Raw genomic sequence first — 72089 nt, 5'->3', positions numbered from 1 at the left:
CTTAAGATAAAACTACTCAAACTTGTGAAAGGTAACTTTTGCGTCCATTGAACATCCTCTCCTATTGTAGTCTTATTAGCTCCTCTGTAGATAATGATTTCCACACAATCTCAGCAGCCCCCAAGTGAAGGCAACCAATATTGTATTTTTGAAGAGACACATAGAATTGCGCATCCCCCGTTGACTTTTTTTTTTTTTTTTGAGTTCTCAGGCCAGTTGACTTAGGAATATACCACCCACTTATAAATCAAAGGCAAAACGATCCAAAGATCCCAGGCTTATCCCAGCTCCTATGGGAATATAGAGCAGATGAGGACAAATTAGATTGTTTAAAGTCTGCTAGCCCTTGTATGTTTATTACCAAGCTAATTATCTGTTTTACTGCTCCAGGATTTGGGCTTCCCATGAATTCCCTCTTCTGATTCTTTTGTGTCTATTATCTGATCTTAATAGTACAAAGATATAGGTTCAGTGACCAGAATGGGATTGGACACACCTTTTCTACCTAGCATTTGAATTTTCCCATTCCTCCATTAGATAATATAATGAGAGAATCACAGTACTGGAAACAACCTTGGCCATCATCTTCTGTATGAGAGGCTTACCAAAATCATACAGCCCGTTATTGGCAGAGCTGAGGTTAGAGCCCAAGGAGAACAAAATATAACATGGAGGTACTTCAAAAGATCTAGCTGTGAATCTCCACTCTGCCCCCTCTTAGCTGAAGGACTTGACAGAAGTTACTTATCCTCCCCAAGCCATTTCCTCACAGATGTGTAAACACTAAATGAGATAACATGTAAAGTACCAAACTTTGTATGTAGTCTATTATTAATAAATGTCAATTGCCATCCTTTCCAGGTCAGGGCTCTTTGGTTTCAGACTTCGAGAGGTCCTTCCCAGGTAGGTAAGCAAAATTCATAGTTTTCAATGGTCTCTTCCACTTTCAGGGCAAGGAGACTGTTTGGTCATCTGGCTACCTAGGGCAGTGCCCTTTGGTGAGTGTCAGTGAACACAGTGCCAGAGCAGAGTAGGGAACTACACCTTTGACAGGTAGAGGGCTTCCTTCAAGTCCAGAAGATGCTTTAGTCAAGTCCTGCAGCCATTCATCATCCCCATCTCTGTTTTGTCTCTCCTACCCTAAGAAGATCTGGTAGATTGCTAGGAAGTATTCTGGATAGAAAGAAAAATTTATTGTTCCAACTTTATAGTTTTCAAGGGTGAGCATGAACCCAGAATGTAGTCTGAACTCCCTGTTAGGCCCTAAAAACATTATACCGTCAAATACAAACCATTAGTTATAACTGACTTTTGTTACTTAGTCGTAGTTTTCCCCCTACAAAATAGTGTCTTAGTTTTAAGGAGAATCCTCACTCCTCAAAGTCTAACTGAAAACTTTCCATGCTACCCAAATGTTCTAACTAAACAAACCTATAAGTTCTGTCTTGCAGTAATGCTTGTCCAAAACGTCCTCCTTTTTCATGGATTATTGACCCAGTGTATTTTTACACTTTGCTACTTTCCCAGATATGGATCTGATTCTGAAACATATTTTTCTCATCTTGTAACTTTCTACTTCTCACTGGCAGGCCTACTATTCTATTCCTAACTCCCCCTAAATCTCTTCAAACCTTTTCTGGAGCCCACCCCAAAACAATGCACCTTCTCAACACTTTTGCTTTGGCCACTTGGGAAAAAAACCGGACATATTCCCTGACAATTACTCAACTTTGGGAGAGCCTACTATGTGTAAAAACGAAACATAATTCTGTCACTTTATAAGTGACCTAATGCAAACCACTCAACAATCAAAGCTTTGGTTTCCCCATCTGAAGAAGGGAGACAGTAATAGAATTCTTCACAAAGGGTGATTTTGGTAATAAGCGATAACGAATATAAAGGGCTTAGTGTAGTGTCTGGCGTATACAACTAACCAACTAATGTTGGCTAGTGTTGTTATCATTAGACAATAGGGAACATAAAGATACCTAAGACCTACTCCCCACCCTCAAGGAGTTTACAAGCAACTTGGGATAACAAGATGTAATGGTGTGACAACAGCATTAGAGATATCCTAATAAAGTATGCAATGCTACTATTTGTTAGATGAGTGAAGGGCAGAGTAGTGTGGGCTAGAATAAAACCTGGAAAGACTTCAGGTTGATGGAGGAATAATGATCTGGACCTTGATGGATGAAGTGCATTTAGGTGGGTAGTGAGTGTGGAATAGCATTCTAAGTAGAAGCCCTACTAAGCAATATTCAAAATTAGGAACGTGCAGATGGTTAGAAGACCATGAACGACAACTTAAGTGGAGAATCATGCCAATGTAGGTTGCAGCCAGATTAAGTTAAGCACTGAGTATAACCGTACACTATGGGCATTTGAGGTTTAAGGCACAAAGCTGTGGAAGCTTAATACGGTGGTGGTATATAGGGTGAGTTTGGGAAGGACATACAGCAACAGAAGTGTACACGTTGCTAAAATCACCTAAGTTTAAAGTGAAGTGCAGAGATGTGTGTGACTGTCTGGAGGTGGGAAGGGAAGCTAGATCTGAAAGACATTTAGAGGAAAGAGCTGTTTTCTGACTTAATGCACAAGGGAAGAGTAGAGTGGGGGGTGGGACACATGGAGCACTCTAAGGTTTTAATCGCAGGAGGCAGTAAGACTGGGGCATAGTATCATTAATAAAAGATGAAGGTCATTGATTCAGTCATGTGTTCAAAAATACAAATCCTTCACAGTCTACAGTAGACCCTGGGCCAGGTCATTGGGATCCAAAGATGAACACAGCAGTCCCTGCCTTCCAGGAAGTCACAGTCTTGTCAGAAACGGAACCTAGCCTGGGGAAGAAAGATGAATATTTACTCGCAAGCTGATAGATCTGAAAAAACTTAAATGTCATCTAGAGTACTCCTCACCTGAAACAAACTATAAAGAAAACTGAAGTCCAAAGAGAGTAAAATTCACACCTCTAGTTACTGTCAGACCTAGCCCAGAATGTGAGGCCAGAATTCTTTTGGTTTTTTTTTTTTTTTGAAGGGGAGGTAATTGGTGAAAGGAAGTGGGAAGGTGGAGGACAAATCTAGCAGGTGACCTTCATGCACATGTAATTCTGAAGGACAGCTGGGCTTCAGCTTGGACTTGAGATGGACCTGTGGAAGTGTCAAACTTTGAATGGAATATTTGGGGGTCAAAGGGGTGGTACATGGGATCCTTTTCGCCAGCTCCACTCTCCCAGAAACTTCCTCATAATAAGTCAGGCTCTGGAGAAAGGTGTTTGCAGACTTGTTGTGAGGCTTCCCTAGTGACTTCCTCTAACTTTCTCACCCTAAGCAGCTGTGAGAGCTAGGGGAGGGTTACAGACCATCTGAGGAATAAAGAGCCAGTTTAGATGCACCAGTAGATGCAGCGTTTATCTGGAAAAGAGTAATGCAAATAGATGGCTGAGCCCAGAGGAATGAGAGATCTTAGCAGATTTGCCCCTATCACTCAGATGAGCCAGGACTAGGAATCTTTAACGCTCAGCCCAGAGTTAGAAACCTCCCAGCCAGTAAGAGCACAGGCCTCTGCAGGCAGCTTTGAGGCTGCTAAAAGTATGCTTCAAATGTGAAGCCAGGAAATGTAGCGTTTGGCCTTGGCTCTTCCACTCACCAGCAGAGTGCGTGGGGACCACTGACTTTATCAGCTGGGCTTCAGCTTACCTTCTATAAAATGGCAACTCCAATGTTGGCCCCTTCCAGTAATTTTTTGAAAGACTTTGGAACCAGAGGGAGGTCTACAAGTCATTTGATTTGATCCTTATAGTTAGTGTGCTGGCATTCAGGCCTACAGAAGCAGGAAGGAATGGTAGGATTTCTTTCCTTTTTCTAGATGAATAATATACTAGTGTATGTATTTACATGTATGTGTCATTTATCAGTGGACATTTAAGATGTTTCCACATCTTGGCTATTGAAAATAATGCTGCAACAAACATAGGGGTGCAGAAATCTTTTCAAAATAAAGATATTGTTTCCTCCAGATAAATACCCAGAAGTGGAATTGCTGGATCATCAGGTAGTTCTAATTTTAATTTTTTGTGGAACCTCCATGCTGTTTTTCATAGTAGCTGCCCCAATTTATATTCCTACCAGTAGTACACAAGGGTTCTGTTTTCTCTACATCCTCTCCAACACTTATTATTTCTTATCTTTTGATAATCGCCATTTTAACAAATGTGAGGTGATTTCATTACAGTTTTGATTCTCCTGTTATTTCCCTAATGTTGAGTAGCTTTTCATGCACCTGTTGGCCATCTGTATGTCTTCTTGGAAAAAAATATCTGTTCAGACTCTCTGCCCTTCTGAATCAGATTTTCTTCTTTCTTTCTTTCTTTCTTTCTTTCTTTCTTTCTTTCTTTCTTTCTTTCCTCTCTCTCTCTCTCTCTCTCTCTCTCTCTCCCCCTTTCTTTCTGCTATTGAGTTGTATGAGTTCTTACTTATTTTGGATATTAACCTCTTACCAGATACATGATTTGCAAATAATTTCTCCCATCCCATAGGCTGCAATTTCATTTTATTGATGGTTTTCTTTGTACAGAATGTTTACAGTTTGAAGTGGTCCCACTTGTTTACTTTTGCTTTTTTGTTGGCTTTGTTTTTGGTGTCAAATACCAAAACTCATTGTCAAGACCAATGTCAAGGAGCTTATCCTCTATGCTTCCTTCAAGGAATTTTATGATTCCCAGTCTTACATTAGAGTCTTTAACCCATTTTGAGATGATTTTTGTGTATGGTGCAAGATAGTGGTCCATCCTTTTGTATATGGCTGTCCAATGTTTCCAATACCCTTTACTGAAAAGATCTTTCCCCATTCTATGTTCTTGGCTACTTTGTCATAAATGAATTGACCTTATACTGTGAGTTTATTTCTGGGCTACCTATTCTGTTACACTCATGTGGGCTGTTTTTATGCCAATACCATACTGTATTATTATTATTATCATCATTAAACTTTTTGTAATAGAGTTTGAAATCAGAAAGAGTGGTCCTCTTTGTTCTTCTTTCTCAAGATAGCTTTGGTTATCCAAGGTCTTTAGCAATTCCATATAAATTTTAGGAGTCTTCTATTTTTGTTTTGTTTTTTGTTTTTACCTAAATTCCAGTTAGTTAACCTACAGTGTAGTATTAATTTCAGGTGCACAATTTAGTGATTCAACATTTACATACAACACCTGGTGCTCATCACAAGTGGCCTCCTTAATCGTCAACACCTATTTAACCCATTCCCCCACTCACCTACCCTTTCATAACCATCATCTTGTTCTTTATAGCTAAGAGTCTGTTTCTTGATTTTTCTTTCTCTCTCTCTCTCTCTCTCTCTCTCTCTCTTTCTCACCTATGAATATTTTTTTCCTTAAATTCCACACATGAGTGCAATCATGGTATTTGTCTTTGACTGTCCCATTTCTATGAAAAAATGTCTTTTATTTTATTTTATTTTTTTATTTTTTAAAATTTTTTTAACGTTTTTATTTATTTTTGAGACAGAGAGAGACAGAGCATGAACGGGGGAGGGACAGAGAGAGAGGGAGACACAGAATTGGAAGCAGGCTCCAGGCTCTGAGCCATCAGCCCAGAGCCCGACACGGGGCTCGAACTCCCGGACCGCGAGATCGTGACCTGAGCTGAAGTCGGACGCTCAACCGACTGAGCCACCCAGGCGCCCCTGAAAAAATGTCTTTGAAAGTTTTACAGGCATTAAATTGTAGATTGCTCTGGGTAGGATGGACATTTTAACAATATTAATTCTTCCAGTCCATGAGCATGGAACATCTTTCCATTTATTTGTGTCTTCTTCAATTTCTTTCATCAGTGTTTTACAGTTTTCAGTGCACAGGTCTTTCATCTCCTTGGTTAAATACATTCCTTAGCATTTTATTCTTTTTGATGCAATTTTAAATGGGATTTTTTAATGGGATTATTTCTTAATTTCTCTTTGATTATTAGTGTATAGAAATGCATCCCACTTCTATATATTGATGCTGTATCCTCCAACTTCACTGAATTAACTTATTCTACCAGATTTTTGGTGGAGTCTTTAAGGTTTTCTATATGTAATATCATATCATCTGCAAATAAAGACATTTTCTTTTCTTCCTTTCTGATGTGTATGCCTTTTATTTCTTGCTTAATTACTGGCTAGGACTTCTAGTACTGTGTCGAATAAAAGTGGTGAAAGTAGGCATTCTTATCATGTTCCTGATTTACAGGAAAAGTTTTCAGCTTTTAACCATTGATGTTTGCTATGAGCAAATGTGTCACATATGGCCTTCTTATGTTGAGGTATATTCCCCCTATACTCGCAAAAAGAGTTTTTATCATGAATGGATGTTGAATTTTGTCAAATTGTTTTTCTACATCTATTGAGATCATTTGATTTTTATTTTTCATTTTGTTAATGCAGTATATCACGTTGATTTACTGGTGGATGTTGAACCATCCTTGCATCCCTGGATTAAATCCCACTTGATCATGATGTACGATCTTTTTAATGTGTTGTTGAATTTGATTTGCTAATATTTTGTTGAGGACTTTTGCTTCTGTGTTCATCAGGGACATTGGCCTATAATTTTCTCGTAGTGTCCTTGTCTGGTTTTGGTATCAGACTAATGCTGGCCTCATAAAATGAGTTCAGTAGTGTTCTCTCCTCTTTTCTGGAGGAGTTGAGAAAGACTATTATTTATTCTTCTTTATATGTTGAGTAGAATTACCAATGAAACCATTTGGTCCTGGGCTGTTTTATGTTCTGAAGTTTTCCATTACTAATTTAATCTTACTAGTAATCAGTCTGTTCATATTTTCTATTTCTTCATGGTTCACTCTTGGAAGATTATGTTTCTACAAATTCATCCATTTTTCTAGGTTGTCCAATTTTTTTTCTTTCTACATTTGTTTATAGTAGTCTCATGATCCTCTTTCTATAGAAATATCAGTTGTAACCTCATTTCTGATTTTCTTTGAGTCCTTTTTTTTCTTGGTGAGTCTAGCTAAAGTTTTGTCTATTTTGTTTTTCAAAGTTCAGCTCTTAGCTTCCTTGATCTTTCCTATTGTCTTTTTAGTTTCTATTTCATTTATTTCACTCTGATCTTTGTTATTTCCTTCCTTTCATTAACTTTGAGCTTAGGTTTTTTTCTAGTTTTTTTGAGGTGTATAGGTAGGTTATTTGTTTGAGACCTTTCTTGTTTCCTTATGTCAGCATCTATCATTATGAAGTTTCCTCTTGAACTACTTTTGCTATATCCTGTAAGTTTTGGTATGTTATTTCCACTTTCATTTGTCTGAATATATTTATTTCTTTTGATTTCTTCTTTGACCCATTGGTTGTTCAGTGGTATATTGTTCAAACACGTATTTGAATTTTCCCAGTTTTTTTTTTTTGTAGTTGATTGTTTTAGTTTCATACCATTGGTGATCAGAAATGATGTTTGATATTATGTCAATCTTCTTAGGGTTGTTAAAACTTGTTTTGTGGCATAACACATGATCTCTACTGGAGAATGTTTCATACGCATTTGAGAAGAATGTGTATTCTGCTTTTGGATGGAATGTTCTGCAAATGTCTAAGTCCATCTGGTCTAACACGTCCTTTTAAGTCTAGGGTTTCCTTACTGATTTTCTGTCTGGATGATCTATACGATGATGAAAGTGAAGTATTGAAGTCCCTTACCTACTATTATCGTATTACTATCTATTTTTACATTTAGGTCTGTTAATATTTGCTTTACGTATTTCAGTGCTTGCATGTTGGGTAAATAAATATTTGTAAATATTTGTCCTCATATTGGATAGCTCCGATTTCTTTGTCCTATCATGCCACCATTTCTCCACACATCTCCCTCACTGTTGAAACCATATTTTTGACACTCAGTCATGCATTGCCTTGAGACCTTGTTCACAGATTGTCAAACAAGGGAATGGAAGGCTATCACAAACTGCAAACTGTGAGAAAAGGCAAACTACTGCTAACTCACTTCTCATGTGTGGATGCCTTCTTGTCCCCAAAAGATTCTAAGTTACTTCAAAGAACCATGTAATCATTGTCTGTGAGAATAAGGACCTCATCTGCCATCCATGAAAACCTGCCTCTCCTCTCCCTCACTGGCTATACCCAAACATCCCTGAAGTCTTATCACTCTGTTCCTTCAATCTTGCTCAAATTGGTCATTTCATTCATACTGCCCCTGCTATTGCTTTAGTCCAGGCCTTCACTTCAGTTATCTCTTAAGTTTTTGCCTCCCTCATTCCAACCCACCTTTTTTACTCTGCCACCACAGAGCCAAGCATGTCCCTCCTCTCCTTTGAAACCATTTGTTTCTTCATTGTCTGTAAGATAAGAGCCAATCTCCTTGTAACCAGTAACCAGTGGTTATAGTAACCACTCCTTATAACAGTGTAACCAGTTCTTTTTTCTTCCAGAAATTCCTTGCCATTTCTTTCCAAGTATTCTATGATCCCACAAAAAAACCCACCCACCATTATCTGAACACCTCTTCTGAACACCTCAAGATTTTCATCTCCCCGTGCTTTGGCATCTACTGTATATTCTGCCTCTTCTTCTCCTTCCTGCCACCTGAACTCCATATTTCAGTGCCCACCTCAAAAACCACCTCTATGAATGTTATTTATTTATAGCATACACCATGACATAAAATAAGATATAATGTCACATACAAAGAAACACACTATATAGCAAGTTGAAATAGATTCTAAAACTTAGCAAATGATAGAAAAGTAAGATAAAGATAGGAGTGATATTAGGCCATGAAGTGCTTCTCAAACAATTGTACACATTTTCTAGAGCTTCATAGTATTCATGTAAGTCTCTGAGGCTCCCTAAGTGTTTACATGTCTTACTCCTCCTCTAGACGGAGTTAATGACAAGAAACTCATCTTAATCATTTCTCTGCCACTAGTGTCTCAAATAATGGTTAGCATTTGCTAAAGACTTAATAAATGGTTACTGGATAAATGAGTAAATGAATGTTTCAATGGATATCATCGTCCTCTTTATACCCCTCTCTCAGTACTGAATAACTTACATGTAATGTATGAAGTGATGGACAGAAATTCAGAGAGAAATATCCAAATACTTGGAAATGTATTCATATTCTTTGGGGAAAACAGATTAATCTTTGGGAATACATTAAATATCAAGAAAGAAAACTTGGAAATAAAACAAATGGACAAAGGAGCCAGTGAAAGAGAATAGAGTGTTGGATGGAAAGGAATAGTAAGGAGGAAATAGGCAAAACAGGGAGAGTAGTGAGTCAATGTTATGAACATTCAAGAGACACAAGTTCTTGATATGATCTGTTTTCTATTCCCTATGCCCTTCATATAATAAGTGCTAAATAAAAATATTCATGTCAGAAGTTGGGCAGAAAAACTTTAAAGCTCCAAGTCCGGAGCACAGCAGGGTAAAGAACTTTCTTGTCTTCAGATTTAGTTTGGCCTCCAGGCAAACACCTCTTCATACTATTTGATATATTTATGTTTCTGTCGGCTTTAATTCATTTCTGGCCACCTGTTCCTCCAGACTCAAGAGCTCTCAGAAACAACTTTTTTTAAATCTACATTTACCCACCCTGATTGTTCACTCTTTGGAGAATACACATTCCTTCCAGATCCCATTCGATTTCTGCATCTGCCTAGACCTTCCTGACTTACTCATATCCCAGGATGTCACCTGTGAATCTGTCTATACAGTCCTAGGTAGCCTCACCTTGCTCTTCTAATGTGCTCTTCTAATTCCCTGGACAGTTACATGGCTCAGAAACTCTCCCCTCTTTCCCCATTTCCAGCCCTGATCTCTTTGGCTCTGACAGAGTCAGAGATTAAAATGCTCTTTGTTTCTTAAACTAAGTTTTTGAATTTTCTCAAAAGGAAGCCTATGTTGCTTTGGTTTTTCTTTTTTCTTTTTTTTTCCCCCAGTGAGGCTTAACTTAAAATCACTAAAAATTCTCAAAAGACTGACAGCTGGTGACAAAAGACAGTGATTACATTGAAATACTCTTTATAAAATCTCTACTATGTTTTGTGAGAAATTTCATCCAAATGTTTCTGATTTTGAAACTGCTCACTTGTAATTGCTATTTAAGTCCAGGAAGCATTTTAACTATCATCTGTAACATTTTAAAAGATTCTTTCTCCTTTGAAATCACTTTTTCAAAGCTGGTATCACATATATTCTTACTCTATAAACCTAAGAATTAGGAGGTTGCTAATTCAAACATTTCCCATGTAGGTTGGCCACAAATAATATTGCTTATTTAATTTGCAAAGTCCTTCCCTTCTATGTATTCTCTTTGGGATAACCCCCTTCTAGCCATCTAACTTTCAAGGCGGGGAGGGTGGGGGGGAGGGACCCATAAAAGTCACAATATAAAAATACTAAAAATGGGGAAATGGGAACTTCCAGAATGAAGTAAAATCTGAACAGACTGCCTTTTTCCTAAGCAAGTCAACAAAGGGTAGAAGATGGAAGTAGAAAATATCTTATGATCTGGGTGATTTCCTCAGTGACTTTTTGGGAGCCTTAGGACTTTCCAGAAACTAAAGAAGTAAATTGTAAAAAGCCTGACTGTGCAACTTCAAGAAGTATAAAACCTTATAAAGAATATTTTTTAATTGGAATTCATCTTGCCAATGTAATTTGTGGTTCTTTTGCATACAAAGAGCTCCTTGGGAGGACAATTTTGTGGCCCTGAACTAAAACAACACAGATTGATACCCCCCAAAATGGTCACCAGGAAAGATTTTAAGAAATCCTGAAATTCAGGGTGCCTTGGTGGCTCACTTCGTTAAGCATCCAACTCTTGATTTCAGCTCAAGTCATGATCTCACAGTTCATGAGATTGAGTCCCATGTCAGACTCTGTGCTAACAGTGTAAGAGCCTGCTTGGGATTCCCTCTCTCTCTGTCTCTCTCTGTCTCTCTCTGTCTCTCTCTGTCTCTGTCTCTGTCTCTCTCTCTCTCTCTCAAATAAACAAATAAAGATATAAACATTGAAATTCAAGTCCTGGGGATGGAGTTAAAGATTTTTAAATGCTAGAATAGTAAAATTGTAGAGATAGAAGAGATTTGAGAAACGATTTGGTAAATGAGGAAAATGAGCCCTCAAGTGTATCTGATTTGCTGAGTGTGCACAAGCAAAAGGCAACATGCTTCAAATAATAGGAAAATGATGTGCAAAGGTTAGCACTAAAGGGGATTGTGTGTAATCCTATTTCTATGGGAGGCAATGGTCTCATCCACAAACACCTCAAGCTTCAGTCCAGGCTTCCCCATGGTATACTCCTGGCTTCCTCTCCCTAAGTACAGAAAAGTAGATGACAGTGAAGGTGGTAATACGAAGAAACTTGAAAATTCACAGCTAGTGATAACTTGGGGGAAATGAAGAGATGTAAGGTACAAAAGCCAAAAAGCTCATGATAATTATGAGAATAGAAAATTGACTAATTTTAGAAAAATTATTAGTGAAAATTGTATAACCACTTTATAAACTTTCTTTCAAGTATGTAATTTAAAATGTATCTTAATCTATTTTTGTCATTTTTTAATTCAAGTTTGTCATTTTTAAAGATTCATATGTTAATTTGATCTACAGCAACACTAAGGAACACTTCTTTAGAAAAGCACATTATACAATGGAAAAGAATACTTAGCAAAAACTTCTGTTTTATTCCTTGTGGGGCGGCAGAGTTTCTAGATTATAGGCACCAGAACCCAGTCTCCTCTATGTCAAAATACCTCTCTGTCAAAATGGCTACCAAGTGGCCCCATACCCAATTGTGATTCAAGGTGCTTTTCATGAGCACAGCAGGCTTGAGTTTGAGCTAGGCAGAGTGCTTGCACTGGTAATACTTAGTGCCTCTAGGTACCAGAGTTTGCTGTTGATAAAGAAGATAATAAAAGGAGGGGAAAACCCAAATGACTTCAAATAAGCCTAAACTTCAAAAGTTTCAAAACTCAGAGGCTGGTAATTTGAGTTACGGATCTTTTGTGGGCTGAACTTGACTTAATGCCCCACCCCTGTCTTTATCAGTAATGTATTCAAAAAAAGAGAAATAGAAACGATCTTTTGGATATCAAGTAAAGGAAAAAACTAGTCCATTTGGCCTAAAGAAGGGAACTGGAGAAGAGTTTTACACACCATCTTCAAGGATATATCACGGTATCATATAACAAGGATATAACAGGTATCCATGGTATCATGAGGGGTGGTAGACTTGACCTAGCAGGAATTCAGTAATAGTGTGCATTATCTTCATTAGTGGCAGGAAGAAATTGGCTTAAATTTCAAAAAATAAGCACAGTCTCGTGATAGTTACTGAAAAACACCTATATAGGAAGATCCTTCTCTGAATACTTTTAGAGTGGAAGGCAAGAGAATAATGTTTTTCTATGGCATGTCCTATCTGAACACATCAAAGTTAATCTCCCATAAAATCACTTTTGTGATATCTCTGGGATTATTTGAAAGAAGAATTATTGTATTTGCCTCTGTGTTCCCAAATTCCTAATATATTTTATAGAAGGAAGACCGAGAAAGTTGTTCTGGCTATAAGTGTCTTTTGCTGAGCCCGCAAGGAGCATAGGATGGTGGAGGTGGGATGAGAAGCCCTTGAGAGATGGAAATGCTCAGAATCGGGGCCATCCCAAACCCAAGGGAAAACATGCCTACCGAGTCAAAGCAGATATCATGGACTCCACTTCCACTAGAGCCCAAATTGATCCATTAGAGGGATAAGAACTTCTAGGAACACCAATTCTAAAAGAAAGATGGTAACTATTGACTCTAACTGTCCTATTCCATGATATCTGAGCCTAAGTTTATAGAACTCCCACCGTCTCTCCACCCCAAGAGAGATTTGCATTCTTCCTTGCAAAATCCCAAGTCAAGACAGAAAATGTGGGACTTTTTGATTGATTATTATATTAGGCAAAACATATTTTCCAAACTTTTCCTCTTTCCCTGAAGCAACCAGGCTTTCTAAAACTTGGGAATAATAATGATATCTGATGAAAATTTTCAGCTATCAATTCTCCAGAAGACCTGGAAAAACCTGTTAATCAAACAAAGCTAAGCTTGTTAAACTTACTGAAATAAGGGAAGATATTACCTTGACTATCTCAAAATAGAAAACTGAAAGAAGTTATCTATGGAGTTTTAGGGCTCAGGCTGGATGACTTTAAGGTAAGGGTCCCAAGGCAGGAAACCGGTTGAGGCTGGGCAGGATTTATGACAAAATAACTTGATTTGATGGGTACAGTAGGGCATAGAAGTTAAAGCAAGTCCTGAAGTAAGCTGTTTGGCTGGCATTATGGGTTGGGTTTTCTGTGAAGCAGACTTTGGGGCATAGTTTAATATTCAGGATGGTTACTAGGGAGTATCCTTAAAATCAACACCTGTGCAGTAAAGGGAGAAGCAGCCAGATTGGCTACGGGGAGAAGTCAAGTTTGTGATCTCTAGTCTCCGTCAATCCTCATAGGAAGCTCTATGTGTTTAAAATGATGCATGAGAAATGTCCCCCATTGGGCCACATCACTGGTCATGGGCTACCTCTGGAAGGAAGTAATGGGCAAGGCAGCTTTCTGCAGCTGAGGCAAACTGTGAAGGGAATGACAGATAAAGGCTTTCTGCCAACAGCATTCCTCGGCAGCCAGAGCAGAGGGATCTGGACAGGGTGGTCCACAGTCTCCTCATCCATGAACACGTATTCCCTAAACAAGCAGCCTCGGTTATTGCTTGGTCTGGGCACTGTTTAGCATAGGAATAGGAAAATGTGTCTGGTCCCATTATTTAACACACGAACAAGGAATTAGGACGCTGTCCATTTTCAAAAACAAGTTCAGCTTCTTTCCTCCTGATAGGAACTGTATCTTGATGTCCGAGAAGGAGATTTACTTATGTTTGGGCCAGATACACTTCCTATCAGTCGGGTTCTCTATGCCACCTATCCTCTCCCACCTTTCTCCATATATGTATCCCACGTATTTATTATTCCCTTATCCTATGCATATCCCACTACCTCTCATCACCAATAACGTCTCTACATAAAAACTTCAAGTTTTCCTAGTTTAATTACTCGATTGATTAACCAATTAATTTTGATATATTTAGGCTTGTAGATCTCTATATAATAGCCCATCTTCCTTTCATCATCAAATGTCTTCACTTAAAGTTCTTTCTATTCTAACTTGGCTGTTCTAGTGAAACTACCCTTGGAAAGTCTCCAGTAATCTCCCTTGATATTTATATGATTTACCTCTATTTGCAACCTTTCTCTTAAAACTCCCTCTTGTCTTGTATTCTGGAGGTTTCTCTTCTGCCTCCAGAGCAATTATTTATTTGTCATGTTCATTGTCTTTCCTTCCTCTCCATTTCTCTCAAAAATGAAGAGGTTTCCCTTTTCTATCTTTTCCACTCTACCTATACTTTCCTAGTTGTTGATGTCACTCATAGAAACAGCACCTTCATATGAATAATACATCCATGTCTTTTTTCAATATCCAATTACCAGCTAGAAATTTAGAAGTGATTTACTTGTCAATACTTCAAGCTCATTGTTTCTACAAGTAGGCTCAACATATACCCCTTCAAGGCTACATCTCTCCTATTTCCTATCTATGTCCCTATGTATATTCCTATGTTATACAGAATGTATTTCTGTATTGATCAGCATGCCATCAGAGTTATATAACCATACCAGTTATTCCAATAGAAAGGATTTAATGCAAGAAATAAGTTAAACAGGCATTGGGAAATTTCAAAGAGAAGGCAAAAGGCAATTCTCAGGTAACACAAAAATAGTAACTGTAGGAAGCATCTACCACTCATAGTGCTGGTGGGACAGAGGGAAGAGGTTAGGGTTGTTAGGACCTAGAATCTTGGATCTGGGGAGAGAGCTCTGCAAGGCTGGTATTGATGCCTTAGGAGCTCAGAAGAGGTGCCTCATAATGCCAGACTCAAACTCCTGTGGAGGGGCTGCTGGGAGGCTGGTGCAGAGGCAGCTCTATTATAGTCTGGTTCTAGGAGTATGGGAACAAACTGGAAATCAGAACCAACTGCAGCTACCAAGGTGAAGAACCATTGTGATGATGACCTGACAGGAAACAGCAAGCCAAACAGGAAGAGTGTATCCCTTCTCCCTGCTGCAGACTTCATAGGGAGCAGCTGGAAAAATAGAAATGTGCTCTGCAGAGTCCCCAGCCCCAGCATCCCAGGGCAGGGAACAGAGGGTGAGTTTAGAGCTCAAAGGTGATAGTTTAACAACCAGCACTGATGTTATATCCTTGTAAATCAGGGATCAGTAAACCAGGGCTTGTGGGCTGGAGGTTTTAGTAATAAAGTTTTATTGGAACACGGCCTTGCTCATTCATTTATGTATTGGCTATGCTTTCATGCTGCAGTGGCAGAGTTGAATGGTTGCCATGAAGACTGTGTGGTTCACAAAGCCTACAACATGTTTCTAGCCCTTTACAGAAAAAGTTTGCCAACCCCTGCTCTGAACTTCCAAAGCTGAACAACTCCACTATTTTGACAACTGCACTCCCTTCACCCTCAACAGAGAGTTACCTGCCAAGTTACACCTCTATAAAACTACCATTCCTTCTTGCCTGTTTCCTCAGCCATAGCCTCTCCTCTTGGTTATCTCCTTTCACCTGTCTTCAGTCTACTTACATACTGCTACCAAATTAATCTTTGGAAAACACATTGCGGGAATATTTCTGCTCTGCTGGAATACCTTCAATTCTTCCCACATTTGTTTAAAAAAAAAAAGAAAAAGAAAAAATTAAACCCATTACCCATGTTTGGGCAGATATATTTCCTAACTATTTCCCACTACTGTCATGCAAACTCAGATCACTGACTTGTCTCTAGCAAACCCTACTCTTTACCATCTTTGCGATTTTGCACTGATGCTTCTAGTTTGAGAGAACCCCCAAAAAATAACACCTCTACTCCCCACCTGCCTTGAAAACCAGTTGAGAAATAGACTCTCAGTTGCAGTCAGAAAAACTGGAGATCAAAATGTTAAACATTATTATGAAAGCTGGAGTGGAGTGTGTGGTTAATTTACATAATAGAAAAGTTGTACTGATACTCTCTACTACACTACCTCCAAATCAGACCCCAGTTAGACCTTAAGAAAGCTCACCCAAGGGAAAAACTTGGATCTGCTAAAGAAAACACTGTCTAGGATCTCTGCCTCATACTGAGCCAGGTTGGGGAGAAAATAATTTAACTTAGCAACCAGTTTTTGGAATTTTGTAATAAATCAGTTCTGTCAAATGGAGCAACGTGGACTAACAGATGTCTCTTACCATCAGAAGGGGTGGAATAAGAAATAAGATGGGTAAAAGACATGGATGTTAAAGACCCTCATATAAAAAAAAAAAAAGATTGAGGAAGGGGGAGTTCCCCGCATCATTTTCTTTCTTTTTTTTTCTCTTAGTCTTTGAGATTCACCATGAATTATAACAACCAAGGGAGTGACAATCCTCTGAAAGAGAGGAGATCATCCATTCATCAAGGCAATCTTGTTTCCACCTTCATGGGAAAGGTGCTTCCTCAATACCACCTACTGTTCCTATGTTATCCTCCTGTGACTATTAGTGAGAAGCATAAAAATGCTCCCAACAGACAGTACATTCATTAGATTAACTCCAAATCTACACTGAATCCAAGGCTGAGAATTTGCTCCCTCTTCTATTTCCCATCCCAAATTATACCCAACTACACTGCCCAATATAGCTCACCAGAGGTTAGACAATATGATTAAAATGGCAACACTAACATATTCCACTAATAAATTTACAGCAACCTAAAGGTGCCTGAAATTTGCATATAAACTCTCTCCCATTGTGAAATTCCCAGAAGAAATTGAAGTCCAAAGATTAAATTCTCTTGCAAATTAGAGTCCAAATAATTTAACGTGTGAAAAGATTAACATCCTTAATTCTTTCTCCTCAAGTCCTTATTTTACTTAGGCTCAGCAAAAGGACTTAGGCTCAGATATCTGGTAGAGTCTGGGTTTTTTGAACCACTGCTGCCTCAGTTTTTAATCACTAAAATTAGCATACTTCTTGTGTTCCCTAACGTTTAAAGAGCCAAAGACACACATAGATTATCACAGCAGCAGCACTACACTCATGAATTTTAAAATAAGACAAAACCCGGCCCCTAGAAAGCTCATCTCAGGTGAAACTGTCTTCTGAATACAACTTTAGTCTAGATCCACATTAATGTGTCCAAAGATCATGGCAGCAAATCAGTGGTACTGGAGAAATTCTCAGTTCTAGATTTTCCACGATGCCAGTCAGCTGACGTCAGTTATCTAAAATTCGTAACTATAAATTTAAACCCAATTGGGAGATATTTCTCATAAGAGGTTAATTTCTCCCAAGAGGTTAATCTCCTGTCTGAGGGGAAAATCTAAGAGCATCCAAGAGCTTTTCTCTGAGAGAGGTGTTGAAGACATCGTAGCCTTCTTAGAAAGTGTAGAAATTTACAGTGGTTACTGTACCTGTCACAAGATCTTACTTCCTTTTCCCCTTCAAGTCTTTTGTTTCTGGGGCTGTGGTGCCATACCTAGCATGGTATCTATTTAGACCATCATTTCCACACCCATTTCCGAGCAAGAATGTTCAGTCCTATGATATAATGGCTGCTACCCCTATCTCTTGAAGTAGAATTGCTTGAGCCTATGAAACCCATTTCCTAGAAAAGATATTACCCTACTCTCTACATTTTGTTTTGACTACCAGAGTCTTAGCCTCAGTAGGCCTCTAAACTGAAGCTCCTATGAATGTTTCAGAATACTTTCTTCCTATGAATCTAGTGAAAGCTTATTTCTCTACCTTATATCCTCAAAGACTACTGTCTTCGCTCAGCTTTTGGATGTTCCAGGCTTTGAGAAGAATTTCATTCTCCATTTTTTTTTTTAATTCAATCCTGAGGTATGTCTAGAGGAGTTCATTTTTCTTTTCTGTAAATTCTTTCTGAAAGTCTCAGTTGAGATCCTAACAATTAAATCTAATGCCTAAATGGATCATTTCCTTATTTATCACAAGTGTAAAGCTGCCATGATTTTTGGACCTGAATACCACCAGTTAACAGATATTTTGGTTGTTTTCAACTTTCACCTATTATGAATAAAAGCTGCTATGAACACTTTCATGCCGGTTTTTGTGAAGACATGTATTTTCATTTCTTTGGGGAAGATTCCTACTACTGGAAGGTGGATCATACAGTAAGGGTATGCTTAACTTTATACAAAGTTGACAAACTTTTTTAAAGTGGTTTTACCAGTTTGCACTCCCACTAGCCATGAATAAGAGTTCCAGTTGTTCCATATCTATCTCCATACTTCAATTTTAGCCATATCAAGGTGTGGGTAGTATTATATTTTTAATTTGCATTAGCCTGGTAAATGTGTTGCTGAACATCTTTTCAATCATTCTTATTATATGTATTCCATATATCCAAACCAGTGGCCGGCCCAGAGCCTGAAGGTTAGTAGTTAGATAAGTGGATTACACAGGTGGGAGTTGGGGTACCAGAGTAAACTATAGATTCTGATAAGGTTAGGGCTCCGAAAGTTTAATGACTGACAGGAACCACTTCCCTTACTCAGAATGCTAGTGCTGGCAAGTTAGTGCTGGCAAGTTAAAAACTTCTTGCTGAAGTGAAGATGAAGTAATTGCATAACTCTCAAGTTTTAGCAAAGATGGTGAGCAGCAGAGATGCCAATAAACTGAAAGGATTTACCGGGGGATGAAAGGGATAGGGTCTGAGTCCCAGAAATTGGGGATCTAGCCCTCATCTTCACTGATCCTTTCATTCAAAACCAATTTTTGGCCAGAGCTTCTCGTGTGTGGTTAGAACTTGGATGAGGAAGGAGGTTACACCAGTGTCTCTTGTGTCAGGGACACAGTGGGGTGTTGGGAGAACACTGGCCCTGCAGGGCAGACAGGGGGCTTGGAGATGGCGACTAGTCTTGAAGAGGAAGAGGACTGAAAAGGAAACTGGAATTAACCCATCTTTGTTCATAGAGGCTTTCCTCCGTTTGCTGCCCACCCATCTTCCTTCTTTAACCTCTTCAGTCTTGTCTTGGTGGGTGACAGCAAACAGGAGCTAAGAGGGGAGAATGAATGTTTAGGGAAAGGAAAATGGGTATGGAAAGTTGAGTTAGGTGAGATAAAGCAAGTGGAAAATGAGATAAGCAATGTGTCAGAAATAAAATGTACAGTTTCTAGTCTGCTTCTGATACCCACTGAGAATGTGACCATGAGAAATCATTTTACTTCTTTGGGCCATCTATGAAGTTGGACTGTGGATCCTTGGAAATTCTATCATTAGACTGCCTATGGAGATTCTGTGGTTGTTCCGCTGAGCTTTATAAATGCTTTTCCTTTGTGATCAGATTTGGAATCTCAGACCTTGCTTTCATTCATATAAAATTGGTTTTTCTAGACATTTGGAAATGTAGGCAGTTGATTTCTGTAACATTTGCATGAAATCCAGAATTTAACATAAAGTAATTGTTTCTTTAAGGTAAGAGAGTGGGATTAGGCAGGGAAGAGAGGGATAGAGAAGCACTTTGATTATTTTAAGTCACTCCTTGGGTCCTCACATACCGATAGGATTTATTCTCAAAGCACTGTTTGAGAAATGTTAGACTGGATCCAAGCTTCAACTGGAAGGCTGACAATGGTTCCCAAATTTCTCATGTTCACTCACTTGGGCTTCTTTATATTACAAGAGGAGTGTTTCCCAGAAGTAGCCATCTTTCTTGATTGTTGCTAGGAAATAAATTCAAACCCCACAGCATTTAGTAGATACTATGGAATGGAGGCAAAGAGAGGATCCCAATCCTGGTTTCCATTAGAGGGGAAACTCTGACCCAAAATAATTTCATTAAGTCTAGCCCATTTCCCACAATAATAAAGTGAACAGCCATTAAAAGCTAATTTCAATTTCTTTTAGGACTCTGGAAGGCCCTGCCCAATAAAGCAAGAAAAAAAATTTTTATTTTACAGTGATTTGGACCCAATGACATAAAGGATAGGGTGGGCTCTTGCTCACGTGGGACAATTGAGTCCTTTCTTAACATGGATTCAGACTGTAGTTTGTTCTTCAGGGATGTGCTTACTATAATGGACCAACTAGCAAAAAAACAAAAACAAAAACAAACAAAAAAAAAAACAATGGTTCTCAGCTCCTTTTGGTGGGTGTAATGGAAAGGAAACTAGAATTGACAAAGTTGAGTTTACCATTGGCTAAAGGACTAAAGTCCATTCTGGCCTGGCCCCTCTCCATCCCAGCACTTACTCTCTTAAGAGTAGTGAGCATCAGCCATCCATTGGGTTGAAGTCTAAAACTAGTTACAACCACAGGACTCAGAGTTGGAACATGGCCCGCTGTATAAAGAGAGTCTAAAGGAAGTGATCTCTGGTGCTTTGACAAGGAAGGGTATGGAGTTTCCAAAAGAGAATGTAGAGGAAGAATGGGGAGTCCTAAGTATAGAGACCCGCGTTGGGAGTGGAAAGAAAGGTTCATAGGGGATTCCCACCCCAAAAAACCCTGGTGGTTAGGGGACTTGAGTCAGCTAAATAAGTCTATGAAAGATATCCTAGTCCTAATCCCTGGAACCAGTGAATTACCTGATATGGCAAAAAGGACTTTGTAGATGGGATTAGTTAAGGATCTTGAGATGGAGAATTATCCCATATTATCTACGTGGGACCTAAATGCAATCACAAGTGTTCTTATAAGAGATAGGCAGAGGGAGATACACAACAGAAATGGCAAGGTCGGTGTGACTACAGACGCAGAGATTGGAGTGATGACAAGCCAAAAAATGCTGGCAGCCACGAGAAGCTTTGGAAAAGAAAAGGAAAAAAAAAATTATCCCCTTGAGTCTCCAAAAGAACTAGTCCTGCCAACAGGTTGACTTTAGGCTGGTGAAACTGATTTTCGACGTCTGGCCTTCAGAACCATAAGAGAATAAACTTGTGTTGTTTTAAGCCGCTGAGTTTGTGTGGTACTTAGTTACAGCAGCCCTAGGAAACCTATACAAGGACAACGTGAATTAGAGCTATTTTATCAGGTGCTTTGAAAGGGACAGTGTGGGGAGGGGATGGAAGAGTTGTATTGGTGGCTGGTGGAGGACTTCATTCAGGAGAAGGAAAGGAGGGGTACATGTAAGGGGCACTGAGAATGGGGAAAAGCGTTTTTGTTAATGAAGTTTTGCTGTGCTTTGAGAATGACACTCTCAAATTTGAGAGAATTTTGGTATATTCTCAAAAGACTGGGAAGAGCTATATTTTCAGTTAAAATTAATTTTGGTGAAGTGTCATTTCTTTCAGAGTAACCGTGAGTTGGCCCAGAGGTATCTTGCTTTTATACCAGGGGTTTCAGGGGAGCTTGCCTGATGTTTTAGATACAAGAAAAGGAGTATTTGGTGGCATTTTGAATTCAAGTTGAATTCAGCTTGAATTCAAGGAGAACATTTCATCATGACTTCCAAATTATTGGAATACTGATGGAAGAGTGCCATGTCCATGAGACAAGCTGCAGGCATTTTGAACTATCACCATTAAGCCAGAAGAAAAGAGTAGAGAGAGACCATACCAAGGAGAAGTCACATGTAGAATTCAGTATTTTTGTCAAAGAACCATACTGAGATGCCATTATACGTTCATTAACATGAAGACTAAAAACTCTGTGAAACCAGAGAGTCATTTTTAATCCCGCCTCAATGGACGCCCTTTCTTTTTTTTCTCTTTTTTTAATTTTTTTATTTTGTAATTTACATCCAAGTTAGCACTAATGAAATAATGATTTCAGGAGTAGATTCCAGTGATTCATCCCCTATGTACAAAACCCTATGTACAAAAATCCTATGTACTCAGGGGTGCCTGGGTGGCTCAGTTGGTTAAGCGTCCAACTTTGCTCAGGTCATGATCTCACAGTTCGTGGGTTCAAGCCACACGTCTGACTCTGTGCTGACAGCTCAGAGCCTGGAGCCTGCTTCAGATTCTGTGTGTGTGCGTGCGCGCGCGCGTGTGTGTGTGTGTGTCTGCCCCTCCCCAGCTTGCTCTGTCTCTCAAAAAATAAAAACAAATTAAAAAAAAAAACCCAGTACACATCCCAACAAGTGTCTTCCTTAATGCCTCTTATCCATTTACCCTGTCCCCCCCCACAACCCCTCCAGCAACCCTGTTTGTTCTCTATATTTAAGAGGCTCTTAGGTTTTGATCCCCTCCGTTTTTATATTACTTTTGCTTCCCTTCCCTTATGTTCATTTGTTTTGTATCTTAAATTCCATACATGAGTGAAGTCACATGATACTTGTCTTTCTCTGACTGACTTATTTTGCTTAGTGTAATACCTTCTAGTTCCAGTCATGTTGCTGCAAATGGCAAGATTTCATTCTTTTTGATTGCTGAGTAATAGTCCATTGTATATATTCAGTGGATGCCTTTTCTTAAGGAGAGGGGTCAGTGGTGGATGCCCATAGTTTAGTTGGAGGCTTTTGTCTGACTTTACCTGCAGAGATCAGATTCCTGGTGAACCTGCCTAACCATCTCTATTAGCTTGTTGAAAATGGAAAAATTCATAAGCACTATGCTATGAAAACTAAGGGAGAAGTTATGATTTTTTAGTGATGGTCAGAGCATGTCACTGAAATGACACAAGAATGGGTAGACTTGGAAGACCAAGAAAATAAGAATTTACAAGGGTTGGTATTAGGGATTAATTCTATATTTGATGACAGGCTGTCTCGCTGCCTTAGATGGGTTATATGGCAAGGTGGAGAATAGCTAAGATTCATATTTTGAATTCATAAACACTAATCAACAAGATAGAAAATAAAGTGGTATAGAGTGAAAGACATTCAAGGGGTAGCTTGCCTTCATGTAGGAGGGAGTTGGTGAATTCACCATCTTCATTCTACTGGAACACAGACCCTGGAGGAAGTTAAATGTTGAGACTGATGCATTCATTCTCCTGGAAACTTTCAAATTCCCCAGTTCCTCACTGCCATAAAACCAAGTCGACTAACAACTAGCCTGAGCACAACCTATCCCCCATGGCACCTTAGGAAATCTTACTCACCCAGTACAGAAGAAAAGCAAAATGGAATGTGTTGAAAGTAGGAAGAGGACTTGGATCACACCCAGAAAAAGTGGTCCCCTCTTGTGAATTTAATAAAGAAAAACATGCGACAAGGTGGAGAATTTTGTTCCTCAGAATTCAAACTGATATTCCTAAACAAGGAAGCCAGATCCTGGGAAAACTGTGTGTCCTTGGGCACTGGCCACAGATAGGGGATACGGCAGGAGGTGCAAGCCCTATTTGGGTGTGGTTCAGTCAGTCTCCACAGAATAGGTGATAACTTAAAGGTTAAAGGAAGAGAGCAATGAGCGGATTGTTTCCAAAAGGTTAGATGGAATCAATGAACAAATAAGGAAGGATGAAGCACCTGGGACTAGTGTCAGTGGAAAACCACTGTTTCCCCTAGGCGTGGAGGGGCAAAGAAGTGTCTGAGTTAGAATTCTCCCAGAAGCAGAGGCTGAGATAAGAATTCCAGAGGAAGCAGTTTATGTGAGAAGTAAAGGAAACACAAATAGGGATGTAAGGATGTAAGACAGGGAAGGAATTGATGCCAATAAAGATCAACCAGCAATCACTGTGGTTAATTGAAACTTAACACAATGGGTAAATTCTGCCAGTCAGGGTAAAACACAGGCCATTAGGGGAGTCACCCCAGTGCAAGGGAGCCACCATGGCCCCAGGCTGAGGTTGGAGGAATGACCCACTTTGGAATGGTAGAACCCCAAAAGGTAAGAAGGGCATCCATGAAGTGGGAGAACCCAGTTCAAGGAGTCAGAACCCAAGCTGGCTGATTCTAGGCTTGTGCAACCTGGAACGAGGAGTCAGAGTCCAGGGAGAGGGAGGAAGCTACTATGTTGGGCAGGGGGCACAGCCGAAATGGGAGATTAGTTTCATGCTGTGAGACTGAACAAATAAGTAAAATACTAAAAGATGATTAAGAGTCAGGCTTCTCACTGTACTAAGAGGGCCAAAAAATAGAAAAGAATAAATCTGGAATAAATGCCATACTGTTATATTGGAATTAAAGGCACAGGTATGAACCCATGTGTTTCAACATATATAGATTGTTAAAGAAATAAATATAGATATAAATGAGTATATGTATGTGCAGATGTATATATACATACACTTCTTTCTATATATTATATGTATTGTATGTACAGTTACATCTATGTTTAAAATATATATTATAAAATACAGAGAACAACTGATGGTCGCCAGAGGGGGGAGGGGGGAGGCAAAATGGGTGAAGGAGAAGAGGAAATATAGGCTTCCAGCAATGGAATGAATAAGTCATGGGAATAAAAGGCACAGCATAAGGAGTACAGTCAATGATCTTGTAATTGCGATGTTTGGATACAGATTGTAGCTACACTTGTAGTGAGCATAGCATAATGTATAAACTTGTTGAATCACTATGTTGTACACCTGAAACTAACGTAACAGTGTCAACTATACTCAAATAATAAATGTAAATATATACACATACACATTTACATTTATATTTGTGCGTGTATCATGGTTCTGTCCACTGCAGGGCCTGGGAGCAGTGAAATCCCAATAGTCATGAGCATTTACTAATGCCCCGATCTTGGCTTCGAATAACCATTGCCTACTCAAAGAAACAAGGGCTCTTTGGAGACACAGCTGATGCTAGCCCTGGGATAGGAAAACACTAGCTGGGCCCGGAGTGTCTTGTCCTGCCCGAAGCACAAAAGTGCTAAGAATGAGGAGGATGTGGTAGAAAGACACAAGAGGTGTTTAAATAGGCTCTTTCTGGCCAAGAATGGGACGGTTTAAGCATCAAAATAAAATGATGGTAACAAATGTTTACCCATTGAATACAACAAGAAACCATACAGATAAAAAAAAATGAATGAATAAATAGAAAATTTGACAAGAAAAGGAAGATTTATAAGCTTTCAAAGCACCTCCCCATAAACTACTTATTAACTTACAAAGAGGAAAAGAGTATCATACAGTCGAGACGCTTGACAGGCACCACCTTAATTAAGGGATCAAAATGAACATTATCAGTAATGTAACAAATCAAGATTGTAAGCCACCTGACCGGATGCAGTTAAAAGAAACACAGTAACTCTTTGGGGTTATTTTTTGCCAAAGGTCGATAATCCAATTTTAATTATCAAGAAACATCGGGGGCACCTGGGAGGCTCAGTCGGTTGGGTATCTAACTTTGGCTCAGGTCATGATCTCACACCTCGTGGGTTTGAGCCCCGCCTAGGACTCTATGCTGACAGCACAGAGCCTGGAGCCTGCTTTGGATTCTGTGTCTCCCTTTTTCTCTCTGACCCTCCGCTGTCATGCGCCCGCCCTCCCTCTCTCTCCCTCCCTCTCTATCTCTCAAAACTAAATAAACATTAAAAAATTTTTTGATTAAAAAGAAAGAAACATCAGACTGACCCAAAGCAAGGGGCATTCTATAAAATAACTGCTTGTAATATTCAAAAGAGCCAGGGCCATGAAAGTCTAGACTGAGAAACTGCCTAGACTTGAAAGACACTGCAAAGACGTGACAACCAAATACAAAAAGGGATTGTGAACATAATCTTTTGCTATAAAATACATTAGGAGGACCCCTGGACAAACCCGGATACAGCTTGAGGGTGAGATGGCCGCCATGTATCAGTGTTAATTTTCCGATGTTGATGGTTGCATTGTGGTTCTGGATAAATGAGTGTTCTTGTGTGTAGAAAATACTTACGTCCAGAGGTGATAGGGCATCAGGCTAGAAACTTAATGAGGAAAAGAAGAGTTCTTCTGCTGTACTTCCAACTTTTTTATGTAAGTTTGTGGTTGTTCCAATATTAAAAAAAAAAAAAAAAAAAATGATGAGCGACTGTTCCGAGCCGTGTAACCACCTTCAAGGATAGGGTCAAATTTGCAAGTGCTAGCTACACCTAAGGGAACCGTTTCCTTCCCCCAAGAAAACACTCTGAGTATTTTCAGTTGCTGAATATCAAATGTTTATTCCTTAATTTCCTACTACTGCTAAAATCTATTTCATGAGTAGCTCCTCTTAAAACAAGTCTTTATTTCATAGAAATTGTATCGTTTAATAATCCACTTCGAAATGTCCAGTGCTGAGGATGAGGATGCTTTAGAGCACAGTATGGAAACCAGGCCAGGTGGACCCCAATGAAGGCTGTACTCCCCACGCCAACCCCCCACCCCCGAATCTGCAAACAACTCAGGGAACAGCTCTGCAGAGCCAACAAGGTTGTCCAAGTCAGCTGGAAAAACACCACCAAACTTGATTCAAATTACAAATGCAGTACTGTACTGTACGTATCCATCATTACGCACGCTTACAAGAATATAAGTATGCGTAATGACATATCTGGTCTCACTTTTAAAGTAAACTAGACACAGGCACCTACCAATTTTAAAACTACTGAATAGCCCAACTTTACCTAAGGTTAAAAATGTTGTTGCACATACATTGGCTGCTTCAGAAGCATTGGGCATGCAAACAGGAAGCAGAGAAAATATTCCAGCTAAGACCAATCACATATTACATGTATTTAAGAATCTTTCCAGCCAAATTGCATTCAAAGGAAGACTATCTAGAAGGGCCAGGGCCAGTTTCTAGGAGAAGGAATCCTGCTGATGTTCCCTGGCACATCTGTGCCTCCTCCAAGACCCTGGAGGTACAAATGCAGGCAGATTCACCATGGTCCCCAGGGTGACGTCAGCTTCTGGGGGCAAGAGCAGCTGGTTGTCCTTGGCTCACAGGAGTCTCTCGAACCTTGCAATTTCACCCAGGTCTGGATGGCTGCTCCAGGCTGATGGGGCCATTTCAACCTGTCAAGCCAGGAGGTCATCTGGGTTATAGTCTGTCAGTGACCTCCAGGAATTCCAGCTTTCCACTAAATGGATCATTGGCTCTACCCCCTGGGACAATGTTGGGCAGTGAAAGACGGTTTTGTGGGTTTGTTTGTTTGTTTGTTTGCAATTTTAAGATGACCTATAGAAACAGCCTTGCTTGGAATTAATAGCACCATGAAAACATGGATAATGATAGAAAACAGACTCCTACAATAAAGTCACTTCTGATTCTAGGCAATGTTTTCTACCACTAATGTGGCAGAAACAATTCAACAAAGTAAATCATTTTAACTGAATTTTGGGAAAATAAGAGGTCTTTCTGGAACAAAAATATTCTTGTAGGGAAAATATAGGCAAATTATATTCATTGGGCTACAATTAAATGTATATAATATGTGTTTTATTGAGCAGCAGAGGGGGAAAATGTAGATAGAGCTCCCTACTCAAGAATGTCTGTCGGAGCACCCGGGTGGCTCAGTCAGTTAAGCACCGACTTTGGCTCAGGTCATGATCTCACGGTCTGTGAGTTCCAGCCCTGTGTAGGGCTCTGTGCTGACAACACAGAGCTTAGCGCCTGCTTCAGATTCTGTGTCTCCCTCTCTCTCTGCCCCTCCATGCTCATGCTCTTTTTCTCTCGAGAGTGAATAAACATTACAAAAAATTGTTTTTTAACAGAATGCCTGTCAAGTAGTCATGTAGAGTATTTTAAAAAGGAAAACTGAAGGCAGAAGAAGGCATCTAAACTCTTGGGAATAGAGGACTGGGGTTCAGATGTTGGAAAAGAGTACTGTGCACTAACCTATTGTAATAGTACAATTACATGTTGATACCTCAGAAATAAAATAGCTATAATTTTGAAGCACCTTCCCCTACTGTGTGGCTAAAAAGGAATGCTCAGCCCTAGAGGAAGAAGAGGTAGTCTATAGGTGAAGTGCAGAGAGATACTGGCCCTTGGCGGCCCATTTGCTTTGCAGATTCGGTACCCACGGCATCTTTTAAAAATATCTGGACATGTGTTTGTTCTCCTGGCTGGTGCATCGCTAGAAGCAGATATGAAGATAGGAATTCCATCCCAGTGAGGTCTATTTGTTGAGCACACACGAGCTGGGCTTTCTGTAAAACTAGTTGCAAGAGGGTGTTTTGATAACCCAACAGTACCGAAGCAGCCTTTTAAAACCCCTGTTGACCCATAGTCACTAGTCCAGATTGAACAGAACACCAGCAGAAGATGCATGTATTCAAATCAAGTCTGACTCTCTGTGGTCCAGGGGACGTGGGAATCTTGCGCTTCAAGTCAGAGGGGACCTGGCCCACGTGGTTCATGCCTGGGTGCCACAAAGTTCCAAATTATGAGTCACACCTATAACAAAATGTAGCACAACATTTTTAAAGGCACTCTGTTCCAATTCCCTTCAACAAGTTTGTCCCTTTCATCTGACTCTTGTACACACACATGCACGCACACAGACACACACACCATCCAAACTCTATGCTTCAAGACTCAGCACCAGCTCCATATTTGCCGTGAAGTTTTACCCAGCCTCCTCTTAACTCCTGTAATAAACATCACCTGAACTCTCGACTTCACAACTGAGGACTTTTGACACTATTGTATGATTCTACCCTCTATGTAAACACATTAGCTCTCCCAATGACATTACAGACTAAAGACCAGGACTTGCTTGAGTCTCCCCTCTCTCTACCCAACACAGATCACGTGGCCTGGTACTACTTACATAATCATGCAATAAATACTTGACAGAGGAGCTGAGACATGCTCTGCTTGAACTTGTGTATGCATATTGCTTTCAGAATACAGAGGAGAGACCCACCTACCTTCAAGAAGCTTACACTATGGCCATTTTCAGTGATTACAGTTCGTAGGTGGAATGTGAAATAGCCCGACTCTGATCCCAGCCACAGCTGGGGTAGACACTTCTGTACATGCTGTCCATTCTAGCACAAGAGTCCCACCATGCATTACTCTGCTTTCTGTCTCAGGGATTTCTCTGTAGACTTGGGAGCCAAGCATAGAGCATGGCTCCAGGATGGATGAGGGAAAGTTCGTGGACCCTACAGGCAACTCCAACCCAGTGGGGATGGGATCCACTGGATAAATACCCCACTTGCCATCCTTCAGAAGAACAATTCTTGGAGACACCTGTACACTCCTCAGAGGTTCTGTGGCCTCCAGCTGAGATCTCAGTAATGCAATCTCCATTTGCTTTTCCTTCTTGCCTGTCTTACTCTCCCTGCTCCCTTACCCGTTTTCCCTGGGGTCACCTTCTAAATAAACTACTTCTACCCAAGTCTCTGTCTCGGGGTCTGCTTTTTCAGGGATCCAAACTAAAACAGACACATTATAACACGCACAGGGATTAAAAGAAAAGATTTTTTTTTAATAGGCAAGTAAAGAAATGCATGCTCTTTGTTAGTGACAAAGCTATGGTGGGAAATCTCTAGGGAACCAAAAGAGTCACTGAACATCCTGGGCATCAACTTCTCTCATCCAAAAAATGAGGAGATAGACTGAAGGAGCATTTAGATCCCTTCCCATGCTTTAATTCCATGATTACAGGTGCTGTTTGCATCCTTTTTATACAAGTCCTTTACCACTGAATGGTGGCAGAACTTCGGGGCCTTCTGTCTCATCACATATCTCCTCTCGTCGCAACCTCAAAGGCATAAGACTTACAAATTTTCCACAAGGGATGCTTTAGACTTTCTAGATGCTCCTCAGCTTGATGAACCTCAAACTGACAGTGTTCGCTCTGAATGGGAAAAGTCAAAGGTCGCACCTAACTGGCCTTGTGCAGCCATCCGGGCCCTCTCTCCCTCCACCTTCTTTTCGCCAGAATAGCAAGAGCCTCACCAGCTCCTCCTCCTTCCCCTGGTAGCACCAGCCCAGATCTCTCTTCCAGATCTCTGTCCAAAATCCTTCATATACCCCTGCATTTCCCACAGCTCCTTACTCAGCAATTTGTACCTCACTGATCTCCAATAACTGCTTATCAGGTGAATTAGAGAACTTTTTACCAAGGAAGACTTAGAATCATGCTAGCTTTTGAAATACCAATTAGAAAACTGCGGTGATACAATAGTGGTTTTATGGATCCTTTGCTCGTTTATTTTTTAATAGTGGTTTACAAATACATTGTTTGTCTGCAGTGTACTGCAGAAAAGGATAAACTTGAAGTGAAAAATTCAAATTTCCACAGAAAAGACTAAAATGAGGCCAGAGAGACATTTGGCCTTCCTTTAAAATAAGAAATTAAGGGCACATGGGTGGCTCAGTCAGTTGAGCATCTGACTCTTGGATTTCAGCTCAGGTCATGATCTCCTAGTTCTATGGGATGGAGCCCCGCGTCAGGCTCTGAGCTGACAGTGCAGAGCCTGCTTGGGATTCTCTCTGCCCCTCCCCTATTTGTGCTCATACACATGCTCACTTGCTCTCTCTCTCTGTCTCTGTCAAAATAAATAAACTTTAAAAATAAATAAAATAAAAAGTTAAAATTCCAAGCATACTGTGAAGAACACTCTGCTCTACCCAAACCCCCAGACGGAGCCATACCTGTGAGGCCAGGTTTCTTGGCTGTGTTCACTGCTGCCATAAACATATATTCACTGTTAGGGTCATGCCCACTGGATCGATACTTCTGAAAGAGAAGTCAGAAACTTGGTTTGTCAGCTGCTCTTCCTCATCTCCATCCCTGGTCTTTTTTCACTGTTTCCTATTCTTGGTTGAAGTGATCTGCGACAAAAGCGTTAGCATGTGGTGTAGGCTCCTGACTTCCAGCTAAGTAGGAGACCAATATGAAAAGGGCTTTAAATAAAAAGACCCTTGTGCTGAATTTCCTCCCTCATTGTTGTTTTTATTGTTCCCTTCTTTTGTAGATTTAGATAGCGAGCCCTATCTCACTCTATTCTTTATCTTTCTTTTTGAATTCCATTCTGGCACAGATACACCCATGGTCTGCCAACTGATACCTGTGTAAAATGCAGAATGGTGTAAGTTCTCTCATTGAGAACCTATATTATGAAAGACTGGAAATAACACCCTCCAGCACAGAGAGATTGTTTTGTCATTGTTGAATTCTCTTCCTAGTTTTTCTATGGTCTTCTTCAAAAACCGTCCTAACAACTTAGCCATGGAAAGAAGTTGGCCATTTACTTCTCAGCTAAGACTGACACCTTATAAGACTTTCTCACTGATTGTTTAACTGACAAGTTGAGTGAAACGAAACTGTTTCATCTTTGTCCTGACTCTGGAAACTTAGAATCAAATTTGCAGCCCATATTTAATGATTCTCAGAAGTCAGAAGCATCTATTTTTATGTTTCAATCTTCGTCCTGACTTTTTATGTTTTCTTGGCCCCAATTCCCTTCTCTTTTTTGAATAATAATAATAACAGCTCTTTCCATAAGCCCTCAAATCCTTTTTTAGAATGAAGCAGCTATAGAATAAGCTTCTGTTCCAAGTTAGTAGTTAGTAGACCTATCTTATGGAAAAGAAAATGTCTGTTAATCAAATCACTCTGGCAAGAACAGTAGGTGCTTTGAGTAAATAACTACTGATATTCTTCAGGAAAGCAGAGGCGAGAAAAATAGAGACATTGCTCACCTTTTTTGTAAGCCAACAAAGAAATACGCATCCAAAAATGTAGACTACAACAAAAGCTGAACACCCTATGGGTAACCAGAACTTCAGCTGGCAGCAAATCTGTGATTCTGGATTGGAAAGGAGACATGTTAAGGAAAAACTGTGAGAAACAAATCTCCTTTTTGGGTGCCGAATCACAAGTTCTTTTACCAAATTCAAAAAAGTGATTTAATCAAATGCAGTTTGCCTTCATTACAATCATGGAACCCAATGCACAGTATATAACACCATCTCAGTATTATAGCAAGCATTTAAAAACTAAAACCTGAAAGATTCTATGCACATAAATGATTACAAATGTGGTTACTAGGGAGGACTTTTTCTGTCTATATTTTTGTAGAAGACTAAGTAGGAAAAGTAATGGTATAAAACTATGGCTTTCAATCCTCTCACTTGATTCCACAAAACCAACACTAACCAAAACCTTAAGTTTTACATGACTAGAGCCAATGGCCATTAGGCCACAGATTTGGGTAATTGTCTTAAATTTTTTCCTGATTTTTAATGGCCTATGCGTTTTAAAGACAACATGACCTATTTTTTTCTTTTCTTTTTTGTTTTTTGGAGAGGGAGAAAGACAGTGCGAGGAGGAGGGGCAGAAGAGGGAGAGAGAGAATCTCTAGAAGGTGGACTATGAGATCATGACCAGAGCCGAAATCAAGAGTCAAACACTTAACCGACTGAGCCATCCAGGCGCCCCAACGTAACCTATTTCTAACTCAATAGTGTACATGATCAAATTGTGTATTACTGATTAATACTAATTATTAATAATAATAAATTATCTCTTGCATATTTTTCATCAACTGCACCAAAATGAACTCCACAAACGATACTTATTTGCTTAGGGGCACCTGAGTGGCTCAGTGGGTTAAACATCCAACTCTTGGTTTCGGCTCGCTCAGGTCATGATCTCACAGTTCGTGAGTTCGAGCCCCATGTCAGGCTCTGCACTGACAGTGTGGAGCCTCCTTAGGATTCTCTCTTTCTCTCTCTCTCAAAACAAAATAAATAAATAAACTTTAAACAATAGTCATTTGCTTAGTTGTTTTCATTAGTGAGAAAAGCTGCTAAATGGGAACGTACTCTTAAGTCTGAAAGATGAAAACAGTGTCTTACCATAAATATTCAAATATTCTCTGCTAATATTCTTCTTCTGAAAAGGAGGAGGATCAAAAATTGACAGTTCGCAGGTGTAATAGCTGGCATGAGAATTGTCCAAGTTATACAGGAAAAAGGAGACACTGTCATTGAATAACTGAGTTTGACAGAATTTCAGGTTCTTAATGGACACCGTGTTACCACTTTCTTTTGTCTTAGTGAGATCACAGAGTACTTCCGTCCCTTTTAGCAACTTCATTTTAAATTGCAAGGCAATCTCACTGAATTTGCATGAAATTTGTATGCCTCCATCGTGAAAGGTAAACATCTCAGACTTGGCAGAATCATTGATTTCTCCTGGATAAAAAGGAAGAAAACAAAGCAAAAGTGACATTTTATGAAGATGTTACTCTATTAGTTGTATTTGAGCACAAAATTGATCTCTTCTCTTCATAAAGTCACCTCTATTGCACCAAAATGAAAGAATTTCACAACCAAAAGAAGAACAGGACAACAAATAAAACTCTGCCCTCGAAAATAACCTGACCAGAAATTTGCTTGTTACATATGAGTATATAATATGTAACATATTAAATAATATATTTACACAGGGCAGGCACCATATTATCTGATTATGCTTTTATATTGGAGACAGATGATAAACAAATATGTAGTAAAACATCTGAATTAATGCTAGGAAGGGAGTACTGTTCAAATAAAGGTGGGGGGTTGGGTTCTAATTTTGTTTATAGAATCAAATAATGCCCTTTTGATTTTTAAAATTGAAATTGAAGGAGGATTAGCACTTTGTCAAACAAAGGAAGATTTGGGACGAAATTTGGGGAAAGATGTAACTTGCAAAAAAACTTTAAAAAGTGAAAAATAGCTTAAACTAAAAAATGAACAATTATATATAAATATATATTTACACTATACCCTCCTGTCAGAGAGTAAAACAACAGATGAATCATTTTCAAATGATAGAAATGTGTCTTCTCTGAATCTGATCCATTGAGAATTGAATCAAGGTCTGATGACAATGGTAAGGCACCAGATTTTTGTCAATTTCTTTTTCTTTTTTTTTTTTCCCAATACATTTTAAGCTTTCTAGGAAGCCAAGGGTATTTTTGAAAGCTACACAGAGGTCACGCAAGGAAGGAGCCAAAATGGTTTTAGTCTGGTTGCAGATTCTGAGTTACTGGGTTATAAGTAACTGTTCTCTTCTGTTCCTTTTTCCTTTTTTTTTTTTATATGAAAGTTTCTCACTGAAATTAGGAAAATTATTAGCATGAAAGTTTTTTGCTTAAGTTTTGAAATCTGTCTTTATTCTTAAAGAGAATATAGCAAGTAAAAAAAGAATGTTGAAGGAAAAAAAGCTGTCCAGCCCTATTGTGAAATAGACATACTATCTGTGTATATTTCCCCTCTATCTTCCAGATATACACTTGTTTTTATAGACCTATTTCTTTGTGTGTGTGTGTTTGTGTTCTGCTATTGTCACTTAATGATATATCATAAAAGTTCCATTTCTTACATAGTTGTCACAGTCATCCTTTTTAATGACTTTATGTATATTAGGACATAATGTTAATATATAATTTGTTAAAGCATTCCAGTGTTGAATATTAGGGTGATTTTTAGCACTTTGCTTTTATGACCTAGTCAAACTGTTTAAACATGTTATGGCGCTACGTACTGCCATGTTGCTTTCTGAAAGAACTTTAATTTATGATATGACTAAACATGATGCAGGTTGGTTCACCTGCCACAACTCTGCTTGCACTAATTGTCCTAAGTTTATTTAAGATTTAGCACAGTTACTTATTTTTCTTAATATCTACAGGCTTTAATTTAGATCTCTTTAATTTAGATTCCATATTACAAGGGGATAGATTTTCAACTTGGAGATTTGACTGTGAAAATATGCCTAAGTGTTCTAGTGTTTTGGTTATGACCACCCAGATTCCAACAAATTCCCACACCCAAACAACCAAAATTGCTGAACAAAAGGTCTAAAAAATATTATTAAGAGGCTTAAGAAGGTTTAGCAAAGAGAAGAAATTGGTGGGTTAAATCTGAAGAACCAGAACTCAGAGAGATGAGCAGAGTTTAGAAGTTGCTTTTACTGAGTGTTTGCTGTTCTCCCAGGTTCAAATTTTTGTTTTCATGCCTCAACTCCCAGAGTCTTCAAAGTGAGAAACCTAGAAGGCCATCCTCTCCTCAGTAAGTTGGGATCTCAAACGGTTCCCTTCTTGGACTCCGGTTAAACCAGAAGGAAACCAGCTCAAACCACTTCAATGGTCCAGAAAACCTAAATCCTTGAATTTTGTTCAGGGTCATTTTGGATCATTATTACCCTTAGGCTACTGAGAGTAAAAATGCAACTATTCTAGGAAGAAAGATTTACATCGTAGGCCTCAAATCCTATCCACAAATAATATTTAAAAACAATGACAAGCACACCAAAAAAATTAATCAGACATGCAAGAAAACAAAACAAACAATGGACTACAGAAACAAAGCCCCCTTAAAGTCCTATATTTGAATTGTCAGATCCCAAAACAAACAACGGGGCTTACTGCATTTAAGGCAGTAAAAGACAAACTTCTAATAACCTCTGCAAAGCAAAGGAAACTAAAAGAAACAAACAAAAAACCTAATTTGAAAAAGAATCAAATAAAACTGGCAAAATCCATACTATGATTAAAAATTCCATGGATATTTTCAAAGTATATTAGAGCTAAAGAGAGAATTGATGAACTAAAAAATTAGGTTAGAAAAATTATTTGAAGTGCAGTCATCATCCAGATTCAAGAATCCCAACAAATCCCTAGCAGATTTTTTTTTTAAATGTGCACATCTAGATACATCGTAATGGAAATCCTAAAAGCAGCCATAGAAAAGAGACACTTTACCTTCAGAGAAGGAACTATTAGACTGGCAGGTGATGTCTCAACATCAACAATAAAAAACAAAGTGAAATAGTAAAGGTATGTATAATGAGAAACTTTGGTAAGTGAAGTATGCTTGTTGTGATTTCTTGCCTAATGACTAAGAAAATAGAAACAGGGGGCCAGGGTGGCTCAGTCAGTTAAGTGTCCAACTTCTGCTCACGTCATAATCCCCTGGTTCGTGAGTTTGAGCCCCGTGTAGGGCTCTGTGCTGACAACTCAGAACCTGGAGCCTGCTTCGGATTCTGTGTCTCCCTCTCTCTCTGCCCCTCCCCTGCTCATGCTCTGTTTCCGTCTCTGTCTCTCTCTCTCAAAAATAAACAAACACTAAGAAAATTTTAAATAGAAAATATAACCTAAATGGATATCACAAAGTTCAGTCTAATGGTTTTACATAAAGGGAAGGAAATGTTGGATCAGGAAGCAAAACCCAGGGGGTAGAAAGGCTTCTGTGTGTTGACAGTGTTTTATTTCTTGAGATGTGGTGATTATGCAGGCAAGGTAGTATGCTTTATAATTATTTATTGTGCACTGATGTTCAGTCTTCTGTATAGATGTCTTGTTCTAGAACAAAAATTTGTAACTATACAGAAGGAAAATAATGCTTGTCTTCATTTTAAAAATAGAGGAAACAATGTAAGCAAAAGGCAAAAGGAAATAACTGATAGCATGGATATATATGCAGTCTACATTAGATTAAAATGAAAGATATTTTCTTGGGGACTTATTTATGTGAAAATAAATTATGCTGCATGACTATTGCTCTGATGTTTAGGACTCTGTATTCTCCTGCAGAGAATAAAATCAGTGGGCTGGTTCTCAGTTTCTTTAGAAATGTCCAGGGCACCGGCGGGGGAAGGGGGAGGGGGGTGGCTCAGTTATTTAAGCATCCAACTTTGGCTCAGATCATGATCTCACAGTTTGCAAGTTTGAGCCCCATGTCGGGCTCTGTGCTGACAGCTCGGAGCCTGGGACCTACTTTGGATTCTGTGTCTCCCTCTCTCTGCCCCTCGCCTGCTCATTCATTCTCTCTCTCTCTCCCTCCCTCCCTCCGTCCCGGGCCCCTCCCTGCTCCCGTCTCCCCTCTCCCTCTCTCTCTCAAAACTAAATATTTAAAAATTTTTTTAAAATGTCCAGAGCAAATTTTCCCAGGACTTTAGAATGGCAGCAAGTAAACCACAGAGATCTTGGGGCCAAAGTGTCTGTGGCCACCATGTAAACACATAGACATAGATGCCCTATCTTGTATTTCTGAAGATGTTTTGTCATAAGCTTCTCTTCTCTGCCCCATGCCCACACTATGACCCACAACCCAACACAAGATGAAAGGTAATGATCAGCAGTGCCGAGTAGTGGAAGATGCAACGCAGTGATTCCCAAGGAAATGAGAGGAAAATTCTGGCCTTGCTATAGCAAGTCTGTGACTCTGGTACCCCTCTGACTTTGGTCTCTTCATCTGTGAAATAAGGAAGTACTAAAACATCTTCAAGTTCTTTCCAACACTTACTCACTAGGGATCCAGGATCAAAACCTATCCAAAGAAGATTGCAAGATAAGCTATTACTTTGTTGTTGTTCCAATAGTCTTCTCTGTTCCAGAATCTTACTGGGATATTCCAGGGGAGTCAGGAGAAATAAATTGAATGAGACTATCTTCCTTGCCTGTGAAAGTGTTTAGGTAGGGCTAAGAAGACTACCTAAGTTTTTCTTGAGTGATAATGCCAAGGATGTGTGCCATTGACATCAGAGGAGTAGCTGGGGATTCCAAAGTGTCATTTCTTCTGGGCACTCTGACTTGTTCACTTTATCATATTTAATCTAGGTGGGCTTTTTATTATTAAAGATAGTGATAAGAAGCCTGACTTATGTTTCTACATAACCAATGCTTAAGCTTTTCATCTGGAAAACCATTTGACAACTCTAAGTCTGCAATTTGAATGTGTTCAATTAAAAGAAGCAGGTATGACATTTAATCAAGTGCTTCATAATTACTTTGGCACTTGTAGAACAGATATGCTTCAGTACCTGATTAAAAATGCTCCTTAGCCTTTGGAGACATGTGAAAAAACACTACCAAAAGGAGATCATTCCCATAACCATGGCTAAAGCATTTAGCGGGTAGGCAGATAATTTAAGGAAAATCAGAATGTATTGGTTTCTTATAACTGCAGAAACAACTAGAATCTTTTCTTCACCCTTCCTGGATCTTCTCATATCCAGATCTAATATTCAACTGGGAGTGCTGGTGTCATAACACCAATTTTTATAGCCAGTGTTCATTTTGGTTGAGTGTCAGATCTGTTTGATCAGTTCTTCTGCTGTACCAGAAGTTAAAAATTGTGAGAGTTCCCCTCACCAATCTTTCTTCTGTTCTTTCTTCTTTTATCTCAGCTTACTTTTTTTTTTTTTACATACCACTTCTTATAAAATCATCTTCCAAAATCTCCCTTCCCACAGTCTTTGATAAGTTCCTCACCTTCCTCCCTAACATATCATCTCCATCTAAGTTCTCATAGACACTGTCTGTCTGTGTTTCAGACTCCCCAAAACACCTTCTCCTTCACATTTGTGTTTCTTGTAACATGGTTCAAGCCCCACTCAGCATCATAAACAATTAGACCTGGTAAACTTAGAAATTATACAAGTCCAATTCTTTCTGAAGACACAGACAGGTTAGATTATTTGTCCACAGGAAATATAACTTCTTGGGTGCAGAAAAGATTCTGGGTTTAATCTACGGTTGAAGTGCCACTAGCAACAACCAAGGGGTGGGTAATGGAAGCAGGCAACCACATGAAGCGAGACAGTGATCACTACAGACTGAGCTTACAGGATCATGTTAAAGTCTGTCTATGGGAAGAAGGCCTAACTTCCTGTACTTCTGTTTTATGTCTGGTTGAGTCTATCCACTGCTCCTGCATCTAAACTTCAACTGGGCCAAACCATATCATCTCTCTCTAGGACTGCAAGAGTCTCCTAACTTGCTGCTCTCACTTCTGCCCTTTTACCATCTATTCTCTTCAGGGAAGCCAGAATGATCTTCTAACATTCACAGATTGTGTCATTGCCCTGCTTATGAAATATAAATCTCACTTAGAATTAAATTCAGCTCCTCAGCCTAGTTTCCATGACCTGCATGACCTACGTAGCTCTCCAACACCATTTTATACCAGTCACTCACTACGCTGCAGTCATACTGCTCTTCTTTCTATTCCTCAAATATAAGAAGCTGGTCCCCTGGGCTTCGAATTGGTTGGTTTTTCATCTAGAATGTTCTCTCCAGTCTTCACATAACTACTACTTCTTTAGTGACCACTGACCACTCAATCCAAAGTACACCCCCCAAGTCATTTCTGTCCTATTACTGAGAGAAAATATTTTTCATTGCCTGAAATAATCTGGTTTATTTATTTACTTATTTATTGTCTGGCTACCCCACTGTTACATCAGGTTTACCCCACTATTTAAAATCAGGTACCTTGTTGATCTCCTTCACCAATCCATCCCAACTATCTACAATAGCATCTGTAGTATGTAGTAAGTCATAATAAATACTTATTAGACACAGAGATGAACTAATGAATATGTAGATTTCAGTGATGTTATAAATCTGGGGCGATGAATAGAATATACAATGTAAGAACCAAAAGGCTCTCAGAAATGATCCAGTTAAGCCTTTCATTTTATATTTACATTTATCAAGCTAGACTTGGGGCAGAAAAGTGAGTATCTTGCTCAGGATTCCATAGCTCATTGCTGGAACATGATCTCATGATTAGCTATGCCATGTTGTCTTTCTTCTAGAAGCAAGTACATGCAAATGTATAATCAAGCATGAAGGGTATCTCCTGAAATGGAATGTCAGATTCTAAAGAAAATTCTCTCTGAGCTCTAAAGAAACAGATTCTTTCTCTTTAAATATCTACTAGGTTCATAAAGACTTGTTTAGATGATTGATAATTCTCTACAGAGGAGAGGACAAGTTTAAACCTGGTTGATTATTTAGATCCTCCAGAGTGCACAGTCTTTAAAATTGCCCAATGTATGGCCAAGACAGGGGCCCCTGGACCAATGATTCTTCTAATACACTCAGATGTTTCATAACTACAGCATGTTAGTGACTTAGGATAAAACACCATGCTATATCTTTCAGCACTTAATACATTATTTAAAACACAATAGAAATATGTCCTCTTGACTCCGAGTAATGGGTCTTAAAATCTAAATATTAAGTATTAGTTTTTGTTTTGCTACCATATCTGTTTACTTGTTAGTACTCCTGGATTATAAGTACTCTGGAGAACAGGTATTGTGTCTTCTTAATCACATAGACTACCATGTCTAAAGGGTACAACCTTCCCAATAGAGGTTCAAACCTGTTAACTGCTGCTAACTATGATTGTTATAACTTTACTCTTGACATCAGTGGACTAATGTTTCCAAGAGTAAAATCACAGTCCTTACATTAGGTGATTTCTTTAGGTTTTCAAGTTATTTAAGGGATAAGAACACTGGTATCCCCTGGGCGTGGGAACTGTGGAGGTTGTTAAAAAAAAAAAACAAATCAGAAGAAAAGATCATTCTCCTGAGAATTGTACTGTGGCTCAGAAGAGTTTATTTGTACGGTTTTTTTTTTTTTTTAATATCTAAACCATTCCATTTCTTTTTTTTTATAAATTTTTTTTCAACGTTTTTTATTTATTTTTGGGACAGAGAGAGACAGAGTATAAACGGGGCAGGGGCAGAGAGAGAGACACACACAGAATCGGAAACAGGCTCCAGGTTCCGAGCCATCAGCCCAGAGCCTGATGCGGGGCTCGAACTCACGGACCGCGAGATCGTGACCTGGCTGAAGTCGGACGCTTAACCGACTGCGCCACCCACGCGCCCCTAAACCATTCCATTTCTATAGTATAAGATGGCCTTACTGGAACCCATCCTGCCAGGACTCCTTGTAAGCAGTTGTATTATCCCCTGTTGAAATCTTTTGGCAAAAACACTTTAGAAAACCCACACAACTGCAGGGGGTGTGAGACAAAACAGTAATTTTATTTCATTCTCCTTAACTCAGACTTCTAACCACAAACCTCCACAAAGGTCTCAGAGCGATAGAAAGATAAGATCTCCTGAGTATGCAATTATTGATAGTGCTTATTAAACATGTTTTCTGTAATCAAACAATAAACTTTAGCTTAGCACGGCACATGAGTGTGACATAAGAGGTGAAGTCCTAAAAACTGCAATGTTTATTTAGGGTTTGTTACATTTTATCTTTTACTAAGAAATGTTGGCATTTAAAAAAATGTGCATTTACCACTTTTTTTCACCTTTAATTAAAGTATTGTCATTTTTTACGAGTCTACTGGCTAAAACTTTCAGAATCCTGATTACATATTTTTATACACGCATCATTTCCATACTTACATTACCATTCAAAGGCATCCATACTCCAAAGAAGTGATTGAAGTGAGTAGGGAGGATAAACAAAATAAACCCAATCTGATCTAACTTCCTAACAAAGACAAAAGATGTGAAGAAGTGAGGAGAAAATCAAAAAGCCAAAAGAGCGCGTGCGCGCGTGTGTGTGGTGCGTGTGTGTGTGTGTGCATGTGCGGGCGCACACACACATATGTGTATTGTTTTTACTCTCCAAGGAAATTTGTTGGGGGGATAAAACAACCCTCGGTCCTCTAAAGTGTGTATCCTATTACAGAATAAGAAAAATATGGAAAAATGATTTTCTTCTAGTAAAAACTTTCTTCATAAAAACAGAAGAATATCAAATATGCTATAAAGCTTTGTCGCAATATTCATGAAGTAACAGTTAAGTTAAAACAAGTTACTTTCCTAGTTAATTCACTGTCAGTGATTTAAAATTGCCCCACCAGGGAAATTGCATGAGATTAAATTACAAGTCTCTTACACAGAAGGGGAGGGAGAAAGAATTTTATTGGCACCCAAGAATATCCACATTACTACTCATCCCTCCTTTGGGCACATAGACAAGGCATTGGCTGGGTGAGCTTGTTACACTGAAGGCTCCAGCTCCCCTCTCTACTCTATTAACACTCACCTTTATCTCAGCCCCCCTTCCCTTGGCTCCAGTCCTTTATCACCAGTTTCCTTTCAACATCTCTATCTGGTTTCCTTTGGTAGATCAAGAATAACATTTCCAACCTGAACTCAATATTCACTCCCAAACCCAAACCTTGTCATTTAAGGGAGTCACTAGTCTGACCCCCTTCCTCATACCTCCCTCTCTCTGGTTCTCCTGATCCAATTGGCCACTAAGTCCCGTTGACTTTAGCTCAAGGATATCTCTTGAATTCAGTTGCTTTTCTCTATTTCTGTTGCCAATCCAAGGCATTTTTGTGTCTTCCCTCCTCTGTGGAAGCTTCTTGACTGGCCTCAGCAGCAGTCTCTCTGTTTCCAAATCCATCCTCAATGCTGCTTCCAAAATTGTGTTCCTAAAAAGCATTTCACTCCCCAGCCTAAAGTCTCTATTATATTGTTACTTATGAGGTAAAAAAATCAATTTTCTTAGCATGACACCAGCTCTTTTCACAATCTGTGGACCATATATGGTCCACCTATACTAAATTTTTGGCCATTCTTCTCACATCCTTAAACTGTTCCCATAAACTAGACTATCCCGGTACTTCTTTGTCTTCTTAGAAACCCCCATGCATTCTTTAAGAACCATTTTAAATTGGTCCCTGAGACCCCAGACAAAGACACCTATCTCTATGCTCTCAATAATACTTTGTTTACACCAACGTACTTACAATGCATATCATCTTAGATCATAATTATTTTGTCTGTCTTCCTCATTTAACCATGAGCTTCACAAGGATAAGAACTGTAGTATGGTCACCTAAACCATCCAAGGAGCTAGAACATTTTATAAGCTCAATAAAATAAATGAGTGCATAGAAAAACATGGAGGCTGAGCATGTTTGGCAAATGTCCTGCAATGGACTGAGGAGAAGAACGAGAAAAGCAGAGCAAGAGATTCTGTTTACTGGAGAATACTTGTTTCCCAGTCCAAAGACAAAGACTCAAACTGAATGCTACCTGGCCAATTCTCTGAAGCCTAATAGGTCTGGAAGTTAAATAAATATTTCAGCTTTCAAAAGTTTCCAAATAATAATACAACAACAATTTATAAGCATTGAGAGTTTCTTGAATACTGTTAAATGCATTACATGCAATACATAATTTGATGTTCATAACAGTCTTTTATGTTGGATTTTCTATTTTAAGGAAACTTTCGTATTTTGAGGAAACAGAGGCTTGAATCACTGGCCCTAAGTTATTGAGCCAATATGTGGTGGAACCATAATATGAACCTAGACGATCTAAACCAGAGCCTGCATTCTTAAGGAGCCTCTTAGTCCAGTAATCTAGTCCAACCCCCTAATGTTACAGAACCTGAAGCCCAGAAGCTAAAGAGACTTGCTGAGAAAAAAAAAAAAGAAAACAGGGGCGCCTGGGTGGCGCGGTCTGTGAGTTCGAGCGCCGTGTCGGTCTCTGAGCTGATGGCCCGGAGCCTGGAGCCTGTTTCCGATTCTGTGTCTCCCTCTCTCTCTGCCCCTCCCCCGTTCATGCTCTGTCTCTCTCTGTCCCAAAAAAATAAAATAAAAACGTTGAAGAAAAAAAAAAAAGAAAAGAAACAAAAAAAGAAGCTTTTAACATTAAACTTGATTGGGAAGTTATGTTTGGATATTTCTTTTCCTTCCAGATGTATCGGGTATATTATCATCCCAAGTACTTTAAGTACTATTTACATTGATGCCACATATGTATTCTGTGATTTAAAAAGTTATCATATACCAAAAATACCTAAAATAATTTCTTAGATATAAAATTACTTTGTGCTGAACGCATTTCTTTAGATATGCTCATTCAACAACCATGCATTAAGCTATGAGCTACCCTGTGTATTTGAATCTGCAACAAAGTCTAGCTCTTTGCTCTGACAAACTTCTTTTTATTCTGTAACTTCTCTGCCTGTAGACATGTAAAAACTTGGATTCACACATACAAACTTTCATTATCATTCAACAGGTGCAAACAGGAAATAATGTGATATTTTTGTTTTAGACATAGTACAACATAAACACAACTTTTCTTGTGAGTGAACTAGGGGATTTGTTTGTTTGTTGTTGTTTTCCATGAATGGACATTTTGGTGATGAGTCCTAGGAAAATATAAACGTTGGCTGTAAAAAGTTTGATTTCTCAAATTCAAAACAGCTATATTAAAATGATCTCTAATTGCTTGTTGAAAGTGCCATGCCTATGTCAACACAGCTCCGACAAACAAAAGCTACTATCAGAACTAGTGGTTGACAGAACCAAAATTCGTGAGTCTGTCACTGTCCCTAGAGTCAACTCGATTTTTCTTAGTGTTGCCTCATGCAAAGTAGAAACAGGCATCGATACGTTATATGTGACTCAGAGGAGGACCATATCCCCAACATCTGACTCTCTTTAAACTTGGAAATCTTGGTCTGTTTTGATCAACCTTACAGGCTAAAGCAATGAAAAAAATCATGTTTTGACTAACAGTTTTCATCTGTGTTGTATACTTTCTAAATACTTAAGTTCTACTTTCCAAATTTTGAATTTTTTTAAATTTTTTAATGTTCAGATTTTGAGAGAGAGAACAGGGGAGGGGCAAAGAGAGAGGGAGACAAAGAAGCAGGCTCCAGGCTCAGAGGGCTCTGAACTGGCAACACAGAGCCCAATGTGGGGCTTGAACTCACGAACTGCAAGATCATGACCTGAGCCAAAGTCAGATGCTTAACCACCTGAGCCACCCAGGTGCCCCTAGTTTTGAATTTTCATAAGTCTTCAAATGCCAAAGGTCCTATTTTACTTAGGATGACCAAAAAGTGCCATTTGAAGGACTCAATTTATTAGAATAGCAATAGCACAGATGAGCCTTTAATGAGTAAATGTGGCCCTTTCCTTGGGTATTAAAAGGCTGAAGATGATTTTTATTTACAAAGTTTAATAAATCCTTTTGCATAGAAATTTCCTATCCTTAAGCTAGGAAGGTAGCATAAGTTGTGGGTTTTGCTGAGTTTACAACTGCGAATATTGAGGCCATTTTTTTTTTTTAAGTCAAACAAGTTTATACACCTTACAGTGAGCAAAACCAAAATGAGAATCAGGCCCTGTCTACACACCTACATTCTGTTTCTACCAAGAAATGGGAATATGCTGTTAGCAATTTAAAAACTATGCTATTCCACTTCATCTGAGGGGGTTGCCAATAACAATGAGAAATTAGGAAAGCCACTGTGTTCACTATGGCTGAAAAAACACGGCACTCAAGATCGTACATGAGAATAATAGATATTCCTAGAAAGAAGAGAAAAAGACAAAGAAAAAGATATGATTAAACTATGGGGAGAAAAATAGCCCTGAAAATTAAAAAACAAAAACAAAAACAAAAAACCAAAACAAAACCCTCAAGTCTACAGATTGAAAAGGCTCACTCAGTCCCAAGCGATATTAATGAAAATACTCAGAGCTAGGCATGCTCTGGCAGAATTCCTGAATTCCAATATTGAAATAAATAGCATACAAGATCCTAGAGATTTTTTTAAAGTTACTTACAAATGAGCAAGAATCAGAGTAGCGTGGAACTGTTCACCTGTAACCCTAGAAGCCAGCGGACAGTGGATGAGGATCCACAGAGAATTCAGAGAAAAGACTTCAGTCCAGGAATCCCATTCCCAGGAAAGATACTGGTCACCCATCAGAGTTAAAGAAAGACTTCTTTACCCGTGCTGGAATTCACAGAGTTCGAGGTATCTGCAGAAAATGATAGAAGTCTTCTAATCACTGTATCAAAACAGAGATCACAAGACAGGAGCAGATGGCAAGAGGGGTGCTGGCACTGAAAATAGGTGAAGGAAGGGTGAAGAAGAGATCCTTAAAACTGACAAGAAATACTGTAAGAGGAAACCTGGCAATGATCTGCAATTATTATTTCAAAGCCCAAGATTGGGGCGGGGTTTGTGCTAACTGGACAGCGTGAGAGTGGGACAGGAAGAACCTTCAGGAGTTCTCAGATCAATGGGGAATGTGGAGTCAGCACATCAGGCAAGGCCATTGTCATTATTTTAATCCAATAATAGGCACTCAAGATGCTCTAAACATAATGACTACTCAGTTAAGAACTGTAGTGAACCTTCCAAATTACAGAAGCAAAGAAGGAAGTTAAAAGAAACTTAGTTAAAAGGATACAACAGCAAAGGAAAAGAAATAGAAATAAACACGACAATGAAGGGATAAAATCAAGTGTATCAGATTTTCAGGCTCATCACACTGACTGGGAATGGCCTGAATTCATCAATGGGGAAAAAAGTCAACAATCTGGGTTTTTAACACTCCAACATGACTACTTGAGGGGGTTGTGGGAGGGGCTGAAGGTCAGCTTGGATCAGCAGGCTTCTCTCTAATCTCAGGGGGGAGCCCGTCTGCAGGCAGCAAAGGGCTGTTTTTCCTGAGGTGATGGAATTCAGGGGTCACAGATTGGATGCCTTGGAATCAACAGCAAGGCTCAACTTGCACCTGAGGGTTATCCTCCCAGCCGCTTCCCAGAACACATCATGAGACATGCACATTTATTAGGCACCATCTCACATCCATCATTCCCACTCAGGTACAGCATCCATGCTGCTTTCAGAGTGGTCTTTCTGAAATCAGAATTCATAAGCTCACCCACATGGTTCTCACTGCTCATAAGGTGTAGAAAGAGGGTCTTCCAAACCCAGGTAGAGGTTCACGTTTTTTCCAGACCCTTTTACAACAAGGAGCTTCCTATTACTCCAGAGTCACAAGATGATGACTTTGTTAAATTTTACACTGAGATCAATGGTTAAGACTAGAAATCACTGGGGCACCTGGGTGGTTCCGTCGGTGGAGCGTCCAACTTTGGCCCAGGTCATGATCTTGCGGTTCATGGGTTCGAGCCCCACGTCAGGCTCTGTGCTGACAGCTTGGAGCCTGGAGTCTGTTTGGAATTCTGTGTCGTCTTCTCTTTCTGCCCCTCCCTGGCTCGTACTCTGTCTCTCTCTCTCTGTCTCTTTCTCTCTCTCTCAAACATAAATATTAAAAACATATTTTTTTAAAGACTAGAAATCACCAAGGTTTCCAACCTATTAACTCATCAACCAAATGCAAACCTGAGAATTTCTCTCCTTTTAAAATTTGTTATAGCTCTTGCTACTTCAACAAATGAGGAAAGAATGTGAAATCTGGAGTCAGGTATATTTTGTGTTGTAATCTTGGTTCTGCCACTAATTACTATGTAACAAATCACTCAGCCTTTCCTGGTCTGAGATTCTTCAAACATCACCTGAAGATAAGAATACGCCCCCTTTTTGTGGGATGAGAGAGCCTACTTAGTTGGGAGGATTAAAAATATGCCAAAAGAAAAGACCTGCAAGTGCTTGGCATACTTCTTTTAGGCTCTTAAGAACCGTTTGGTGCTAGATATATGCAGCGTGATGGTATTTTGAACATGGAGACTGTTAGCAACTTAGAATCTCCATTTAGTCATTCACGCCTGTTTTGCCGCCTGTCAAACCAAAAAATGGCTTGTCACATGGCATAGTGTTCTGTGTGGTAAGAGTGAATTCTGGGATTATTCCACTAGAGCTTAAGATGAACATCGTTCTAGAAGCACAATTTCTTTACCAGCTTAGTCTAACAACTCGATTCATCCTTCCATAGAAGTAACACAATTATTAATTCAAGTATCAGACTGATAATAAGCACATTATCAACAACTCTAAGGGCCCAAGTGGGTTTAACATACTGGGGTTCATTTGGGCAGTACAACCCTTTCAATGACTTGAGCCAATGTTGTTGGAAAAAATCCAAAATTCTTTAAATGGCCCATATGGTCTCAATGGTCTGCTTTCTGCTCTCCTTTCCAGCATCATCTTCTACCTTCCCAAACCCCTCTCCTTCAGGCACATCTACCTTATTCCAGTTTCCTGACCTTAATTCATTTCCTCTTGCTACAGCTCCTTTGCACTTCTTCTTTTCCTGGTATGGAATCTTCTTCCTCACTCTCATACGATCCTCCCCATTTATTCTTATCCTTCCAATCTTAATTCAAGTGCCACGTCCACAGAAAAGACTTGAATATTGCTTCCAACCCCCACCTCCGTATCTACTCAGTCTAGAGAGGATTCTTTGTGACATCCTCTGAATTCTGGCTATAGTGATCACTAATTCGTGGGATTACTGGATTAATGTCTCAGTCATTCAGTTAGCGTCATGAGAGCAGGGGCTGATAAGGGCTTGCTCATCATTGTTCACACAGCAGCTCGCACAGTACCTCCTGCCTGGCAAGTGCTTGATGCTGCATGAATGAATAGATGAGTGAATGAATGAATGGATAAATATCCATTCCAAAGCTATTCATTTGTTGTTCAATAAAAGATTTCACTGGGTTGTGGAAAAGGCCTTAAAAACAAGCAAGTAGTCCCAAGCTGGCTTCGGAACTTGTAAGTAGACTCTGATTGTTCACTCCTCAGTCCTCGTTACTTAAGAGCATTTGGGCCACCTTGAACTACCACAGGATGAAACATTTGACCAATCCGCTTTTGCTTTTTAGTTTTTTGGAGAGAAAAGTAAAATCTATTTCTTTGTACAACTGCAAAATTTATGTCTAGCTAGATAAGATTATACCTACTAAATTTCTGCCTTCACTTTCAGTGTTAATAGAACTTTCCAACTTAATGTAATTTCACTTTGCTTTTGCCAACCTCAAGAACATGGATCAGAGTGAAGGATAAAAGTATTACAAAAATGTACCAAGTTAAAAGCAGCAGAAACCCGTTTATTAATTTAGTTGTGGGTAGCATTATTTAAATCGTTCAAACAGTCTGACATATGCCATCTAAGAGAGAGAATTGAGGACTTTAGAATGGTCGCTTGTTTTTCCTTAATGTCTCCAGAGGCTAGGGAGTCTTTTTACATCATCCACTACTCCTTGGCCTTTTCGAGGGACCCTGACGCTTAGCGTCAAATAAAACCTCTGTGGCAGCCTGTGGCATATCTGACACAAGATCACCCAAATAAGATGAAAATCAAAATCCTTTTTTTTTTTTCAAAGCCCTTCCATTTTATTTTCTCCTTCAAAAAGAATTCCCAGTCCAAATGCCAAGACTATTTTATTTTCATTCAGTTGACACAAGTCATTTTGCCTTTCATCTTTCTCTGAGAACAGTAAGCCACTCTTCGACTTGATCCACTCACACGTAACTCCAAGCAGGTAATTTAAAATTTTAATGGTCGGATGAAACCTTTTTCTTCATCTTAAAACACAATATCAAAGGAAGCGGTACAAACTCCACGCTCTCAGCAGCTGCACCGCCACAGACACCCTGAGCCCAAGTGCTTGGGGGCTCTTCTGTAATTGTTGCTGCTTTCAAAACAAAAACAACACAACACAAAAACACAAAAAACAAACAGAAACCCCTTCTATTTGGCGCCTGACTTTGCCTACCTTTGGTTTCTCTTCATGTTCATTTGAATCATAACTTAGTGAGAAATATTAAATGGGCCACTTACCTGTTAGGACTTCAACTTGAAAGCAGAAGAGAAGGAAATAGCAGAGGTCTAACTTCATGTTTGCCAGAAACAGATACAATCCTCCCCGGTGTTCAAAGCTGACAGTGAATTCATGTTCTCAACTGTTTTCTATTTGCTGGAAAGGAAGTGGGTTTTGTGAGGGTTTATGTAGTGTCACACTTACCATCAAGGCAAGGAGGTGTCTCTCTCGATTGATGTCAATGGCTATTTGAGAGGCATTACTGCTTATGGGGTTCAGCTTAATCCACGGATTGCTGATAATTTTGAGAACAGACTTTCCCCTCATCCTGGCTCCAATAAAACCAGAGACAGAGACCATGCTTATTCTCAGAACCACCCTACTCCACTGATCAATAGTTATTAGGCGGGGCGCCTGGGTGGCTCGGTCGGTTAAGCGTCAACTTCGGCTCAGGTCGTGATCTCGCGGTCTGTGAGTTCGAGCCCCGCGTCAGGCTCTGGGCTGACGGCTCAGAGCCTGGAGCCTGTTTCGGATTCTGTGTCTCCCTCTCTCTCTGCCCCTCCCCTGTTCATGCTCTGTCTCTCTCTGTCTCAAAAATAAATAAACGTTAAAAAAAATTTTTTTTAAATAGTTATTAGGGATAACAGGATGTGAAAATAGCCACATGATAAATAGCCTATTTTTTGACACCTTTCTGTCTTGTGTTACTTGCTCCAGAGATAGAAAGCCTTTGAAACACGACAAACAATAAAGGAAATTATTACAGAAATTGAGATAAAAGATACATCTGGAAGAGGAGCGACAGAAGGGTCTGATTTGCTTATATTGTTATGCCCAGAATTCGTGATCCCCAAAGACCACTAGGGAGCTGAGTCCGATGCAAAAGCAAAGAGCCTTTATTCGAGCTAGCTCGAGCTCAATCCCCTACCTGCACCGACACAGCGGTGAGATACCAGGGAAAGAGAGCGAGTTTCAAAAGGACAAAGGTTTTATTGGGGCCTGGGGGCAGTTGGTGAGGTAATGGCTGTGGCCTCAGCCGATTGGCTGGGGAAGGGTCCTGGGGAAGGGTCCGAGTCCTGTTAGGCAGGTGAGGGGGGTTACTCAAGGGGAGGAGGTGTGGTCAAGGTGAAGGACACAGAACAAGATGGAGTCGGCTGGCGTAGGCCCGCCCTTTCAATATCACATTCACTGTACATTGTAATTCCCCAAATGATGGATCACATGTTAATCCAACTTAAACCCTGCTCTGCGTATTACAGCAGTCTGTAGAAACCAGAAATTCTGTATCGATAGCCCCAAATGAAAGCAAGAAAGTTGAAAAGCCTACCCGTAGTCTCTCCATCCCTGTGGGGAGATAGAACAGATAATAACAACAACAGTAATAATTATTATATAAATAAGGAGATTTTTATGTATGTAAGTGTTTATATGGAATACTCCTCTTAACACAAAACATGTACAAAACTAAATGTAAAATAATACAGATGTAATATGTATAAAACATAGAATATAGCTAACATTACATTAATCTGGATTATTTATGTATGTGTGTTTATATTATGTGTTTTTAATGTTTGTTTATTTTGAGAGAGAGAGAGAGAAAGCAGAAGCAGGGGGAAGGGGCAGAGGGAGAAAGAGAGTATCCCAACAGTGCAGAGCCTGATGCAGGGCTTGATTTCATGAACCATGAGATCAAGACCTGAGCTGAAATCAAGAGTTAGGTGCTTAACTAACTGAGCCACCCAGGCGCCCCTATATTATGTTTTATACGTGTATTAGTTCATTTAATCCTCCTAATCCTTCTGTGAGATGGAGACTACTAATCTGCCATTTTACAGATGAGAAAAACTGAGGCACAGAGTTATAAAGTACCGGCACAAGTCAGATAGGAAGTGGTAGTGCTAGGATTCGGAGAGTCTGGCTCCAGAGTCCTCACTCTTGATCAGTGCAAGTAGAGCCATCCAGGCCACAGCCTGCTGAACCATCCAGAAGTCTGAACCAGCTTCCAAGATGCTGGATCCAGGCTGGGTTTCTGGGGAGTAACGGGGCAGGATCCACTCTCAGCCTGCAGAGGTGACAGCCAGGTGAAAGGCTGAAGTCAGTAGGTCAGAGCAACCAAGATTTCAGTCCCATGTCCAGGCTTTGAAGCAGAACCCAGGTTTGGTGCTACAGAGGAGCAACTAGGGATACCCAGCCAGACCCAAGGGATTCCAAGGGTAAGGTACGAGGCTGATCCTACAGTGACACACCTAAATCTCTGATTTCCCAAGAGACTTTTTTCTAGGGCTCCTCAGCTTCAGTAGTGGGTGTGAAAGAGGCTATCTGAGGTGTTGAGCCAGCCTGAGCAGGAAACACTGGGCAACTGGGAACCTGTTACCCTGATTTCCTTCCTGTCCCTTCCACGTGCTCCCTGACGCATCAAGTGGAAATGCCTCCAGACCCGCCGTCATTGTACTGGAGTCCTTTTCCAGCAAAGAGGAGGCAGTGGAGAATAATTGACTTTTTCTAACCTTGTTGTGGCCTAGCTCTGGAACTGAGTTTGGAAAGCTCTTGCTTCATCTGATGAAAGCTATCACAAATTCTAGCACTCAGCTGCAGTTACGCAGAGGGAAGCAGGGCAGAAATCTAATAATGAACCTTAACTGAGTACCTACCCATGTGCCAGACATTGCACTTCACATGAGTGATCTCATTCAGTGCTCACAGCCTCTTTGTGACGTAGATCTCATTATTATTCCCATTTCTCAGATGAGGAAACTGAGGGTTAGACAGTAAGTAATTAGTGCAGGCTCACACAGCCAGTAAGTAATGGAGTCCAATCAAACCCAGCCAATGAAACTGAATCCCACACTCTTAATTACCACACCCTGATCACATGCCAGTCTTCATTTATCTGCCCATAAATCACTGATAACATGATTTGGGGGCCTCATATTTTGGCGGGAGTAGGGTGCTTAGGTCCTAGATGAAGTTCGAAAATATTTTAATGCAAAAGAGATTTCTTAAAAAAAAAAAAATCAGGTGCAATGTTTCTATAGCTCAAGGGGAGAAAAGTTAACACACGTCATGGTGTGGCTCAGCTCATTTCAACTGGATATGCACACTTTTATTCTAAATCTGCTTTTTCCCAACCAACACAATATCTGTTTGTAAGACACTTGGAGGTAACTGACGTTAAAGGTGAGCAGGCCTTGCCTCGATGTAAATGTGCCTTATGTCAGAGACCCGCTGTGAGAGATCCTGTCCGTGCTGCCTCTTCTCAAAAATCTCAGTTAAGAATACAATTACTTGTGGTTTTAAATATACAGAACTACTTTTCATGTGCCTGGAAATAAACTGGGCAAAAATTTCCCTTCACCCCACAGGAAGCACTTTTTGTTTGCTTTTTTTTTTTTTTTCATTTTTTATTCCATGACTTAAGACGGTTTTGATTTGTGTGTGCAGATGCCAGCAGTGAGGGTGGGGAGTGGAAAGTCTGTTGCATTAAAAGTGGAATGTTTATTATTACTCGACTTGTGGGCACCAGGGTTGGTAATGCTGTCTGTGTGCTTACTTTTTTGAAGTTCCACAGGTGAATGTCTTTCTTTTGCTTTGCTTGAAACTTACTGAAGGCAAAATTTGCATGTGCACAGGAGCCCACACACCAGAACCTTTGAGTTCAAACAACGGGGTTAAAAAGCACCTGCAAGGTTATCTGTGCTACACCTAAACTGGGTGTGCCAATCTAAAGTAGAAAAGCAGTGAAAGAGAAGTGTTGTCCCTAATCAAGATGGTTTCTCCTCCGAGTGGCACCACCATCCTGGCACTTATTTAGCCAGAAGCCTGTGTGTCAGCCCCCTCTGCTCCTCGTGAATTCACCAATGAGCCCCACATTCTACTTCCTGGCTGTCTGCCGTGTTGTTTTTCTTCTTTTCTTGCCAGGGTCACTGCCTTAGGTCAGGCCTCCAGCATCTCTCTCTGCACCTTCCTGTCCCCACACTGGCCCCACATCAATCTGTCTCCTCATTACAAGCGCTAAATAATCTTTGTAAAATGTAAATCTAATTCATCTTGCTCCTCTGCTTGGCACTCTCCACTGGCTTCCTGTTAGTCTGAGATCCGGCCCAAACTCCTTACAAGACCCGTTGCAATAGGGCACCAGTTCAGCCTCCTCTCGTGCCATATTTGCTCTTTCTTCCTTCTGCATTGAACACTTCAGCCTTATTGAAAAACATGGTGTTTCTCAAATTTCTCAAGCTACTCTTCCTTCAACTTCCAGGAGCTCTTTTCACATCTCTACTTCCCCTCCCCACCACCCCAACCTCCCTTCTCCTGAAGAAATCATCCTACCATTCTTCAGGCCTTTGCTTGCACACTCATCAGTTCATCAAAGAAGCCTTTCCTGATCCATTCGCTACCAACCACTTCCATAACTAGATTCCAAAGAAGATGCCTTCTTTGCATCCATATCTGCAATGTTGAACAGGTTGCCTGGGGCATACTAGAAGCTCCATTACTATTTGTTGAATGAATGAGTGAATAGTTCTGGACTTTTGAAGGGATAATATGACCTCAGGAAGAATCACCAATTAACACTTTGCTCTTTGAGTCATAATTTGAGGGCAGAAAAATATCAAGATGTTTGTATTTCACCCTGAAATTGATTGAATACATATAATAATTATCCTGATATATCTCTCATCCAATCATTTGTCCATCTCTAACTAGCAAACAAAAGAACATTCCATTTTAACAGCCAAATAATTTCTCATTTAAGAGTTACTAATTCATGAAGCCCAGCAAACTAATTGCACATTTCCAGGAAGGGTGAAAACAGTCAGTGTGAGATGTGACTATAAAGTGTTATTATTGATATTTTTAACAAAAATACCCCAACTTAGTCACCTTGGCAAACAAGGCCTTCATTCTGATGATGGTGTAATTGCTCAAAACATCATAAAGCACCTCCCTGCATCTCCTTCCTTTCAGTCTTTCCAGGGTTCCAGTCCCCAGTCCCATCCTTTGCCCCTGGACCACCTTCCTATGGCTCCTATGGTTGATAAACATGCTAGGATCTCTTCATTCACGAATACAAACACATTTCCTCAGACCCTGTAACCTCTGCCATCTCTTACTCTCTTGCTTAGGAAGGAGATGTCCACATTCAGTCTCTACCCTTCACTTCTTTCCAGATCTTCTTGAATCTACTGTAGATTGATTTCTGTCTTTATCATTCCATTGAAACTGTTTTTCCCACCTATGAGCTCCACAATGCCAACTCCAACCAACATGCTCTATCCTTCTCTTCTGTGACCTCTCTGAGTCATTTGGTGCTACAGTATTTTATGTTGATATTATACATACGTTATCTTGAAACAGTACCACCCATTCCTGATTAAGTTATCGGAACCAAGGGCCATTATGTTCTTTTAGGCTACAACTTTGTATACCTTTACTCTGATCTATTCTGTCTTGAATAAAGTCTAACTCTCAGAAGGAAACATTTAGCCTCCTAATTCAAACATTTCATCAAGGCCCCTCTACGGTCCCCATATATGGTCAGAAACATTGCTATCTTCTTCTTAACACCCATCTCTCAGACCCCTTCCAGCTTGGGCTTCTTTGCCAGTTCTTCTCATGTCTCTCTCCTCCTAAATGTTGATGTTGATACTCCCCAGAATTGAAGCTTCAGTCTCTTGCTTCCCTCATTCTATACACTCTACTACCCAAATGATAAAGCAGATAATGCCCAGTTAATTAAAATATTATGTGGGTTGAAATACCCACCCCAATTTCTCTTATGTGACTCTTAACCTGATTGTGAAAGCTATCAAAACAAATGTTCGAAGCATAATAGCACTGCTGTAATGAGTACATAATCTTTCCCAAAAGACTGAAACTCAAAAGACTCTCAAGCTCATATGCATACAGGGGCCCGGCAGATGGAACAAATGAATGAAGCGGACCTGGTATGAGGCAATAGGGAGTCGTGGAAACTGGGACAAACTGGAGAGCACACAGGAGAAGCAGCTGACTAGATCCAGCTGTACAGTGCTACAATGGAATAGGAGTCCAATTGAACAATATCTTCTGAATTTCTCCAGATAGATTTATTTATTTATTTATTTATTTATTTATTTATTTGTTTGTTTGTTTGTTTTTTAAAATTTTTTTAACGTTTATTTATTTTTGAGACAGGGAGAGACAGCATGAACGGGAGAGGGTCAGAGAGAGAGGGAGACATCTGAAACAGGCTCCAGGCTCTGAGCTGTCAGCACAGAGCCTGATGCGGGGCTCGAACTCATGGACCGTGAGATCATGACCTGAGCCGAAGTCGGATGCTTAACCGACTGAGCCACCCAGGCGTCCCTCCAGATAGATTTAAAGCTCCATCTGGATGAAAAATATTCCAATTTTTAAATTTTTCAACTTATTTTAAAAACTTAAGTTTTTTCATCCTGTACTATAGGAGGCAGACAAAACACTTAAAGATCTAGTTTGGCCCAGGGGCTATCAATTTTTAACCTCTGCTTTAAAGGACAACTTTCACTTGGCAATAAATACATATAAATATCCATATAAAGTCAGAAGATTCTTGCTCTAGACCTCACTTCATTGTTTACCAGCTGTGTGGCCCTAAGCAAGATGTCTACCTTCTCTGAACAGAAGTTTACTTATTTATAACCTCAGAGGATTTGTGTGAGGACCAAAATCTAATGGATACGAAAGCGCTTAAAAATTATTACATGTTGCCAAAAAATCTAGTAATTATAATGTTTAAATTTCACAACATTTTCCATAAATTTCTGATATTTTAAAAATAGTTCATTATATTTGACACATCTCAAATTTTACACACGGGATCAAGATTGGTGACCCTCTTTCAGAAAAACATGACAATATCATTGACCTTTTTTGGGCGGCTACTCAGAGTAAGGTTTGAATCCCGTCTCCCAGTAATTGATATATTTTTTAGGATGTAAAATAACTTCAAGCTTATGAAATTTATTCCATTTTAAAACTGTTCTTTCTTTCCTTCTTTCCTTTTCTGCAAGCACCCTAAGGGCAAAGGTAGCGTCTTCTCCAGTTTCTATTTAGAACCTAATGTCTTTCATGCAAAAGGCTCAGATAAGCTAAAACACAACACTGGAATTTGCTAGAAATTACGGAGGGTAAGTCAGATTATATTAGGTTTCTTGGGTTGTGCTTTGTGTGAACGGATGACACCTACTGGCATAAAACAAAAATCTGCGTTTTGTTTTTAAGAAGAAAAATAAATGTTCATCTTTTAAGCCAAAAAAAAAAAAAAAAAAAAAAAACCACTTCTAGAAGAGCCTAGCACTATCAAAGTGCAATTGCTAGAGGTACAAGTCAAAGATTCTATGGAATCATGAGAAAATGTTTAGGCTATAATTAGTGCAAAAAGCAAGTTATATGTATTACACGTATATGAGATTAATGTTTAAATATTTATATAAAAATGTATAAGGGGCACCTGGGTGACTCAGTCAGTTAAGCACCCAACTTCAGGTCAGGTCATGATATTACGGTTTGAGCCCCTCATCGGGCTCTGTGCTGACAGCTCAGAGCCTGGAGCCTGCTTTGGATTCTCTCTCTCTCTCTCTCTCTCTCTCTCTCTCTCTCTCTAACATAAATAAACATAAAAAATTTTTTAATGTATAAATAAAAAATATATAGAAACTTTGGGGCCACTGGGTGGCTCAGTCAGTTAACCGCCCAACTCTTGATCTCCGCTCAGGTCATGATCTCACAGTTTGTGGGTTCAAGCCCTGCACTGGGCTCTGCGCTGATAAGTGCAGAGCCTGCTTGGGATTCTCTCTCCCCTATCTCTCTGTTCCTACCCCGATCACCCTCCCCCTCTCTTGAAATAAATAAATAAATAAATTATATATATATATATATATATAACTATATCTAAAAAATTAAAAGGATGCATTGTTTTCCTTTGTCTTTTTCTGCACGTTTGAAGTCTCTTCCTATGACCATGTATCATTCTCCTCACTGGAATAACTAAATACTGTGTGTGTGTGTGTGTGTGTGTGTGCGCACGCGCGCGCATGTAAATACATTTTTTCTTTAGCAAAGGTTTTATGAAATTATCTTATGCATGATGAAGCAAAATACCTAAAGCACAAAGGACAAAAGTGATTAAATAGTTTAATAATAAACTTGAAATTTTGGCCAGGCAAGGCTTCCGATTTGTTTTTCTTTTTAAAAAATATCCATTGGTACCTAATTGTTTTTCCAAATGAACCTGAGAATCATTGTCAAATTTTCACAAGTTCTTTCTGTTCAACATCCCCATGCCTCAAATTCCACTGGGATTTGGAGTCAATACAGTATTGAGTGCCCAGACCTCTGTTACTACTTCTAATCCCAGGAGCATTTGGCAGCCTAGTAATTCATAGCATTCATTAACTATTTTATTTTAAAAGTCCAGTGAAAGTTTAAGACATATAAAATTAATCTCATATTTTTTAATCAATGTCCATTTTTATTTCTTAATCACTATGTTGTATCCTGAGGAGACTTTAATGGCTATAGAAAATTTACATATAACAAGAGTTTTCCCCAGTCTTGAGTGCTGAACCACTTAAGAAAAGAAGAGCAATGATCTTGCAAAGGTTAGTGGTGTTCACCAGGAAATTAAATGAGTGATGATAACTAAGGCAAATGAGTGACTGTTTTAGATTCATGATAGGTCAAGAAAAATCAGAGATGGCTGAAAAGTTAGATGAAGAAGAGCAGAAGGTCTTGATAACTAAGGTAGGTAAAAGACAGATAATGTGTTAATTCACATTTGTACGGCATGGTACAGGTTAGACGATGCCTATGCCTACATGGTAGGTTGAAAACCAATGATTTGCCCAGAAGAGTTACCATTCCCATATTTTAGGGATGGAAACCTAAGTAAGTCCCAGAGAAGTGGAGTATTTTGTTCAAAGTAGCTATGCCAGAGTAAAAATCAGAACTCATATATGCTCCTAGATTAGTGCTCTTATAAGTGTCTAGAAAGAAACAAACGAACAAAGGCTTGTAGAAAATTATCTTGGAGGCTTTGTTTTATGTCATTCTCTGAGAGTTTACATTTTCCTATGCCTAAAGATTGCAATTACAAAGAATCTTAGACCCAGCCTCTCCTCACATAATCTTTGATCATTTTCCGGATTATAGATGTGTTGAAGTGTCGAGACTTTTTTTTTTAAGTTTATTTATTTTCAGAGAGAGAGAGAGAACCAGCGGGAGAGGGGCAGAAAGAGAGGGGTGAACAGAGGATCCGAAGCGGGCTATTCGCTGACAGCACACAGCCCAATGTGAGGCTCGAACTCACAGAACTGCGAGATCATGACCTGAGCTGAAGTTGGACACTTAACTAACTGAGCCACCCAGGTGCCCCCATAACTCTTTGATGTTAGCTTTTCATAAGTTATTTGATATAAAAATATAAACAAAGTTTTGTTGGGTGCAGTTATAAAGTAATGAAAGTTAATGCCCCCCCAAAAGAAAATTAAGTTCCACTTTATTATCAAAATCTTCACCTTAAATCTTAGAATTATTTTGTAACCATTATAGTAGAGTTATCAAGAAACTGTGAGCCCAGCCCGGAACCTCAGACCAGAAGATGAGCAGTTTCTTCAAACGGCTTATTGAATCAATATCCCCAAGGAACAGGGCTGAGGACTATGAGGAAATTGTCAGTGATACAAAAGTTCATCCAGAAGAATAAATATTTTTTATACTAGACCTGCCATATATTAAAACATATTATAAGGTTAAAATAATTAGATCATTTTATGCCAGTCCAAAGATAAAAAATTCAGTGGAAAGGAATATGTATCTAGAATGAGGCCCTTGGATATATAAAAATTTAATGTTTGATAAAATCAATATACTAGGTAGGGTTCAGCTGCAGATAACAGAAACCATTCTCTCTAGTTTGACCAGAAAATGATTTGTCACCAGATATTACAAAATCTTTAGAAGGGTTGGAGAAGCAGATTTTGACTTCTAAAAACAATTCCCTGACCCTACCTTACACACTTCCAATCATGATCATAAAAGCTTCCATGGACACTGTTGGAGGCTATCAGCTCAGGAATCTACTCACTTAAGACTATCCTGCCTCTGCCATAATTTGTGCTAGCAAAACAGATGTCTTTCTATTGATGCAATTCCACAAGTCCTGTGATGGCACATCTGAACCATAGCTGCAAGAAAGCCCAGAAAGCCCAAGAAAGCCCAGATTTCCCACTTCTGCATTATAGGAAAGCACACTTGGAGGCTGGACTGGGATTTGAGCAAGCCAATCCTTAGTATTCACCAAAAACAGCATTTCATATCAGCTCAAAGGAAACAGTTATTTAATAAATGATGCCACCAAAATATTTAGATACCTAGTTGGAAAAAATCTGTTTAGATCTATAGCTTAGCATACATCAAAATAAACTGCATATAAATTGCAAAGTTATAAAATTTACATAAAAAACAAAAACTATGGAGAAGTATATTCTAAGTATAAAAGCAACAAAAGAAATCGCATAAACACTAATAGATTGGATTCAAAAAGAATTCTCCACATAGAAATTAAGGATTATAATTCAAACAGATTAGAAACAATATTTATAAGAAAGAGGCAAAGAATTAATATTTTTCATACGTAAAATGCTCATGCAAATCAGCAGGAAAACATTAAGCCTCCACAGATAGGTTAGGCAAAGCACTTGAATATAAAATTGACAAATGAGGGAAAATGTAAAAAGATGTGTCTAAGTATGATAAACAGTAACAAATAAAAAATGGAGTCAAAATATCATCAAAGAAAAACTCAGGACAAAGAAGTTGTTTTATATTTATTAAAAAGTAAAATCACAATAAAGCTTTAGTACTCTTCTACAAATATAGACATATCATTGAAATATAGAAATGAAAACTGCCAGAAATATATGGAAAATTAATAGAAACAGAATAGCTAAGAGATTATTCTTAGTCTTTGAGAGTTCAAATAAGCAAAAAGTTTAAAGACAAAAGTTGAGTAACAAATTATAAAGGTTGTTTTATTAGATATATATTAAACTTTTAGTCTATTAGAGAATATATCTGCTTTTCCAACACATCTGGAATATTTACAAAAAATTATTGATTCACTCAAAGAAACCCTCAATATAATTCAAAGGCAGAAGATGTACACTTTCTTTGATCACTATGAAATTAAAAATTAGTAAGAAAAGTTTAAGTGTTAAAACTATGTCTGCTTAAAAATTTCAAAAATCACTCTCTACAATAACTCTTTGGTCAAAGAGTAAATAGTAAAATGCAATTGTAGACAACTTACGAAACATGACAAAACACAACTTACCAAAACATTTTAGATATGACCAAAGCTATACCTGGCAAAAATATAATCATATAACTTTAGTATTTTATTAAGAATGAAATAATACTGATGAGTTAATCATTTAGATCAAGAGATACAAAAGAAAAACTTAAGCCTTTAAAAAGTAGAGACATAGAATTAATATATATTTACAAACAAAAAATACTGAATTAGGAAACAAATTATACATAATAAAAGTATGTTTTTATTTTAAAAATCATTAACTGGAGCAAGACTATCTTTGAGGGAAAGATAATATATAAGCACAATGTTCGAAGAAAACACAGATCCTGATGAGATTTTTTTAAGTTTCTTTATTTATTTTGGGAGAGAGAGAATGTGACCACGCACGAGCACAGCAAGGGGCAGAGAGAGGGACAGACAATATCCCAAGCAGGCCCCACGCTGCCAGCACAGAGCCTGACATGGGGTTCATTCTGACAAACCATGAGATCATGACCTGAGCCAAGATCAAGAGTCAGACACTTAACAGACTGAGCCACCCAAACACCAAGATTTTTTTTTTTTAATTTTAAAGAAAATAGAACATCCAGTACCATGTACCGTTTTCACAATATGGTTGTAATTGCTAATTTTCTGAGATCTAGAAAATTGAAACAAATAGGAAACTGAACAGACTAATAACCTTGGAAGAAAATAAAAATGGAACCAAGAAACTAGCCCATACAAAAGGGCTAAACCCAAAATATTCTACAAGTGAGTGCTTCAATCTGGACACTAGAAGTAAAGACTGAAAACATGTTAGCTTATTTTGCAAAACTGACAATGCTAAAAAATAACAAAGTTAACCCAAAGAAGATCCACAGACCAGTCTCATTTATGAATATATTAATTAAGCTAAAAAAATCTAATTTGGGGATGCCTGGGTGGCTCAGTAGGTTAGGCATCTGACTTTGGCTCCGGTCATGATCTCCCTGCTCTTGTGCTGACAGCTCATAGCCTGGAGCCTGTTTCAGATTCTGTATCTCCCTCTCCTCCTGCCCCTCCCCATTCTTTATCTCTCTCTCCCTCTCTCTCTCTCTTTCTCTCCCTCTCCCTCTCTCCCTCTCTCCCTCTCCTTCTCCCTCACTCCCTTTCTCTCTCTCCCTCTCCCTCTTTCTCTTTCCCTCTCTCCCTCTCTCTCTCCCTCCCTCCTTCAAAAATAAATAAAACATTTTTTAGATCCAATTCAATGGCTTATTAAGGGAATAATGTACCAAATAGGATTTTTTCCCAAAAATGCAAGAATTGCATAATATTAAGAAATCTATATCTCACAAACTTAAAGGGGAAAAATATACAATCATCTCAATGGATGCTGAAAAGACCTTCAATAAACACAGCATCCGTGCATGATTTTAAAAACTCTACTAATGTATCATAACTAGAAGGATGCTTCTTAACCTGATGAAAAGTTTCTACCTCATATCACTAGACAGAATCATGCTTAATTATGAAGGGACCCTCTAAGGGTTGGAGGAAAGTACTACGCCCACTGTTTTTCATTATCCAGAAAGATATTTAAAAGAAGCAAGTGCTATACATTTTTTTACAAGAGGAGAAACAGTTATCAGATATTTGTTTTTATGTAGTTGATTACCAAGAAAATCCAAGAGAATGAACCGAAAAGGTCTTATGATTAATAAGTTTAGTCAGGTAGCCACGAACAAAATAAATCCAAGAAAAGCCAGTAACTTTCTCTATGTCAGGGAAAAAATGAGTAGTTAGAAAACTATAAGGGGAAAAACACAAGTATACATGTCTATATCAAAGCTATGAAACTTACCAAGGGATATAACAAAAGGTGTGAACACATGGAGAGGCACATGTTTCTGATTGGGAAGACTCCATCTGATTGAAAGTATCCGTTTCTCTAAATAAATTTATAATGTTTTTCCAACAAAAAACCCACTGGATTTTTCAAGTTTCAAATTTTTTACCAAATGATTTTAGAATTCTTTTGGGGGAAAAAAAATTTAAAATAACCAAAACAATTAACGGACTATAATGTGAAGTGTCAAAGTGGTTGACTTTGAGTCAACCCAAGAATGGGTGTAAGAATTAGCTAAACTGAATATAAAATCCAGAAGCAAATCCACACAACACAGGAATTTAAAAAATGATAGACACATAAATTTCAAGGCAGTGGAGGAAATATGTATTTTTATTACATAGGAATAATTAGCCAACTATTTTTAAAAATTAGAGTAGGGCTCGGGGCGCCTGGGTGGCGCAGTCGGTTGAGCGTCTGACTTCAGCCAGGTCACGATCTCGCGGTCCGTGAGTTCGAGCCCCGCGTCAGGCTGTGGGCTGATGGCTCAGAGCCTGGAGCCTGTTTCCGATTCTGTGTCTCCCTCTCTCTCTGCCCCTCCCCCGTTCATGCTCTGTCTCTCTCTGTCCGAAAAATAAATAAATGTTGGAAAAAAAAAATTTTTTTTTTAAATTAGAGTAAGGCTCTAACCTCATATAAAATGGCAAAATTCCTGAATCAAAATTAAATTTTAAAAAATCATAAAAAGAATTTGGAGAAAATTTGGATGAGAAAAGTATATTTTAACTGCTTAGATAGAAGGATAAATTCCTTCCTGGTTATTTCTTGGATATTTTCCTCACGTGTACTATCTTTTATATCTTTTTTTTAAATCAACAACCGTGTTAGAAAAAAAAAGATATTTTTGGAAACATATACACGACTATGTGCTTAATCTCAGGGTGAAGAAAGTATTTTAAGCCTAAAAACAAAGGGAAAATGACATAAAGGAAAAACCTTGATAAATACAATTTATAAAAACAAATTTTCATGCATCAAAAATCTAAAAATAAAGGTCAAATGGTGAAAGCAGAAAAGATATTTGTAACTCTGACAGCAAAAGGCCAATATGATCAATATATAAAACTTCTTACATGTCGTTATAAGAACACTCTAACTTTAAAAAGTAGATAAAGGGCCTGAGTAGGCAATTCACAAAAGAAGAAAGTCAAAAGTTCAAACCCACATTAAGAAAAAAAAAGTTCAAGGGGTGCCTGGGTGGCTCAATTGATTAAGTGTCTGACTTTGGCTCAGGTCATGACCTGACAGTTCGTGAGTTTCAGCCCTGCATTGGGCTCTGTGCTGACAGCTCAGAGTCTGGAGCCTGCTTCAGATTCTTTGTCTCCCTCTCTCTCTCTCTGCCCCTCTCCTGCTCATGCACTCGCTCTCTCTCTCTCTCTCAAAAATAAACTTAAAAAAACATTTTTAAAAAGAGAGAAAAAGTTCAAGCTCACTAGTAAGCAGACAGAAATGAAATGGAAAGCATGACATACATTTTTGTCCTACCAAGTTGGCAAAGATATTTAAGTGATATTTAAAGGATATTAAATGGGGGCGCCTGGGTGGCTCAGTCGGTTAAGCGTCCGACTTCAGCTCAGGTCATGATCTCGTGGTCCGTGAGTTCAAGCCCCGTGTCGTGTCGGGCTCTGTGCTGACCGCTCAGAGCCTGGAGCCTGTTTTGGATTCTGTGTCTCCCTCTCTCTCTGACCCTCCCCCATTCATGCTCTGTCTCTCTCTGTCTCAAAAATAAATAAACGTTCAATAATTTAAAAATAAATAAATAAAAATAAAGGATATTAAATGATATCTAAAAGATTTTAAACAAAACCTAATATTCAGCTTTAGTGCAGGAAATAAGTAATGGGCACTGTTATCCACAGCTGGTAGTAGTGAATACTGATACAGCCTTCTAAGGGCAATTTGATAATAAATACCAGAACTCTTACAGCACATCACACAGTCCCCCAATCAAGTGGTATCTTCCCAGGAAGCCTGCTCCTGCTCCACTTTTTTCAGATATTTCCAAACAGACCAGGGCCCCTGTTGAAGCTCCAGTAGACCCCAAACCCATACACAGATGTGTATCCACCATTATAAGGGAAGCTATGTCTACACAAACTCCAACCATCTAGATGTTGTTTTATCTTCTTTATAGCCATTAGAATCATACGAAAGATTGGATTATATTATTTTAATTGTTTAGTGTTGAACAGATAAAGCCTAAACAGTAATGTGAGGAGTACAAACAGAGTACAGACCTATTCCAGCTTTGAAAACTTGCCCCAGAGGGACGCCTGGGTGGCTCAGGTGGTTGAGCATCCAACTCTTGATTTTGTCTCAGGTCATGATCCAGGGTCGTAGGATCAAGCCCTACAGCCGGCTCCGCGCTGAGTGTGGAACCTGCTTGAGATTCTGTCTCTCTCTCCCTCTGCCCATCTACCCCACTTGCGCTCCCTCTCTAAAAAAAAGAAAGAACAGAAAAAGAAAACTTGCTCTGGAAATAGCTGAAACATATGTATGGTCAGAAAGAAAATAATATCAAACAAATAGAAAGCATAATAGGAACTATTCTCCTTCCCAGACTGAGGGAAGGAGGCTTTGGAATAAGGTTAATGTAACTTGAAGATCAATAAGAAATAAGCAACTTCTAAATGTGCTATATGTTCATTGCTTCAGTAGACTGGTTGCTATTGTATCGAAAAAAAAAACTAAAAATTGGGGTGCCTGAGTGGCTCAGTCGGTTAAGCATCCGACTTGAACTCAGGTCATGATCTCACAGTTTGTGAGTTCGAGCCCCACGTCGGGCTCTGTGCTGATACCTGAGAGCCTGGAGCCTGCTTCAGATTCTGTGTCTCCCTCTCTCTCTGCCCCTCCTCTGCTCATGCTCTGTCTCTGTGTCTCTCTCTCTCTCTCCCAAAAATAAATAAAAACATTAAAATTTTTTTTAAAAAAACTAAAAATTAATGTTACATATTCCTGTGGATGGCCCATGTCTTCATTTTGCAGTATTTCATCAAACAAGTGATATTCTTCACAATGGATAGGTGGCTCTATTCCCACAAAACATGTCAGCTGACAGCTTGCACAGCATTTTACTTTTCTGCTGCTGGAAGTACTTTCAACAGTGCTTATCCACGATCCCTGTAATGTAACAGTGAAGCACAGGACTAAACCCAGACCATTGGATGATAAACAATATGTATAGAAACCAACATAAAGCAATATTGATTTTTAAGATCACAGAGAAGGTATTAGTCAGGCATTTCTATTACAAGTGACAGAAACCCAAATTGGCCTAAGGAAAGAAAAGGAATAATGGTTCATGAAATTAAAAGTAAGTTTAAGAGAACTTCGGGTACAGCTAGATCCAGGGCTCTGTCTTAATTTGTATCTCCTTTCTGCTCTTTTCTGTATTGGCTTCATCCTGACCTTAAAGAACTCTGGGCTTACCTCCTTCCAGCTTTACAAAAGTGACAGCTTGTAAAGAGTAGATAGCACTAACAGAAGTCATGAGTTTGGTGCACTGACAGAGCACATGCCTTTTAAAAATAATAATAATAATAATAATCCCCGTGACAAAGGACATGCAGGCCTGTGATTGGCTGGGCCTGCTCGTGTGCTTAGCCCTGGAGTCCAGAAGCCAGGTCAGCCCTACGCCAACCACATTAACTAAGAGTCTGAGGAAAATGGCCCCTAAAGGAAAATCAAGGTGCTGTTACCGGAAAGGAGGAAAAGGAATATTGAACAGACAAAAACAGCAGAAGTCTGCAAAGAGAGGAAAATGCTTCCTTCATCTTATACTGCTGATAAACTAAGTGTTCAAGGCACAGTGTGAAAACTCATTGCAGAAGGATGTATAACAAGACTTTTAGACTAAGTAAGTGACAGTGATAAACGGAAGCCTTTTTTAAATCATTTCATCATTAAAAACAGAGGAGGAGAAAACGGGAGCCCGAAGTTAGTTGTCACTGTTGGACCGTTCCCAAGAGGTGAATCACATGGAGTGACAAGGACTGTGCCCACCCTGCCCTGTGCTTTGGGAGGCTGCCCTCACAGACCACATCCACTTCCTCAACCTCTGGTTTCCGTTTGCTTTCAGCTGGCGAAGCTCTGGCAAGAGATGGTAGGGCAGGAGGAAAGTGAGGTTCACTATTCCCTAAGCTACCTCCTTTTAAAACCGTAACTCTGTCCTCCTTTTAAAACCATAACTTCTGTCCTGGAGCCTTCTCATAGCAACAGCTCAGCTAGTAGCTACTGCTATAGCTCTGTCTCTGTTCTGATAAACATTCCCTCTCCTTGACCTTCAGATCTAGAGGTGGTAATGGCTTGTTGTTGCTTGCCCTGGGAGATCTATCCATCCCTTACTGGCTTTCCTTAACTCTGCTCACACCTTTACAAATAGTCTCTTTATTCATCTTTTCTCAGTTACTCCTACCTGTGTTTACTGCCTATTTCCCTTTTTTTTTGGGGGGGGGGCGCCCCAGTGGATTGATCCCAAGGATCAATTTTGTAAAGAGATGAATTTCGTGTCTGGTTACATCTTGTTATTTCAGGGGTGGGGCAAGGAAAAGTCCTTCATCTCACTTGCCCCCTCACCTATTGATCTACAAACTACTGGGTGAATTTCCTTTAAATGGAGACAAAGCATTTCATTACACTATTATGGGGAACACATAGCCTGTAAATTGCCCTAAGTTAAAATTGCTCCTCTATATACATGACTGATCTCAGATTCTCTCTTGAGAGAGCATTTATGATAGAGGAAGATAGAACAGTGAGAGGCACAGAGTCTGTAAAGGATAAAGAAGATGGTGACATCAGCATGAAGACAATATCCTGGCGGGGGAAAGACTGTGTGTACCAAAGACAGACTTTTTCAACTTGTAATTTTGAAGTCTAGCTCTAGAGCTAAACCTCTCTATCAGCCTAGAACAAATGAGGTTACCCATAGTTAGGAGCTGAACTGTGTCTCCCCCAAAATGTATATGTTGAAGTCCTACCTCCAATCCCTCAGAAAGTGACTCTATTTGGAGATACAACTTTTAAAGAAGTAATTAAGGTAAAATGAGGTCAGGTGGGTGAGCCCTAATCCAAAATGACTGGTGTCCTTAAAAGAAGAGGAGATTAGGACAGATGGGAAGAAAGGAAAGACTGAGTGAAAACATAGAACAAAACAACCATCTATCAGCCAAGGAGAGAAGCCTGGAACACATCCTTCCCTCATGACCTTTAAATGAAACCAATCCTGCCAACACGTAGATCTTGTACTTCTAGTCTCCAAAATTGTGAGAAATTTCTGTTGTTTAAGCCACACAGACCACAGCAATTTGTTATGACAGCCCTAGAAAACTAATATACCCAAGGCTCCTAAAGTAAAGACTTATCTTCTGGGGGGTATTTAAAAAAAGCCCTATCCACAAGACCAAAAAAATAAAACAAAAAACCCAAAAAACAAAAAGTCAATCCATTGTTTTAGCATTATGAAGCTGCAACTTCTAGATATAAACCCTAGGGCAAGCCATTTTGTTACCCATCTATTCATCAATGTATGCCATCAGATCCATCATTTGGGGCAATAAAATTGTCAGTGTATTTATTTGCCAGCCATTTGAGGGAATTAACCCCATGGTTGGGCTCTTACCCATCCTACGAAATATTGGGACAAAGATCCATTTGTAAACAAGGACTTGGCATTTTGGGACTTTGTATGTTATCTCTTCTCACACAATGATGTGAGAATTCAATTGATGTGACCAGTAAGCAATAAAATAATAAAATAAGGTAAGATAAGATTCTTGGATTGTAGAGGTCAGTTGCCTACCCAACCCCTAGGTGTTGCTACTCCAACAAAGATTACAAAGGCACATAGTGCCTTCTCTGAGACTGCTGGGTCTCCTTACGCCCATACCCTGACCTAACCCAACCCTCTTAATTTGCAGGATTTGCTTGCTAAGAATTAGTGGTCTATTCAGTTTGTGGGTGGTTAGTGCCCGAGATGAAGAAGGGAGGTCGAAACAGCAACTGAGAACAAAGCAAAGAAAGAGCCCCAGGCAATCACATTTATTTTTTTCTCTCTCTGTAGGCATAAATACTACCAGGATACCTCCTGCTTCTATTGCAATTATTAAAAAGTAATAAGTCATGGGGATGTAATGTACAGTATAAGAGATGTATTCAATAATATTGCAATAACTTTGTATACCAACAGATGTTAACTACACTTATCATGGGGATCATTTTGTAATGTATAAAAATATTGAATCACTATGATGTACACCTGAAACTAATAGGATATTGTATGCCAGCTATACTTGATTTAAAAAAAAAAAAAAAGCAATAGAATTCCCCTTTGAAATTTGTGCCTGGGAACATTGCCTTAGAAATAAATGTAAAAGCATCGAGTAGGTTTGGGGCTGATTAAAAAACAAACTCAAAGAAAATCAAAACTAAATTGCTAAGGCTTTAAAGATCTCAGCCTCAAAAATGGAATGTCATATGTGACAGAAGCCCTGTTGATGGAGTCATTTGTTTCATCCTGTCTCATTTTAGTTTCATGTTCCAGAGCTGTTCATTTTTATTTACTTCAGTGAGGCTTCATGAGAACAATAGTTTGTATGAGCAAGTTTTTCCTTCAAACATATAAAATTAGAAGTTTTGTCTCCTTCTTAAATGTGGTATATATTGCCCCCAGTGCCTAGTAATTTTTCCTGAGGAATACAACTGGATTCCCAAATGGGAAAACTGGATTCCCTTCACAGACTCTTGGCGACAAACTCCATGGAAGCCACAGTACCTCACTCAGAGAGGGCTGCTCCTGGTGCAGAGGTTGAGAGCTGGGCTTCTGGAGCCATCTTCTGGGCTTCAGCCCAAAGGTCACTGACTTCCTAAGCTGCAGGCCCACAGGCAAGTGCCTAAACTTCTGAGTTCAGTTTTCTCGCCTGTAACACGAAGACCGTGGCAATACCTGCCTCGTTAGCTTCTTGGGGGAATTGAGCAAGTTTTCACAAGTCAAGTACTCCCACTGGTATGGAACATGCTCTATTTGCTAGGTAAGTGTTAGCTGCGGCCGGTGTTAAAGCAGCAGAGAAACAACACGTGACTCTCCCCACGTATTCACACCTCTCCGCGGTGGCCCGCGTGGTTAGCTGGTCAATACCGCAGGCTGTGTTTTAGGGCCTCTGAGCTGGGGCTTTGGTGGTGGTGAGGTTTATGTGGCACCAGCTTTCTCAGTGGGCTTTTGTTTTGAAGATGCAGGAGTTGTTTATCTTTTTTTTTTTTAAATTACTTTAAACTTTCTCTACTCTGGCCTGTAAGATTTAACAAAAAGTTAAAGGTATTCCGTATTATGTGTGTTCAAAAGCTGAATGTAGGGAGAAGACAACTAATGTGACACATGAGAAAGGAGAAATGTCAAAGATGCTAAATGCAACACTCGACATTATTTTCAGGTCGGGGGTGGGGGGAGAGTTTTCTCATATTGTCTCATAGTAGGAAAAATTTCCTTGCCTCTTTCCTTCCTATCAAACTCCATCCGTGATTATGGTGGGAGAGAGGAAAATAATGATTACTTTCCCCTAATTAGTTTCCAAATTGACGATCCCGTTGGATATGTTTAGTTTCATGTTGGTGGTGCTTTCCCTAATTTCCTTAATTCCCAGAATTTAATGTAATAATATCAATCCTTCAAGGACCTAAGTTATCCAAGCCAAATTCTAGAAGTTCCATTGTGCTGTCCCAGCAGTGCATAAAACAAACTAGTGTGCACTACAGCCTGGAAAACCCACATGTTGTGTCCAAGGGAAGTCAAGAGTGAAAGCATCTTGGTGGGGGGGGGCGTTACTCTCTACGGATAATAATAGCACCCTACGGTTGTCCAGAATTTGAACCCAGAAATTGTTAAAGTAGCCTTAAAGGGATTCAGAATGTCCAAGGGGAGTCCTTTGTGTACGGAAGTTTTCTTCTGAAGACATCAGAGGAAGCTAGAAAGCATGAAATGTAAAATGTAGCACCCTGATTGGTCAGATGGCAGAACACCTAAAGGCAGAGGCAGCAGCCATTGGTGGATGAGGAGGGCACTTTGGCCAATGAATAGGAGAAGAAAGAGGAAACAGTGAGATGGGACAGAGAAAGGACTTGGGGGATGAGAAAGTAAAAGAGGAAAGAAGAGATACTAGCCAGAGGAAGAGAAGACTGTGAGAAGGAAACTCCTCTTTCTAGGGAAGGGTTTAACAAGGGAACTGATTTATTGAGAACACCCCATTCCGCCTTTCTAGGCTTAAGTATTTTCTGAGAGGCTTCTACAAAAGGGGGTGCCACGGAAACAGAGGCTTCATCTACAAGTTCCCCAAATTTGAAGCATTCTTGTAGTCACAGGATGATTTTGTTGCTGTTGTCCTTGGGTTTTGCTTCTGTTTCTGTTTTTGTTATTTCCCAATGCCGCTTGGGCGTGATTATCTATCTTAATATTTGTGTTTTTACTAAATTTGTCCTTCTATGTTTTTATTTAAAACTTAAAGAGGGGCGCCTGTCTGCCTCAGTTAGAAAAGCATGTGACTCTTGGGGTCCTGAGTTTAAGACATGTTGGGCAGAGATGAATGACTAAATAAATAAAATATTAAAAGGAAGCCTTTTATTTTAAAAAAAACTTTAAAATTTTTCATATCAGTAATTAAATGGAAAGCCAGTATTACTTGCCAAGAATAAAAGGCAATGAAAATAATAATAATAATAATAATAATAATAATAATAATAATAATAAAATGGAACAAATAATGCATTAAATTCTAGCCAGAAAGAACGAGTTTAAGATGAACAAATGTTAGTAATGTGCTAAAGATATAGAGAACTATGAGATTTGTTCTTTGATGTAATCCAAAAAAGTGAAAATTGAAATGGGAAAATATATTCTCACTTTGTGAATCAATGTTACTCAATGTCGAAATACCACCCAAAGTCATTATTTTCTGATACCTGTTAAGACTAGTGGTATCCATTCCATGCTTTAGAGAGCACTGGGGCTATGAGCATTTCATTCCTTAGAAAAGACCATGCTCTTTACAAAGTATACGTTTTCTCGTTAGACCAGATAACAATGTTACCAGACTTAGTTAACCTGAGCCCCCTTCTAGGGACTAATCACCTCTGGAGGCTCTCAGGGCAAAGCCTAAGACCAGAGCTGGAAGAGGTGTCACCCCAGAGAAAGGCTGCCACGGAGTCACTGAGCCCCTGAATGACATCCTATCACTGCATCTATTCCTGCGCTGTCCAGTATAGCAGCCTACAGATACACGTGGCTACTGAACACTTAAAAATGGCTAGTAAACACTGAGATGTGTTGATGGGGTAAAATGCACAGCAGAGTTTTTAAGACTGTGCAAAAAATAAAAAAACAAAAAAAAAAAAAAAAACCCATAAAACCTCATGGATAATTTTATACTGATTATGTGTTGAAATAACGTTTTGGATGTATTGGGTTTAATAAGACATTAAACCTAAGTTTGCTTGTTTCTTTTTAATTTTTAAAATATTTGAGCCAGTTTTAGCCTCACAGAGAAGTTGCACAGCTGTATAGAGTTCCCATATAATCTTCACCTAG

General features: G+C 39.2%; 1 protein-coding gene across 1 annotated transcript; it reads right to left on the bottom strand.

The window, feature by feature from the left end:
- Positions 1-27596: 27596 nt before the first annotated feature.
- On the bottom strand, positions 27597-49447 carry ICOS (inducible T cell costimulator). Its single transcript, XM_040475973.1, has 5 exons — positions 49331-49447; positions 32798-33136; positions 31640-31746; positions 30590-30674; positions 27597-28378 (listed from the first exon to the last, which is right to left on the bottom strand). Exons 1-5 carry the CDS (start codon positions 49386-49388, stop codon positions 28338-28340), a joined length of 630 nt encoding a protein of 209 aa, XP_040331907.1. The 5' UTR covers positions 49389-49447; the 3' UTR covers positions 27597-28337.
- Between the last annotated feature and the right edge of the window lie 22642 nt (positions 49448-72089).

This window comes from Herpailurus yagouaroundi, unplaced genomic scaffold (assembly GCF_014898765.1).
Source record: "Herpailurus yagouaroundi ecotype Mexico unplaced genomic scaffold, PumYag 140, whole genome shotgun sequence".
Lineage (NCBI taxonomy): Eukaryota > Metazoa > Chordata > Mammalia > Carnivora > Felidae > Herpailurus > Herpailurus yagouaroundi.
The sequence above is the reverse complement of the archived record's forward strand: the minus strand, read 5'-3'. Positions and strand labels throughout refer to the sequence as shown.

What these genes read in the sequence shown, in the direction of transcription:
- ICOS (XM_040475973.1), bottom strand. Translation starts at nt 49,388, where the DNA reads ATGAAGTTAGACCTCTGCTATTTCCTTCTCTTCTGCTTTCAAGTTGAA. An exon ending in TTTGTTGGCTTACAAAAAAG is followed by an intron (nt 30,675 to 31,639) that starts GTGAGCAATGTC and finishes CTTCTCTTTCAG; the next exon opens with AAGTATCGATCCAGTGGGCA. An exon ending in CAAGAAACCTGGCCTCACAG is followed by an intron (nt 28,379 to 30,589) that starts GTATGGCTCCGT and finishes ATTTTGTTATAG; the next exon opens with GTGTGACTCATAATTTGGAA.